At 36.6% G+C, this 72,089-nt stretch overlaps 3 protein-coding genes and 3 pseudogenes across 3 annotated transcripts; 2 read left to right on the top strand and 4 right to left on the bottom strand.

Annotated features, from left to right (window-relative positions):
• Nucleotides 1–2,188: 2,188 nt before the first annotated feature.
• On the bottom strand, nt 2,189–3,126 carry LOC125136538 (olfactory receptor 2B11-like). Its single transcript, XM_047797391.1, is given in 2 exon segments — nt 2,189–2,802; nt 2,805–3,126. Coding segments are annotated over 2 exon segments (936 nt in total).
• Nucleotides 3,127–16,336: 13,210 nt separating this feature from the next.
• LOC125136398 (olfactory receptor 10C1-like) lies at nt 16,337–17,302 on the bottom strand (annotated as a pseudogene).
• Nucleotides 17,303–29,111: 11,809 nt separating this feature from the next.
• On the top strand, nt 29,112–30,043 carry LOC125136291 (olfactory receptor 2J3-like; annotated as a pseudogene).
• A 10,944-nt stretch (nt 30,044–40,987) lies between these two features.
• On the bottom strand, nt 40,988–41,941 carry LOC125136561 (olfactory receptor 2B11-like; annotated as a pseudogene).
• A 9,583-nt stretch (nt 41,942–51,524) lies between these two features.
• LOC125136253 (putative olfactory receptor 2B3) lies at nt 51,525–52,565 on the bottom strand. The gene has a single exon (XM_047796952.1). It carries the CDS (start codon nt 52,553–52,555, stop codon nt 51,587–51,589), a length of 969 nt encoding a protein of 322 aa, XP_047652908.1. The 5' UTR covers nt 52,556–52,565; the 3' UTR covers nt 51,525–51,586.
• Nucleotides 52,566–67,373: 14,808 nt separating this feature from the next.
• On the top strand, nt 67,374–68,318 carry LOC125136562 (olfactory receptor 2H2-like). The gene has a single exon (XM_047797421.1). It carries the CDS (start codon nt 67,374–67,376, stop codon nt 68,316–68,318), a length of 945 nt encoding a protein of 314 aa, XP_047653377.1.
• The last annotated feature ends 3,771 nt before the right edge of the window (nt 68,319–72,089 follow it).

A 72,089-nucleotide genomic window follows, 5' to 3' on the forward strand; every position in this document is an offset into this window, starting at 1 on the left:
TTCCAGGGCCTGGAATCGAACCTGTGCCATAGCAGCAACCCAAGCCGCTGCAGTGATAATGCAGAATCCTTAACCTGCTGTGTCACAAAATAACTAGTGAAGCCTTTTTGACTTCTCCCTTAAAGACAGTCCTAAATACATGTCTACATTTTTAGGATCTTTTAGAACAAAAGTGAAAATATTTTGCTGTCTTCCTTTCATTCTTCAGGAAAGATTTGCTTGGTTGGGAAAAGAAGAAAAGCTTTTGACCAACTTCTTTGAGAAAGCACTCTTGAGATTGCTCATGCTTTGCATCCAGGATAGAGTACACGCTAAACTTCACATGTAATATGTACTTCCTTCAACAGAGCTTCTTAATGGTTCCTGACAGTATTCTTCATGCTGGAATATACTGAACGTACATGCTGTGGAAACGTGAAGTAGTTTAGTAAAAAGGACATGTTTCTGTGACTTTCCCCCTACCACTACACTCAACATTCTTTATGCTTAAATGTTTGTGTGTATTTCCTTTAGGAAGCCCCAATATTTCAGAGTCTGGAAAGCCCAGTTCTGAAATGCGTTGTCTTTACAGACGTAAAAGATAAAGAAGTAATCTGAAGAGCTCTCAACAGTCTCATAGCTAAGCTTTTGACACAAATCTTCCTGGATTTTGCCCTCCAAACTGAAAATTATCACATTCCTCTGTGTTTAAGACTAAGTAAGACAAAGGGTGTCTTTATTATTTCTTTTTGATTAAAGTGCAGTTGATTTACAATGTTGTGCCAATTTCTGCTTATAGCAAAGTGATCAAGGATATCTTTACTCAAAATGATCAGAGACATTATCTAACATCACAGAATTTTTTACTTTCATTGGCCTGTGTGTGTGTGAAATTAAAAAAAAAATTGGGGGGCATTCAAGCCAAAACTCAGGCCAAAATTTTAAATTATTTAAACAGCTAAATTTTAAAGTTATTTAGAATATTTTCCAAATGAGATAAACCAAAGTCTGTTTGTCTCAAGAACTGGATCAAGCCTCCTATGATCTGCTTTTTTTTTAAAATCAAATATTAGATATGATTTCAAATTGTTTCTTGTTCAGGATAACATGCAACTTTTCATCCAGTGGTTTGCTTAGATTTTGATCATACCTGAACCCATGCCAGAGAAGTCTAAATGGTTCTTGTTTTTCTTAGCTGCTAGGTTCTTCGCTACACAACCATTATGTTGATTTCTCATCCTATTAATTTAACAGCAAGTAACCATAAACTCTTTAATTTGCTCTAAAAGTGTAACTAATTTTGTGACAACAGTTTGATAGATATGAACCCTAGAGCTCAGTTCAGTACTTTGAATTTGTCATGATACAGATTGTGAGCATCAAAGAGATACTCAATTGCTTAAAGTAAGCAAGTTGCTTTCCCTTCTAGAAATACAAATTGCTTCTTCTTGTAAAAGATTCTTGAAGGATTTCAAAAGGCATTCCGGGCTATTTCCATTATGCACAAAATGTTTCCAAGTTGTGGTTCATGATTCTCTCAGAAGGTTCATGCTTATGATATTTAAAAGGGATGTTAAGAAACTTAGGCACACATTTTGTCCATTTTAATATTCAACAATAGATCCTTTAGGTAAAAATACAATCCCTGTACACTTGTTAGTTAAACAAGAGTCACAGTGTGCTTCTAAAGAAGCAACTAGGATCTACGTAAGTTGAAATTGGTTGTCTTCTGAGACTCACGGTTGGTCTGAGGTGTAGAGTGCCTCACTCGGAATGCACACTGGCACCGTGCTGCCCACTTGGATGTGACCAGTCTTGCCGAGAGTGATGAAATTGTTCTTAGGTGGCACTGTCATAGGAAATCCATTGGTGAATGGTTACCATGCTGTCTTATGATTATTAACTTTAACTGATTAGTTTGTATTGTAATATATAGTACTTTTTAAATACTGTTTGACATAGTTACTATTTCAATATGTATTAACCAGTGTAGACTATTTGTAGTGTATTTCCACGGATTGCCCTAACTGGTGCATACTAGCCAAGGATCACCCTTGTCTAACACCATTAGAAAGAGCATTAGAAATATGACATATTTTGCAAGAAGAATAACATGATCTGAGGAAAAATGAGATGAGAATGATTTGTCAGAGGAAGTTCTATACACCTACTCACTTGTCAAAGAATGTCATTCGATGTCTGCGAACTATCACTTGGAAGTGAAAACGCTCCTCACCAGGTTGCCCCATGCACCCTTTACATCCTTATTCCTCAGAGTGTAGATGAAAGGGTTGAGTGTAGGAGTCACCACTCCATAGAAGAGAGCCATGAACTTGGGCTGGTCCCTAGAGATGGAGGAGGGGGGCTGAAGGTACATGCTAATGGCTGGACCATAAAAGAAGAAAACTACAATGAGATGGGAGGAACATGTGCCAAAGGCTTTTTTTCTTCCCTCCGAAGATTTAATCTTAAATACAGCATGTCCGATAGAAGCATAGGAAGCGAGAATGAAGCATAGTGGCACAGCTAACATGAAAATGCAAACCACAGAGAGTGTGAGCTCATTAGCGCCCTTCTCACCACAGGCGGCCTTTATCAGAACAGGAATCTCACATATCAAGTGATCCAGTGTGTTGTGACCACACAGTGGTAAGTGTAATGTGACAGTGGCCTCTGAGACAGCGTAGGTCATTCCACCCAGCCACACAGTGGCCACCAGTAGGATACAGGTGCGCCGATTCATGATGAGGGTGTAGTGCAGAGGCTTGCAGATGGCCACGTAGCGATCGAAAGACATAATAGCCAAAAGCAGACATTCTGTGCCCCCATCATGTGGAAGAAATAAAGCTGAATGGCACAGCCCAGATAGCTGATTGTCTTCTCAGATCCTCCCAGGTGAAACAGCATCTGAGGGACAATGCTTGTGGTGTAGCACATGTCCAGAAAGGAGAGGTTGGTGAGGAAGAAATACATGGGGCTGTGCAGACGGGAGTCTAAGATGGACACCAGAATGATGGCTATGTTTCCCACCATGGCCATGGGGTATGTTAGAAGCAGAATAATGAACAGAGGAAGCTCCAGCCAGGGACGATCTGCAAAGCCTAGTAGAATAAACTCTTCTGGATGGCTTTTGTTAATTCGTTCCATTATCTGCAGTTTGCTTCCCCTGTATCGGAGCAGTGGCAGGAAAGGTAGAAAGATTTTGAGAAATGACAAACACAATTGTATATAGTGGGAGTATATGCACACAATTAAGCATCCATTCATAGAAGATTGGGTGCAGTTACTGGTGATGGAGGATAATTAAAAGATGTGACACCAGGGGACTTAATTTCTCCTCATGACCCTACAGCATAAAGACAGCTACCTTAAGCAAGTAACCGAACCTTTCTGAAATGGAATCTACTACTCTGTGTGATAAAGATGACAATGAGCATGTCCTTGAGCTCTGGTAAGGATTGAATGCCAAGCAGAAGTGACTGTGTTTCAGATGCTCCAAAGTAATGCTTTTATACTTTGATTTGCAGAAATATCACCTAAGGAGGCAGTTAAAGTGAAATTTATTGCTTCCTATCTTCAGGTGACCAATAAAGTAGATGTGGCTGGGTCTTAGGAATCAGATAGGTCTTTTTCAGAGTCCCTGCTGCAAGGCCTTACTGAAATGTTAAGAAGAGTAAAAGCATGCAGTTAGCTCTAGCACAAGGAGTTGGTGGAGAAAACCTAGCCCTTAGGCATCATCAAGATAGGCTTGTCCAGATGCAAGTATATTATTATAGTTGAATAATTACATCATCCCATGGGGACTAAGAAGGCTTTTAATATTTAAATCCGTCTTGGTCATTTAGAATTGAGCAAGAAACTTAAACACTTTGATGACAGCTGGCTGAAGTATAAACTGAGAGAATTTAGCTATAAACATGTTTCCCCCAACTCAAACATTTGTTGTTGGATATCCGTTTTCTTGCATAACTACTTCGTTCAAACCACGCAGTTGATTTTTCATGTCAAATTTTATTCTCTATCTTGTAGGAGTTTTTCTTTATCGGGGGACTTATGTTATTTTTATGTAAGACCTTGGTCTTTTATCAATGCTTTACTTAATTGTATGTAGCTACAAATACAACATTTATGTCCAGGGAACTGGTATCAGAGGAAAGTATTTCCGTTGAGGACCAGAGACTTAAAAGTTTAGGGGCAACATGTAGGCTTACAAGGCACAATTTTCACATAGTCTGTTTCTCTAAGTTCTCAAATCCATCGTGTGAGGTGTCACACAAAGCTCCTCAGGGCTAAGATATCACTGTGGCTCTTTTTTTTTTCTTTCTTTTTTTGTCTTTTTGCTATTTCTTGGGCCGTTTCCGCGGCATATGGAGGTTCCCAGGCTAGGGGTGTCATCGGAGCTGTAGCCTCCGGCCTACGCCAGAGCCACAGCAACGCAGGATCCGAGCTGCGTCTGCAACCTACACCACAGCTCACAGCAACGCCGGATCGTTCACCCACTGAGCAAGGGCAGGGACTGAACCCGCAACCTCATGGTTCCTAGTCGGATTCGTTAACCACTGCGCCATGATGGGAACTCCTCACTATGGCTCTTAATTCCAAAATAACCCTAGGTCTGTTGTGTACAATGAGGTAATATAATAATGATTCCAACTAATCCTAAATGGGCCTTTATGCCAAACACTAAAGTAAGCATTTACACCCACAAATCATTTAGTACTTATCCCCAAACCTTATGACAAAGGAAATTTTAGTATCAGTATTTTATGATATTGTTAATCATTCATCGCTATTGTCTGCCAATAACTATGGGAGCTTCTAAAGATCAAAAAGTTATCAATTTCTTAAATGAGTTATTGAGATTGTGAAACTATAAATTCAGATTGCAAGGTTCCATAGATTATATGTAAGCTCTTTAATTCTGTGCTAGATCTCTGATCTTTTCTATGTCATTCTCATGATATTTCATTACTTTTAATTCTTGTATACCATGACTTCTTTATCCAATTTTTAATCTGCTTTTTTTCCAATTTTTGATTTACCAGTGACTTCACATCCTTATTTAACTGCATAGGTATTTGTTTATCTGGAGTTTTTTATTTCTTTTGGCTGTGCCCAAGGTACATGGAAGTTCTCACCCATATATTGACTTAAGCCACAGCAGTGGTGACGCCAGATCCTTAACTGATAGGCCACCAGGGAATTCCTATCTGTGATTTTCTAAAGTTTTGTCTCTCCACTATTGTATCTTTTTATGCATCATTTTCATCACACAGTATTTTATTTATATTTACAGTTATTTTTAATTTATGTTTAGGAAAATGTTATAGAATAAGTGAGATTTTTATCTGACTTTAAAACATCTAGATAAAACATGGACAAATTAATCCACCAAATTTTTATTGCGTATTTAAATAGCTCACATAATTGAATGAAGGCTATACATTTCATTCAGTTATTTAATATCTTTCAGATATAGTGTTTACTAAAATTTACATGCTTTTAAGACAGTTTTAGATGATAGACTGAGAGAATCTGATTACAAAGAAAAAAAATGTAGTTGCTTTCTATGGGTACCAAACTAGTTATTTCCAAAGTTTAGAGGAGGCTTCCAGAAATGAAATGCTCTGATTTCCCTATGTATATTTGATACTATCATATACATACATTTCAACCTTCCCTAAGAATGGGTAGTTTTTAAATCAAATGTCATTTTACTTACCTTATGTTGATAAATATAATTTAAGAAAAGGAATTATGAAGGAACACACTTGAATTTTTCAAACTTTCGGAGAATGACAGAGAACCCTATAGTACACAGATGAATATTTAAGCATGATCTTTGGAAAGAAAAAAGCCCATATTAGGAAGACAATAGTAGATAATATTGAGAGTGCTTTGCAAATGTGCAATTTATTATAATCCTGAGACTCTTGGGCGTTATTTTCAAACAGCCCATTTATGCTTATCCCAGATGAGTTAGCAAAGTTCCTTGGGACTGGGTTCTCCATGGAAATGCTTCTTATGTACAATTACCTAGTGAATATAGGTTGGTAGCAAGTCTCCTCTATTGCTAGGTTTGTTTTAAAATAAACAAGTTGATTTCCCCAAACACTGAAACTTAATTTTATTTTATTATTTTATTCATTTCCCCCACCCTTTTTCTTTTTTGCTTGTAAGGGCCCCACCTGTGGCATATGGAAGTTCCCAGGCTGTATAGCTGCTGGTCTATGCCACAGCCACAGCAATGCCAGATCCTACCTGCATCTGTGACCTATAACGCAACTCATGGTAATGCTGGATCCTTAACCCACTGAGTGAGGCCAGGGATTGAACCCACACCTTCATGGATCCTAGTCGGGTTTGTTAACCGCTGAGCCATGAAGGGAACTCCCTCACTTTTTCCCTTTTAAGTGTTTCATTTATTCTCATGATTTTTTAAATTGAAGCATGATTGACACACAATGATGCATTAATTTCAGGTATATTACATAATGATTTGACATTTGCATACATTGCAAAATGATCACAGTAAATTTAGCTACCATTGGCCACTGTACAAAGTTACAATTTTTTTTTCTTTGTGATGAGGTCTTTAAGATTTATTTTCTTTCTTTTTTTTCATTTATAATGATTTGTATTTTTTCCATTAGGGCTGGTTTACAGTTTCTATCAATTTTCTACTGTACAGCAAGGTGACCCAGTTAAACATACATGTATCCATTCTTTTTTCTCACATTATCATGCTCCATCGTAAGTGCCCAGACATAGTTCCCAGCGCTATACAGCAGGATCCCATTGCTTATCCATTCCAAAGGCAATAGTTTGCATCTATTAACCCCAAATTCCTAATCCATCCCACTCCCTCCCTCCCCTTTCATCTTGGCAACCATAAGTCTGTTCTCCATGTCCATGATTTTCTTTTTGTGGAAAGGTTCATTTGTGCCATATATTAGATTCCAGATATAAATGATATCATATGGTATTTGTCTTTGTCTTTCTGACTGACTTCACTCAGGATGAGACTCTCTAGTTCTATCCATGTTGCTGCAAATGGCATTTTTTTGTTCTTTTTATGGCTGAGTAGTAGTCCATTGTGTATCTATACCACATCTTCCTAATCCATTCATCTGTTGATGGACATTTAGGTTGTTTCCATGTCTTGGCTATTGTGAATAGTGCTCCAATGAACATGAGGGTGCATGTGTCTTTTTTTAAGGAAAGTTTTGTCTGGATATATGCCCAAGAGTGGAATTGCTGGGTCATATGGTAGTTCTATGTATAGTTTTCTAAGGTACTTCCATACTGTTCTCCATAGTGATTCTACCAGCTTACATTCCCACCAATAGTGCAGGAAGGTTCCCTTTTCTCCACACCCTGTCCAGCATTTGGTATTTGTGGACTTATTAATTGACTGTAGGTATCTGGGTTTATTTCTGGCTTCTCTATTTTGTTCCATTGGTCTGTATGTCTGTTGTGGTACCAGTACGACACCATCTTGATGACTGTGGCTTGTAATGTTGCCTGAAGTCTGGGAGAGCGATGCCTACTGCTTGGTTTTCGTTCCTCAGGATTGCTTGGGCAGTTCTGGGTCTTCTGTGGTTCCATATAAATGTTTGGATAGTTTGTTCTAGTTCTGTGGAAATGTCATGGGTAATTTGAAAGGGATTGCATTGAACCTGTAGATTGCTCTGGGTAGTATAGCCATTCTTACAACATTAATTTTTCCAACCCAGGAACATGGACTATCTTTCTATTTCTTTGACTCCTCTTTAATTTCCTTGATTAATGTTTTATAGTCCTCAGCATATAAGTCTTTCACCTCCTAAGATTTACATTTTTAGCAGTTTTAAAATTTGCAATGTAATATTGACACTATCACCATGATGTACATTATACCCTCATGACTTATTTTATATCCGATTATTATACTTTTTGTCCTCTCACCTCTCTTTTCCACCCTTCAACACGCCTCCCCTCTAGCAACAACCAGTCTTTTCTATTCTGTTCTTTGTTGTCTGTTAGTTTTGTTTTGTTTGTTCATTTGCTTTTTTTTAAGATTCCACATATTGGTTTATTTTTGCCTTTGTTATCATTGTCTTTGGAGTCATATCCAAGGAACTGTTGCCAAGAGTGATGTCCAGGAGCTTAATGCCTGTGTTTTCTCCTAGGACTTTTATGCGTTTTGGTCTTACATTGGAATGTTTAATTCATTTTGAATTAATTTGGTGTATGGTATCAGATAGTGGTCCAGTTTCATCCTTATGCATGTAGCTTTCCAATTTTTACCACACCATTTGTTGAAGAGCCTGTCTTTCTCCCATTCGTTTTGTTTTCTTTAACATAAATTAATCAGCCTTATGTGAGCAGGTTTGTTTCTGGGCTGTTTTGTTATATTGATGTATATGTCTGTTTTTATGCCAATACCATACTGTTTTGCTTACTACTGCATTGTAGTACAGTTTGAAATCATATAGCATGATATCTCTGGCTTTGTTCATCTTAAGATTTCTTTGGCTACTCAGGATCTTTTGTAGTTCCATACAAAGATTTAAAATTATTTATTCTAGTTCTGTGGAAAATGTCATTGGAATTTGATAGGGATTTCATTGAATATGTACATTTCTTTGGGTAATATGGACATTTAAATAAATTCTTTCAGTCCATGGGTGTGGTATATTTCCATTTATTTGTTTGAACTTCAGTACTCTATTTTTATTTTTTGTCTTTTTGCCTTTTCTAGGGCTGCTCCTGCAGCAGATGGAGGTTCCCAGCCTAGGGGTCTAACTGTAGCTGTAGCCGCTGGCCTATGCTACAGCCACAGCAATGCCAGATCCAAGCCCATGTCTGCAACCTACACCACAGGTCATGGCAACGCCAGATCCTTAACCCACTGAGCAAGGCAGGGGATCAAACCCACAACCTCATGGTTCCTAGTCAGATTCATTAACCACTGAGCCATGACGGGAACTCTGAACTTCAGTACTTTTTTCAGTGACCTGTGGTTTTCAGTGTATTAGTCTTTCACCTTCTCAGTTAAATTCATTTCTAGGTATTTTATTCTTTTTTTTTTGTCTTTTTTTTGCCATTTCTTGGGCTGCTCCCGCGGCACATGGAGGTTCCTAGGCTAGGGGTCGAATTGGAGCTGTAGCCGCTGGCCTACACCAGAGCCACAGCAATGCCAGATCCAAGCTGTGTCTGCAACCTACACCACAACTCATGGCAATGCCAGATCCTTAACCCACTGAGCAAGGTCAGGGATTGAACCCGCAACCTCATGGTTCCTAGTCGGATTCGTTCTCCACTGAGACACGACGGGAACTCCCGGTATTTTATTCTTTTTAACGCAATTGTATATAGGGTTGATTTTCTTAATTTCTCTTTCTAGTAGTTGTGGGACAAAACTTTTAAATAGGATTCATTTAGACCAAAGCTAATTTGAGTAAATGGTTGTGGAGAATTTCATGTGAGTTTCCTGAATATCTTTTTTTTTTTAGGACTGCACCCACAGCATATGGAAGTTCCCAAGCTAGGGGTCAAATTGGAGCTATTGCTGCTGGCCTACATTGCAGCCACAGCCACAGCAACATGGCATTTGATCTACGTCTGTGACTTACAGCACAGTTCAGAGCAACACCAGACCCCTGACCCGATGAGCGAGGCCAGGGATTGAACCCACAACCTCACGAATATCAGTCAGATTTATTTCTGCTACACTGCAATGGTAAGTCCTTGACATCTTACTTTGTTCATTTGTGGAATATATCAAATTAGATGTAATATTTCTGGTCAAACAGAATAAGTAAATGAACACCAAAATTAGTTGACAGAGAGAAGAAAAACCATAAGTGGTCTTTCTGGTGAGGTGGAATAAAATTAAATTAAAAATCCTTTAAAATATTTAATGATCTTCTAATATAAAGACTAACAGCCTCTCTTGCTCTCTCTCGCCCTCTCTCTTTCTCTCTCTCTCTCAAACACACACGCACACACAACATTCCACATAATAGTAGTCTGATTTGAATACAAACAATAAGATTTAAAATTTACACACACAATCCGTGAGTACATTATTTTGAAAAGCAAGTTCAAATGTACTGAATAACATGTACAAATAGATACATCTCCCTTTAAACAGCCTCTTCCCATGGCCCATAATCTCACTGTCCTTTCTGTAAAGGAAACCACTAGTATCACATGGGTGTGTATTGTTTCACTTTACAAGTGTGACAGGTATATTTCATTCTCTTTCCTCCCTCGCCCAGATCCACTCTTTGTCCCACTATGTATGTTGAACTCTATGCTCTACTCAAGAGTCTGAAGCAAAAGGAGTCCTTGATATATGGCTTCTGTCTGGATTCAGCCAATGGGGGTCACCAGTTGAGGATTAGAGAAAGAGAGAACAGCTAGTTTGGTTTATTTTCCCTTGGCTCCCTCTCAGCTGGGACACATGAGGCGGCCTGTATTGCTCAAGCAAAAGTCATAGCTCTTGGAGATAGCTGTGTATTATGGTTTCTTTTTTTCTGGTTTCCAGTACCACTTCCCCACTTAGTTGCTTCAGGCCTTGGGTGTGTGACAGACGTCCATTGTGGCTAGTTCCAGGGTAGTGCATGTACAGTACACATATAGACGCCCCTTGTTGGGGTTCTAAATCCTTCTCACACCTTTGATCAATATTTCCTTTTTTCAGCTTCCCTCATTTTCCCAGGTGGAGCGTGCCATCTATTTTATGCTGGGATTATAGCTGATATAACTCTCCATTTACAGACGGACCAAGATCGTTCCATGCTTCCGAACGTTCGAATCTCCATTTCTCCCACCTAAAATACTCTTTCCCAGATTTTATCATGGCTAGTTGGTTCCTGTATTTCATTTTTGAGCTTAAAGATCCCTCTAAGAAGGAAAACTCAATATAAATTTACTTCCCAGGCTCTCTATAGCATAATTTTCTAAGTTTCATCAAAAGATTATTTTCTGGGAGTTCTCATCATGGCTCAGTGGTTAATGAACCCGACTAGGATCCACAAGGACATAGATTAGATCTCTGGCCTTGCTCAGTGGGTTAAGGATCTGGCATTGCTCTGGCTATGGTGTAGGCTGGCAGCTACAGCTCCTATTAGGCCCCTAGCCTGTGAACCTCCATATGCCACAAGTGTGGCCCTAAAAAGACAAAAAAACAAAAAACCAAAAAAAAGAAGTGCATTGTCTAATTTCTACATACTTGTATATTTCACAATGTAGTTTTTATTTTATTATTATTATTAAAGTGTAGTTCATTTACAATGTTTTGGCAAGTTCTGTTGTACAGGAAGATGACTTAATCACTCACATTTCCTGTGCTGTTCAGTAGGGTCCCATTTCCCATTCATTCCAAATTAACAGTTTGCATCCAAAAAAGCCCCCAAATGCCCATCCATCCTACTCCCTTCCCTCTCTCCCTTGGGAGCCACAAGTCTGCTCTCCTTGGCCATGATCTGTTTCTGCATTTTTTGTTTGTTTGTTTTTTAGATAGGATCATCTTTTCCATATTTTAGATTCCACAAATAATTTATATCATATGGTATTTGTCTTTTTTTTTTCTGACTTACTTCATTTAGTATGAGAGTCTCTAGTTCCACCCATGTTGCTGCAAATGGCATTAGTAATATTCCATTGTACAGACGCACCACATCTTCTTAATCCATTCTTCTGTTGATGGACATCTAGGTTGCTTCCATGTCTTGACTATTGTGAATAGTGCTGTTATGAACATAGGGGTACATGTATCTTTTTCAATGCAAGTTTTGTCCAGATATATGCCCAGGAGTAAAATTTCTGGATCATGTGGTGGCTCTACATTTAGATTCCTGAGGTACCTCCATACTGCTTTCCATAGTGGTTGTACCAATTTACATTCCCACCAACAGTGGAGGAGGGTACCTTTTTCTCCACGTCCTCTCCAGCATTTGTTATTTGTTGACCTTTTCTTTTTGTCTTTAGTCTTTTTAGGGCCGCACCCATGGCATATGGAGGTTCCCAGGCTAGGGGTCTAATCAGAGCTGTTGCTGCCGGCCTACACCAGAGCCACAGCAATGCCATGTCTGCAACCTACAGCACAGCTCACGATAATGCCAGATCCTTAACCCACTGAGAGAGGTCAGGAATCGAACCTGTAACTTCATGGTTCCTAGTTGGATTTGTTTTTGCTGCTCTACGATGGGAAGTTATTTGTTCACTTCTTAATTATGGCCATTCAGACAGGTGTGAGTTGGTACCTCCTAGTAGTTTTGATTTGCATTTCCCTAATAATTAGTGATATTAACCATTTTTTCCATGTGCCTGTTGGCCATCTGTGTGTCTTTTTTGGAGAAATGTCTATTTAGGTCTTCTGCACATTTTTCAATGGGGTTGCTTTGTTGTTGTTGAGTTGTATGAATTGTTTCTATATTTTGGAGATTAGGCCCTTGTCTGTTGCATTGTTGGCAAAGATTTTCTCCCATTCTGTGGGTTGTCTTTTCATTTTTTTAATGGTTTCCTTTGCTGTGCAAAAGCTTTTGAATTTGTTTAGGTCCCATTGGTTTCTTTGTGTCTTTATTGTCATTATTCCAGGAGTGGATCAAACAAGATAGCTGGATCGTTAACCCACTGAGCAAGGGCAGGAACCGAACCTGCAACCTCATGGTTCCTAGTCGGATTCGTTAACCATTGCGCCACGACAGGAACTCCAAGATATTGTTATTTATGTCAAAGAGCATTCTGCCTATGTTTTCCTCTAGGCGTTTTATAGTATCTGGCCTTATATTTAGGTATTAATTCTTTTTGAATTTATTTTTGTATGTGGTGTTAGATTTCATTCTTTTACATGTGGCTTTCCAGTTTCCCCAGCACCATTTATCGAAGAGACTCTCTTTCTTCCACTATATATTCTGTCCTCCCTGTCATAGATTAGTTGACCATAGGTACTTCGGTTTATATGGGGGCTTTCTGTCCTGTTCCATTGGTCTATAGTTCTGTTTTTGTGTCAGTACCATATTGTTTTGATGACTGTAGCTTTGTGGTATTGTCTTATGTCAGGAAGCTTGATACCTCCATTTTTTTTTTTTTTTCCGATATTGCTTTGGCTATTCAGGGTCTCTTGTGTTTCCATACAAATTTTAAAATATTTTGTTCTAGTTCTGTTAAGAATGTCTTTGGTAATTTGAGAGAGATTGCATTGAATCTGTAGATTGCTGTGGGTGGTATGGCAATATTTTGATAATATTGATTCTTTTAACTCAAGAGCATGGTTTATCTGTCCATCTGTTTGTGTCATCTTTGATTTCTTTCATCAGTGTTTTACAGTTTTCAGAATATAGGTCTTTTGTCTCTTTAGGCAGGTGTATTCCTAGGTATTTTATTGTTTTTGATGTGATTGTAAATGGGATGGCTTCTCTGATTTCTCTTTCTGGCCTTTTATTATTAGTATATAGGAATGTAATCGATTTCTGTGTACAGTATTTTTGTTATCCATTCTGTTTCATTTCATTTTGCTCAGAGGGCATACTTTCAATCATTTTAAATTTATTGTGATTTGTTTCATGGCCTAACAAATGTTTTATTCTATAGAATGTTCTGTATGTGATGAGAAGTATATGTATTCTGCTTTGTTGGGTGAAGTGTTCAGTAGATGTCTGTTAGTTTTATTTTGTTTATGTTGTTCAAGTCTCTCTCTACTTGCTCATATTCTGTTTAATTGTTCTATCCATTATTTTAAGTGGGGCATTGAAGTTCAACTGTTACTGTGGAATTATCTATTTATCCAATCAGTTCTGTTAGTTTTTTCCTTATGTATTTTGGTAATCTGATACTAGATGCATCATATTTGTGATTGCTATAACTTTTTGATGGATAGATTAAATTTATCATCATAAATTTTTTTTGACTATAGTAACAATTCTTGTCTTTGTGTCTATATTCTCTGATATAGGTATAGCTATTAGTGTGCCCTTTCCCCCTATATTTATTATTATTATATTGAAATATTGATGTTTTAGAATATTATAGAAGATTTAAACAGCATAGTGATTCAGTATTTTTACAGATTATGCTATGTTAAAATTTTTATAAGATAATGGCTATAATTTCCTGTTAGACAATAAACCTTGTTTCTTATCTATATTATACATAGTAGTTTATAGCTATTAATTCCATTCCTCTATCTTGCCTTTCCTCTCTTCCCTCTTTCCATTGGAAAACACCAGTTTGTTCTCTATATTTGTGAAACTGTTTCTGTTTTGTTATAAACATTAATTTCTTTTGATTTTTAGATTCCACATGTAAGTGATAACATGAAATATTTATCACACACATACACACACAGTTATAATGTTCACATCTCCTTCATCTCCTTTATCTATTTAAATGCTAATAGATACTAAGCTTGTTCCCATGACTTGCCTTTGTAAATAATGCTGCTATGAACATTTGGGTGCATGTATCTTTTCAAATTAATGTTTTTGCGTTCTTTAGATACAATCCCAGAGATGGAATTGCTGGATCATATGGCAGTTTGCTTTTCAGTTTTTTCAAGAAAACTCTATAATTTTTTCCATAAGGAATCACTGATTTATATTCCCACTAAGAGTATACAAGGGTTTCCTTTTCTCTACATCCTCACCAGTATTCATTATTTGTATTGTTTTGATGATAGCCATTTTGATAGCTATGAGGTGATATCTCATTGTGGTTTTGATTTGCATTTGCCTGATAATTAGTGATGCTGAGCATCTATTCATGTGCCTGTTAGCCATCTATATATATATTCTTTGAAAAAATGTTTATTCAGGTCTTCTTCCCATTTTGGAGGCCATACCTGAAGCATATGGAAGTTCCCAGGCTAGGGATGTAATTGGAGCTGTAGTTGCTGGCCTACGCCACAGCCACAGAAACATGGGATCTGAGCCATGTCTTCAATGTACACCACAGCTGACAGTAGTGCCTGGATCTTTAACCCACTGAGTGAGGCCAGGGAATTGAACCCGCATCCTTGTAGTTACTAGTCAGGTTTGTAACATGTTGATCCACAACGGGAACTCCTTGCCCATTTTTCGATTGAGTTGTTTGTTTTTTGATATTGAGTTGTATGAGCTTTTTAATGTGTTAACCCCTTATCAGAAATATCATTTGCAAATAATTTCTCCTGTTTAGTAGGTTGTCCTTTTGTTTGGTAGGTAATTTTCTTTGCTTTGCAAAAGCTTTTAAGGTTAATTAGGTCTTATTTGTTTGTTTTTGCTTTTATTTCTTTTGCCTTAGCATACAGATCCAAAAAAGTATTGCTATGATTTATGTCATTAGAGGGTTCTGCCTATGTTCTCTTCTAGGAGTTTTATGGTTTAAGGTCTTATATTTAGGTCTTTCATTCATTTTGAGTTTGTTTGTTTTTATATGCGAGGTGGGGAAATGTTTTAATCTTATTATTTTACATGTAACTCTAGTTTTTGACCTTTTCAAACATGGTAAAATGGGCATATATGGTAAAATACACATTTTCAAACATGAAAATGTCAAAAACTTCAAAATTAGTAAACTAAACAAAAGGTCATGTTATACAAATTGTTTTTAACCTACATTAATTTTTAGTAAATCATTCACTTTTTCTAGATTAGTAAACATGTTTACAAATAATCATCTCTAATACCTAGAGATAATTCCTGCCTATTTCTTCTGCATAACTGTTAAGTAATTACTTTTTATGTTCATATTATTTCCATTCTTAATTAACTGCACAGAGATATAAATAAAAACCACAATGTATTAATGTTTTGGTCTTCAAGGAATTAGATAGCTCTTGGTAAAATGGGCATATATGGTAAAATACACATTTTGGTCATTAATGAACATCAGTAGAATTATCACATCCTTTTCTTTTCCAGCTTTATTGAGATAAACACGACAAATAAAATTGTCAAGAGTTAAGACTTAACATGTATAATGTAATGATTCAATATATGTATCCATTGTGAAATGATTACCACAATTAAGTAACACATTCATTGCCTCACATAGTTGTCTTTTGTGTGTGTGTGTGGTAAGAACACTTAAGATCTACGTTGTTAGCAAATTTGAAGTACATAATACAGTATTATTAACTACAGTTACCATGCTGTATGTTAGAATGGCAGAACTTATTCATTCTATACTATGAGTTGTCACAGTAGCAGTCACAGTTCTCCGTCTTTATCATATTACCACTATTATATGAAGAGTTATTAATCCAAAGGAGGTTTTTACAAAAGGTTGGCAAGTATATTTCTTTCTTTCTTTCCCTCTTCTTCTTTTGTTTTCTCTTAGATTGAGTGTGCATCTTTTTCAAAGAGCAATTTGTGTCGTCTTCTTGTATCTACCTATGAATCAATACTTTTTTCTTGCCTAGAGTTCTCCTAAGAGCTGCCTTGACTTCCTTGTTCCGTAAACTGTAGATGATGGGGTTGAGCATGGATGTCACCACGGTATAGAAGAGGGCTAGGAGTTTATCTATTCCTGGTGAATGGCTAGCCTTGGGTCTCAAGTAGGTGACAGATGCCTGAGCCATAGAAGAGTGTTACTACAAGTAAGTGGGAAGAACATGTGGAAAGAGCTTTTTGGCGGCCCTCAGGTGAGGGCATGCTGAGCACGGCAGCTAGAATTCTGCCATAAGAAGCAATGATGAGTAAAAATGGGCTGGAAATGCAAAGGGTGGCCACAGCAAAGACTGCAGCCTCATTATGGGAGGTATCCCCACAGGCAAGTGCCAGGATAGGGGGGAGGTCACAGAAGAAGTGGTCTATTTCACAGGAGCCACAGAAGTCCAGGGAGAAAATATAGTTGGTCTGGCCCAAGGCTACCATGCATCCCACTCCCCAAGAAACCATTGCCAAATGGACACACACTCCACGACTCATTCGTGTCGCATAGTGAAGTGGGGAGCATATGGCCATATAGCGGTCAAAAGCCATGGCCGCCAAAAGACAGCACTCACTGATAGCAAATAATGTGAAAGAAAAACATCTGTGTAGCACACCCCTCCCGAGAGATTCCTCGGGCCTCGCTCACAAGGTTCTGCAGCATCTTGGGTATGACAGAAGCACGTGTAGCCAATCTCCAAGAGAGACAAGTTGGCCAGGAAGAAGTACATGGGGGTGTGGAGGACCGGGTTGGTCCAGATGGCAATGGCTATGAGAGCATTGCCCGTCAGTGATGCTAAGAACATGAGCAGGATGAGGGTAAACAAAAGGAAACACTGTTCAGTGACCTCAGAGAATCTGGCAAAGGCAAAGCGTTTGACAGACATGCTGTTGTCCTGCCACAAGGAACAGTTGAAGGTCATGCCTGAAAAAAAGAAGGCAAGGTCATCATCAAGAGTCTTTCAGATGGAAAGATGAATCTTTCTCTTACTCTTAACAAGCTCTCGTGAGTCAGAGAGATAAATTTCTTTTCTGCAATTCTAAAATTCAAAGTTTGGAAGTTACCCTCATCTTGAAACCAAATCCTATTGTATGTTTATTATCCTGGTTGATTTGTCAGAAATATATCTGGTCAGTAGACATATAATGGAAAAAAATTAAGTAAAATTCTTTCTCATCTCTTTCTTTTATCATTTGCCAAATACTACCAGATAAAGTTCCTCCCATACCTACCTATTTCTTTCCTATTCTTTAGCCACTGACTTGCTTTCTTTACTCATTTATTAAACACTATTTATTGAGCAAAGAGTATTTTCAAAGTATTTTTCAGTTACTATTGTAGGTCCTGGATTTAATATGTAAAAAAAGATGGAAAGAAGTAGACTGATTCAAAATTCATAAATGTGAAGTAGCAACTCTGCACGATTACAGGGACCATCAGTGTATATGACTGTTGAAAAAGTTGCTTGCACATCAAGTATTTTATTATAAAGCAGTTACACTTATGTTAAAGTATTATTAAGCATTTGCCTTGCACTGCGATTGACTTAATTATAAAATTTAATATCTATGTTTCCCACATAGCAACTCAATTCAGTTAAGGCTGTGGCAAAGAAAACAGACAACAGTTTACTTATTTTTTTTAACCCCAAATATTTTCTTAGATATCCTGACTTCTCAATCATAGCCTATGCAGTTGCATAGAAATCTCTGGATGTGAAGAAATTGTCATCCCTTTTGTCAGTTAAAAGCACAAATGTATATCTTACTCATTCTGTCTTTGTGGATCTGGGACAAATTGCAAGTTTCCCCGGTGACTCTGATGGAAGGAACAAGGCGGAAATTCCAACCAGCAAAGGCGAATGCCTGACTCTTTCTTAACTAGGGACATCACAAAATTTCATTTCATAAATATCTCTCGCCATTTAGACTGTAGACAGCAAATGCCTGTGCTGTGGTTGGCATCAGAGGGTGTGGGAATGAGAGAAACCTGCTGGTGGATGGCACACAGTGTGGGCTGTCTGCACAAAGGCTGATGCCTGCTCTTAGTCATATGATATTCTTAGACCCGCAGGGTGAATTAAAAAGACATCCTGTGGTAAGTACTTTTTAAAACCTCACAAACTTCAGAGACAGTTGAAAAACTGAGATATCTGAGATATTGAAGATCTGTGAATGCTTCTAAATATTTAAACAGTCAAAGAAGGATACTCTGTCTAGAAGTAAATATTAAATAATATAGAAGTAAATGTATAGGTCTCATTAGAAGTGAGAAAGCAAGCAAATGTTAAATTCTCTTCTTCCTCGCTCTCACTTAGAATAATCTCACATCAGGTAAAATCAGATTTTTTTCATTACACTTTCTATTGTTTTCTGGATTTGCTCTCTGTTGACCTTTTGTTGGTTGACCTGAGATCCATGTACTAGAGGTCAGCTTTATGTACATACCAAGAATGTTTAATTTTAATCATTGCCTACAGAAAGAGCGTGAGATATTCAAGGCAGGTGTCGGAGGTCTGCAGAAAGGAGCATCCCAGGCAGTACAATTTGGCATGAACATTCTCTGTCTCTCATCTGATAATATTTTCTTGACCTAAAGTTTCTGATTTATCATGTCCACATGAAGGAAGGATGATGAAGCCCTTCCCATCTTTCTTGCTGAGTCATTTTGTGTTAAACGTGCCAACATTGTAGAGGCAATGATGAATTCAAAATAAGAAATTAAAGTGTACTTTATCACCCTCAAAAACCCTTGCCCTTTAGAATTCTCATGTTAACGAACTCATAGGACTCTGCATACGATATTGTCTGCTATTGCCATTATATAAAAATAACCTGTATTAAGAATCAGTCACCACCTGAATATGCACTGTTTTGTTAATCTAAAGATATAGGAGTTTCATGCCCAATGATAAACTGTTTTATAGATTCCTGGTCAGTGTAATGAAAGGTCAAGTGGTCATTGAACATTGACAAGATTCTGCAGGTTTAAATCTTGAGATAGAGTTTTAATGACAGCCGGATATCTGAAAGAAATACATCGAGAAGGAGAAAAGATAAACTTAGTAGCTCATGGCTTTGCTTCATGTGTCACCTTACTCAGCCCAAGATCCAAGACATGCACATTCTATGCAGCTCTGCTTTGGAAATAACCCAGCAGAATTGATTCATTTGGAGTCAGCTCCACATAATTAGGACTGTTCTTTAACTGACTCAGTCCCTTCTTAATCTCTTTTTTCATAATGAAATGTTTATTTCCTATCAGCCAAAGGAAAACATAAGATAATGATTAGCTATTTTACCTGAAACACTTCGTACAGTGCCCAGAATACAATAAAAACTCAATAAATATTAATCTTCATTATGCTGAAATTATCATTTCCAAAATGCTTGAATAGTAGATATAATTTATGTAAATTGGTCATTAAATATTGCATAGATGATATCCCATTGCTTCCCACCATTTCTCCATAGTTATTTCAGCATCACTTAGTATTTTAACGAAGTGATGCCTTAACATAAGCTAGCAGCAAAACTGTTTTATCACTTGATGGGAATAACAGGTACAGGATAATGGAGGCATTTCCATTTACCCAAAGATAAGAGATATATCTATTTCCTGGGAAACAATTAATTTAGAATAACTTACAGCAGTTTTCTGACTGGGTCACTGGTAAACTGAGTAAATTTTTATAGTCTTCAAAGAAGGAGAAAATAACTGATTAAAATAATGTCCAGAACTGAATAATGCTTTGAGTGTTAGCTATTCATTTTTACACTTTAATCCATCTTATACAACCCTCTTAAAAAATCATTTATATCACATACCTTTAATCATAATTTTTGAGGGAAAAAAGTAGACGACATTAGCTTCTGAGTAGCCACTCCCTGATTTTGTCTGCATGCTCTCCTTATAACCTCCCCACATTCAGAGGATGTAAATTTCCCCATCCTCACTTCTAAGACTATGCACTGAGAAGCTTTTGTTGTCATCAGGACCTTGTCTGATTCCAGGAAGATTGTGTCTCCTGAGGGAGCATTATGTCCTTCCTAGCAATGCCCTCAGCTACACACACACACACACACACACACCACACACACTCTCACACACAAGCATGCAGGTCTGTGCTGGTTATATGACATATATTTTAACCTTTCTCATCTGAAAAAAAGGAATATGAATATGTTTTACTTCATTCCTTCCCCCTGTTCTGAATCCTTATCATGCCTTTCTTTCCCAGGAGACATATTTTCTTCTCACTAGAATGTCAGAAAGTAGCTTGATTCTGTCTCTCAGGAATTGCAGTGGACTTGTCTGTCTCTATTTTTTTGTTAATTATGAACATTTAGGAAGCAAAATGAATATATATAAAAGGTAATGTGGTAATGTAAAAACAAAAGTAAAAATAAATATAGAATATAATGAGTAACCTATATCATAGATAACTGCTATCATAGATAACTGCTGTCATAGACTGTGTGCACAATGTGATATTAATTCAAGTGACATGTACTGGTGGAGCCAAATATTTGACACTGCTGGCTATTAATATGAAATGCTCAGATTTAAAATTTTTGTTTGAATTAAAAATTCATCATCAAAAATAAATATGAAAATGACTTAAGGAACTTTCATCTATTATATAGAAGCAGTTAGTATTTATTCTGATTTTTTTCTTACCTTTTTAGGGCTGCACCTATGGTATATGGAGGTTTCCAGGCTAGGGATCTAATTGGAGCTACAGCTGCCGGCCTATGCCACAGCCACAGCAACACGTGATCTAAGCTGTGTCTGTGACCTACACCACAGATCATGGCAACGCCGGATCCTTAACCCACTGAGCAAGGCCAGGGATCGAACCCTCAACCTCATGGTTCCTAGGTGGATTCCTTTCCACTGCACCATGACGGGAACTCCTATTCTGGTTATTTTAAAAGATTCAAATTAACAAATCATAATAATTTTCTAGTTACACGTGAATGTGACAAAGAGCACATTTGTTTCTATTAAAAGTAATAAAGAAACTCTAAGAGTTAAAGATATATGCTAGGATGATGAAAAACTGTAAGGTACTGAATTTTTTTTTTTTTTGTCTTTTTGCCATTTCTTGGGCCGCTCTTGCGGCATATGGAGGTTCCCAGGCTCGGGGTCTAATCGGAGCTGTAGCCACCGGCCTATGCCAGAGCCACAGCAACGCAGGATCCAAGCTGGTCTGCGACCTACACCACAGCTCATGGCAACGCCGGATCGTTAACCCACTGAGCAAGGGCAGGGATCGAACCCGCAACCTCATGGTTCTTAGATGGATTCGTTTCTGCTGTACCACGACGGGAACTCCCTGAATATTTATTTTTTTCAATGAAATAAAAAGTGGGTAAAGTATTGAATACTTATTACTGACATGATATAATGGCAAAGGAGAAAGACCAGGGAAGAGGAAGTTGTCATTCGGATCGAAAATCCTCCTTATTGCAGCCCCATTAAATGAATTATGCACAGGAGGAGAACAACATGGCAGAGTAGGAGGATAGGGGACTCCTTTCCTCAATGAACACATCAAAAATACATCTACGTGTGAAACAATTTTCACTGAAAACTAACTGGAGTCTGGGAGAAAGACTTCTGCACAATGAAGGCTATAAGAAATATCCATATGGAAGAGAACCATCAGGTCAGGACCTGAGCCTCTGGGGAGGGGACTCTGAGGAAAAGAGAGATTTCATGGGCAGAGATCCTCTCCAGGGAGTGAATGGTTCCAGCCATAAATTAGGCACCCCAGCCCTGGGGTCCTACACAGGGAAGACAAGCCCTCCTTGGCTGGTTGGAGGGCCAGTGGGACTACCAGAAGGGCTGTGGGAGGCCCAGGACTTCACTTCTGAGGAACACATGCACACTTACTCGCTCCTGAAGCATGAGGAGAGGAAGGATTGAAAACTGCTTGAGTAACTGGCCAGTTTCACAAGCCTGTCCTCCAAGCTCATGTCCCAGTCGGAGCCTAGGGAATGCTCCAGCCCTGCTTGTTATAAGATGCAGCTCCACATTTACGTTTTCTTTTTTTTTAATAATGATTTTTATTTTTTCCATTATAGCTGGTTTACAGTGTTCTGTCAATTTTCTACTGTACAGCAAAGTGACCAAGTCACACAAATACATATCTATATATATATATACACACACACATTCTTTTTCTCACATTATCCTCCATCATGCTCCATCACAAGTGACTAGATATAGTTCCAGTGCTATACAGCAGGATCTCATTGCTTATCCATCCCAAATATTGCATGTATTAACCCTAGATTCCTAGTCCATCCCACTCCTTCCCCCTCCACCTTGGCAACCACAAGTCTGTTCTCCAAGTCCAGGATATTATTTTCTGTGGAAAGGTCCGTTTGTGCCATATATCAGATTCCAGATATAAGTGATGGCATATGGTATTTGTCTTTTCTCTTTCTGACTTACTTCACTCAGGATGAGAGTCTCTAGTTCCATCCATGTTGCTGCAAATGGCATTATTTCATTCTTTTTATGGCTGAGTAGTATTCCATTGTGTATATATACCACATCTTCCTATTCCAATCATCTGTCAATGGACATTTGGATTGTTTCCATGTCTTGGCTATTGTGAATAGTGCTGCAATGAACATGCGGGTGCATGTGTCTTTTTTAAGGAAAGTTTTGTCCGGATATATGCCCCAGAGTGGGACTGATGGGTCATATAGTAGTTCAGTGTACATTTACATTTTCTATACTCTCTCTCCTCTTTCTGGGACCATTGTAAGATGAATATTGGTACCCTTAATGTTGTCCCAAAGATTCCTTAAATTGTTTTCATTTTTTTAAATTTGTTTTTCTTTTTGCTATTCTCATTTGATGATTTCCATTAATCTATCTTTCACATCACTTATACATTCTTCTGTTGTCACTTAGTCTGCTGTTCATTCCTTGTCATTTTTTTTTTCATTTTAGTTATTCTTCAGTTTTGACTGGTTCTTTTTTTTTTCTTTTTTCTGGCTGACCCGTGGCATGCAGAAGTTCCTGGGCCAGGGATCAAGCCTGAGCCACACCAGGTGTCAACCCCAAATCCTTAACTACTAGGTCACCAGAGAACTCCTGACCGGTACTTTTTAAAAATTTTTAGTTCCTTGTTAAACTTCTCACTGTTTTCATCTATTCTTTTCCTTAATTCAGTTAGCATTCTTAATACTGGTACTTTCAATTCTTTATCTAATAGATTGTTTATTTCAGTCTCATTAGTTGTTTTTTCAGGGGTTTTCTCTTGTTCTTTCTGTTGATACAGGTTTCTCTGTATTCTCGTTTTGCTTACTTCCCTCTGTCTCTATGAAACTAGGTGAACGGTTACCCTCAGCAGTCTTGAACAGGTGCATGTATTTGGGAGCATCCCTATACAGTTTGTGGGTGTCCAGCGGCTTTGATGGAACAGCTGGACTTGATGTGAGCAAAGTCAGATCTTCAGTATGTGCTGGTAACTATCGCCTTGGTAGGAAGTGGGGCTAGAGATGAAGGGACTGGGTCCAGAGTTAGGTGTAAACCAGGACTTACCCTCTGCCCAGTGGCCATCACTACCGTATAGGGGGCCTGGGTGGGACCCAAGTTGCTGCAGCAGAAACCCTGAGGGTTGGGTCAAGCTGGCTCTATTCCCATTTTGTGTGTGCTCTTCTTCCCAGCACTGGCCCCCTCAACCCCAAAGGGGAGCAGTGCTTGAGCCGGAGAGGCTGGTGTATTTATTTGGCAATGGTCTGTGAATTTGTTGTGGTCTTTTAGCCTCCAGAGATCTGTTTCTGATGTGCTGTCTGTGTAAGTGCCAGTAATGGCTGCCCCCTCCCTGCTCAGATGCCACTTAGGTTTTGAGCTGTCATAGCATCTCCTGCTGAGATTTTTCCTTGGCCATGGCAGCGCTTCCTCCAGTGTGGAGCTATGAGTGTTTGTCTAGCTCAGAGTGGGGCATACACCAGGGCAGTCTCATGAAACCAGTCAGGTAGTCACATGGTTTCAGTTGGCCCTTTGCGCACTGCTTTGGGAAGAAGCAAGAAACAGTTCTAACTAGGACAACTCCTTGAAGGGCATTAATTGCTACTTTGGGATTTACTCTCCCAGTGGCCCCAGTCAAGGAAGGCAAATTGCAGTATTCTTTTGATTCCATAAAGGCACCATTTGCTCTAGGAAAAGAGGTTCATCCCTTGACACACGAGATCTTTTTGGTAGACTCACAACTCTCTCTTGTGTAGCAGTGATAATCAGAGTAATTTTCAGCCTCTGCTTTCCTATTCTGATGTATTAAATTAGAACGTATGATGTAGGAAGTCATTTATTTTGGTGATTTGAAAGAGATGAAAACCAGCAATCAGATGGTTCCACACATAAAGAAGCATAGATCAGATGGACAAATAAGGTAATGTGGACAGACACAGGAAGGACAGAAGTGAAGGGAGTTGTTTGAATGTTACTTAAATGCTAGGTAAGAGTATTAAAGGACTAAAGTAGGAAAAAAATAAGCTGACCAGTGATATGGGGATGGGGAAGAGAAACTCATGTCCACCACATGATATTTCTTCCAAGATGTCTTACTTTAAAAAAAGAGAAGAGATATTTCATTCCATAACCTGTGAAAGCAACCATTGATGAGATCTTTATTTCCCACTCCTCTGGTAAGAAGAAATTTAACCATGAAGTTCCTACCCTTTCTCTACTTACATTTGGTAGTTTTATTTTTTTGTCTCATCTCATATCCCTTTCTCACTTCTGTAAGAATGCTGAAGGATGGGTCATGCAACAAGTAAATATATCATATAGCTGCTTCTTTGTTTTAATTACTGTTTCATGCAGCTGTATAAGGAAGAAGAAAATTATATCTGCATTAGAAGAAGCAACACCTGCATTTCTTTTTGTATTTCTCATGATATACTAGCTCCTATTCTAGGGAAATTTTTTAGAATCTTGGAACTTTCCCGTCATCCCTCAAATGTCAGTGACCTTGAATTGAAATAATCTTTGTAATTTACTAACTGACCATTCCTATTTTTGATTCGGCCATAGTGAACTTCTTCATCATCCATCAGGCTCAACCATACCTTCTTTTGGGAGGTCTGAACTTCAACCTTGGGCAGGAAGTGCCTCTTTCCAAGTTTGTCCTTTCTTGGATACTGTCTCTTGGTCCAAGATATCATTTAGAGTTCTAATTACATTTTTATAGTTATTCTCCTTCCATAGCATAATAATTCTATTTTTATGTGATATTTATTTTTCCATTAGAGTTGATTTATAGTTTTTTACATTAATCTTCTGTTTAATTACAAAAAATTCTTATAAGAAATCTACTGTCTGATCATCTTGCATGGTTTCTGAGCTGTAGAAAGTAGTCTAGATTAGTAACAATTAGTTAATGATTAACAGTTTTAAGGCCCAAATCAGTCTTACAGTCTTGTAGTTAAATTGTTCCTAACTTTCCTGTTGAAACTCAACCAATTACCTACTGCTAACAACTTTTTCAAGAGTTGCACTTATAAATGTGAACAACTAAAAGACTCTCAAAAGGTAAGCACAAATGGCTCTGCTATGATTTCTTTCTTTTTTTGGTTATAGCTTGTTAGAAAGTGTGAGGGGAAAAAATTGTCTATGAAAGGAGGGAAGCAGAAGTGATGTGGCAACACTGAATGAGGCAAAGCATTTACAGAGAGAAGGAGGGATATTTATTTATTAAACATTTCTTTTTCTTTCTTTCTTTTTTCTTTTCTTTTCTTTTTTTTTTTTGGTCTTTTTAGGGCTGTACCCACAGCATATGGAAGTTCCTAGGCTAAGAGTCAAATCAGAGCTGCAGCTGCTGGCCTGTGCCACTGCCACAGCAACGCAGGATCCCAGCCACATCTATGGCCTATATCACAGCTCATGGCAACGCTGGATCCTTACCCACTGAATGAGACCAGGGATTGAACCTGCATCTTCATGGATACTACTTGGGTTTGTTACCTGCTAAGCCAAGATGGGAACTCCAAGGAGGTATATTTAAATGGTAGCTGTTATGCCTTGTTACAATAGCTACATAACAAAAGGTAGTGTTAATCCTTCCTAGGGAAGACTGAAAACCCACAAGAGAAAAAAGAATCACTTACGAGTTATAACTATTTATGAAATGCACTTTTTTTTTTTTAACAAAAATGGGTTATGGGATGGAAATCCTGTGAAATTGGATTGATACAATCATTATACAACTACAGATGTGATAAATTCATTTGAGTAATAAAAAAATTAAATTAAAAAATAGATAAGTAAATACCAAAAAAAAGAAATGTAAGATTCTCTATGCAAAACATAGAGTTTGCTCCAATTATAAGCCATAGTAAACTGAGCTGTTTGCATTTTACAGGTTCTGCATTTTTATCAGGAGGCTCACCAACTTTGTGCTTAGCCCTGAGCAGAAGGTCTTGTAAATGAGCCTTCAGAAGAGAGGTGCATGCTCAGATTGTGCACATAGGGCAGCCGCACAACATAGACTTGGTTGTTACTGACTTTCCTTAAAAAAGACAGTTTTTAATAGCTTCCTAGGTATATTATGACTTTCTAAGTGATGGGAAGTGGATGTAATATATTAGGATCCTCAGGATCTTTACCACAATCTGAAGAATTAGGCCCTGAGTCTTCTGTTGGCTGTGGAATTTTTTAAAAAATAAAAATGCAATGAAATAATACCTCACTAATAGAAGGTCTGTTGAATGCCTAAAAAGGCAAAATATATTAGATGATAAAGTCATTTAATGGTTTCCATAAATATTCAGAATTCTGTAAGTTGGAGAATAAAACTATATGTAGACATTAATAGTTATGATTAGAATTTAAATATGGTCTCAGTTATTGTCCTAAATAAAAAGAAATAATGTAGAAACCTTCTTGAGGTCCTGTGTTCCAGTTTCTCAGCCCTGTGATATACGTATATACACTTTCAACTTTAAACACTAGTAGTCAGTTTACTCAATTTCTCATCCTGCCTTGCTTCTTTGCTCTCTCAATGAAGCTATATCTTCTTTTTGCTAAAAATTTCTCTTTTCAAATCAGTTATATTCACATGTCTTTTTAGGCATTTAATCACTATCTCCTTGTCTATTTTCACAGATCTATTCATGTGAATTAAGACCTTCGGCTTTGTTTGTATCATGAATAATAAGTTGATGTGCATGTGTCCCTGTGTCTTTTTTTTTGGTGTCTCTATTTAGTTTTCAGTTTAGAAATAAACTGTGAGTGCAAGTAAACAAATAGGAAGAACAAGTTTTTCTATAAGAAAATTTAATTGAAGCTCAATATTTTTCACCCCATATAAACACCTTGAAATAATAAGTAGACTTGATATTGTTCATTGTAATTTATATATAAGATTATTGGGATTACAGTTATTCTGTTTTCTATAATCACATAAATGGAAATTGTGTAAAAATGATGAAAAGAAAACTAAAGCTATTTGTTAAAAAAAGATTATTTGTTTCGTGGAAATTTTCTTCTTTAGGTCTGCTAGGAAGTTTTTAAGTTACTGTTTACCCAGATGTCACCCTTGGATGAATGAATGAGAAGAACTCAATAGTTAAGAAGTTATTTTTCTTTTTTTCAATTTTTTTATTGCTATTTCCCCAATACAATTTTTTTTCTCTATAGGACAAATATCTGGAGGAAATATAAAAATAAAAAAAATTATATTTACTTTTTGTAACTTTTTAAAAAATTGTTATTTCCCCCAACACACTTTTTTTTCCCCACTGTACAGCATGGGAACTCAGTTACACATATATGGAAAAAAATTTATGTATACTTTTTGCAACTTTTTATTCTGGTTAAATATCACATTTACAGAAAAGTTTTGAAAAAGTGGTACAAAGAACTATTAACCTTTTAATCAGATTAAGCAGTAGTTTATATTACTATATACTATTAACCTTTTAATCAGATTAAGCAATAGTTTATATTCTGCCTGAAAAAGATTTATTCTATTACCCATCCTCTCTCTCATTTCCTTATCTCTCTCTCTCTCTCTATCCATCCATCTATCTATCATCTATGTGTCTATTATCTATCTATCATCTATCTTCATTTTGAATTCTTCATTGACTTTGATGTTTTTGAAGAGTGTAGGCCGACTATTTTATCCACCTCATCTCAGTGTAAGCTTGTCCCATGCTTCTTCATTATTAAAATCAGGCTGTGCATTTTTGGCAGTGATATGACTGAAGTGATTTTATATTGTGTTCAACACACTATATCAATAGTCACATTGATTACTGGGCTGTGGTGATCTCCAGCAGGTTTTCTGTTGTAAAATCTACCACTTTTCATATTGTAATTAACAAATAATTTGGTGGAGGATATTTTAGACAATGTAAATTACTCATCATGTCTTCCTTCACTAGTTTTTAGCATTCATTTGTGTTTTTCTAACTCTTCTCTTACTTCTCTATTTATCATTTAGGATCTTGGTGATAGAAATAGCTTTATCTTCCCTACTATTTATTTAGTCTTTTTAAATTTATTGGTATTAGTTTGTGGATTCTTTTTTTTTTTTTTTCGTTTCATTACCATCACAGTTTCTCTTAGTGGCCAAATTGTCTTAGAATTGAACAGTGGTAGGCCTTTCAAACTGGATTGTTTCTTTTTCATGTTTTCCTGTGGTTTGTAGACTATTTCCTTACTTTTTTGGGTGTATATGTGATTCTCTTCTCAGGTAATAAGAAATGAATGATGATAGAAAAAATCAATGCAACTTTGGAAGGCTACTTTGTTCTACTGGGTTTTTCTAATTGGCCTCATCTGGAAGTAATATTCTTTGTGGTTATCTTGATGTTCTACTTGATGACATTGATAGGCAACCTGTTCATCATCATCTTGTCATACGTAGATGCCCATCTACACACACCCATGTATTTCTTCCTCTCAAACCTCTCTTTTCTGGATCTCTGCTACACCACCAGCTCCATCCCTCAGTTGCTGATCAACCTCTGGGGCCCAGAAAAAAACATTTCCTACAATGGTTGCATGATTCAACTTTATTTTGTCCTTGCACTGGGATCCACAGAATGTGTGCTACTGGTGGTGATGTCCTATGACCGTTATACAGCTGTATGTAGACCCTTGCATTACACTGTCCTCATGCACCCTCGTTTTTGCCATCTGCTTGGCTGTGGCTTCTTGGGTAAGTGGCTTTACCAACTCAGCACTTCATTCCTTCCTTACCTTTTTGGTACCCCTGTGTGGACATCGCCAAGTGGACCATTTTTTCTGTGAAGTTCCAGCACTGCTTAGACTGTCATGCATTGATACTCATGCTAATAAGCTGACCCTCATGATCACAAGCTCCGTTTTTGTTCTCATACCGCTCATCCTTATTCTCAGCTCTTATGGTGCCATTGCCTGGGCTGTGCTGAGGATGCAGTCAACAACTGGACTTCAGAAAGTCCTTGGGACATGTGGAGCCCATCTTCTGGTTGTATCCCTGTTTTTCATTCCAGCCATGTGCATATATCTCCTGCCATCATCCGGAAGTTCTCAAGACCAAGGAAAGTTCATTGCCCTTTTTTATACTGTTGTCACACCTAGCCTCAACCCTTTAATCTACACCTTGAGAAACAAAGATGTAAGAGGGGCAGTAAGAAGATTAATGGGGTGAGGTGAGCCTGTGTATCTGTGACATTAATAGAATAATGGAGCATCTCTTCACCAGTGGTTCATCCATCCATCTATTCATCAACCACTCCCATTTCCTCACTCTCTTAGTACTTATTGAGAATATACTGTCACAGGTCATGGAGTTTGTGGTAGTAGATATGAATTAAATGCAATCTGCCTAAATACTAATCACTCTCTAGTGGAGAAAATAGCCATGTAAAATCAAGATAAAATGTCAATGTTAATTTTTTCAGTGCACAAACCTAATCAAAATATCTTTTTCTTAATTGAAAATGCAACACAAAATTTGTTGTAAAAATTGATAAAATTCAGGTTAATTTCCTATGGAAAGATGATATTCTTAATTTAAAAAACCCTAGAACATGTCTTTTAATTTCTTGCCTTGTAGGCAGAATTTATCATAACATTTGACTTTTGTCTTTGGTTTAACAAAAGACATAGTGAAATACTTTAGATATTTTCTCCAACACTATTATTCTATTTTGAATACTAGTTACTACTGACAGGAAGTTTGGTCTGTATTCTTTTTTTTTTTTAATCTTTTTTAAGGGTCGTACCCATGGCATATGGAGGTTCCCAGGTGAGGGGTTAAATTGGAGCTGCAGTTGCCAGCCTACACCACAGCCACAGCAATGCCAGATCCTTAACCCACTGACCAAGGCCAGGGATCGAACCTACGTCCTCATGGATGCTAGTGACATTTGTTTCCACTGAGCCATGACAGGAACTCCTGGTCTGTGTTCTTTAATATCCCATTATCATAGTAAGAAAATAACGTTTATGAGTTGTAGCAAGAAGGCCTCTGAAATAATGCAGCAGAAGTAAGCATTTCATATTTCTCTTTGTTCCCCAAGGTAGTGAGATGTGTAAAGGAGGTAGAAATAAGCTGTAAAGCTGTAGATGCGTAGCTCGTAAAGTAATGGTCATCATAGGCTAGGTGTTGTTAGATGATTTAAGTGCTTAGAATGACTGCATAGCTTAGGAAGAAATAAGGAATATGTGAGGCAGAATTAGTACTAGGCTCTGAAAAAATGAGTTGATACATCTGTTAGGTACTTGAAAGAATAACTTGAAAATGTATTGGAGGAGTTCCCGTCGTGGTGCAGTGGTTAACGAATGCGACTAGGAACCATGAGGTTGTGGGCCCGATCCCTGCCCTTGCTCAGCGGGTTAAGGACCTGGTGTTGCCATGAGCTGTGTTGTAGGTCGCAGATGCAGCTCGGATCCCGAGTTGCTGTGGCTCTGGCATAGGCTGGTGGCTACAGCTCTGATTAGACCCCTAGCCTGGGAACCTCCATATGCCACGGGAGGGGCTCAAGAAAAGGCAAAAAGACAAAAAAAAAGAAAAAGAAAATGTATTGGAAAAATTTTGTGATAACTATATGAAAATGTTAGTTTTTTATTTTTAATCTTGATCTTATTTGAATATCTGTGCTTAGAAAGTTTGTTATGAAAATCAATTTACATATTTTTTCAAATAAATAAAAAATGTTTTCTTTGAATGTACCCATGGCATTTGGAAGTTCCCTGGCCAGAGACCAAATCCGAGTTGCACCTGCGACCAATGCCACCGCTGCGGTGACCCTGAGTCCTTAACTTACCATGCCACAGCAAGAACTCCATAGATAATTTTTTTAAATTAAAGTAATAGTTTTGTTACCTATATTATTGCCACCATTCCCACTCAAATAAGTGTACTATGAATATAACATTTAAAATGGCACCCATATTGAGCTAAAGCGGAATAAAGCTAAAGGACAATTCAATGTAAAGTATAATATTGGCAACACCTGAATTTTTATGTAACTCAAATGTCAGTTATAGTTTTGGGGGCCTCTAAAGTTTGGATATGATTGATTCAAATCCTATTCCCTAAATTTTCAAAATGCACAACATATTCCCAAACTTCCCCTCAATTTTTTTGTGTGGTTTGCAATTACATTGATTCCGATATATTTGTCTTCTTTGTTGTCTGTGATTCTTTATCTCCAACTAGGTATAAAAAATAATATGGTATATATTAATTTGTCCTTAACCTACTGTTCAAAAAATGAAGAACCAATAAGCATGAATAAAAAAGAACTTTTAATAAATAATGGGGTCATGTAGAATAGATCATCATGGAGCAAAAAACTTTTAGAAACTTAAAAAACATAACTTAGTTCTTTGAACCATTTTATACTTACCGAAATCTTATTGGTTGGGACACCTCTTGTGATACTATCTAACAAAAAAACTTTGAAATTTTCCATCTATTTTCTTCCCCTTCTGCTTGCAAAACATATAAATATATTTTTCTATGTGTAGACTATTTTTCTTGGAATGCATAATTTTAGCATATATGAGTCTTAATCCTAGCCATATTATTATATATTCTGTTTAATTTATAATTTAAAATAAAGATGTTTCAAAAATTCCCCTAAAGATGAACAAGATGATATTGTTTTTTATTGTTTATATTTTCAAACTATTTATATGAACCTTTTGCAATTTTATCACAGGCATGGTATAGGTATGTTTTTTCTCACTTTGTAAATAAGAAAACTGAAGGGAAGAAGATGTATGACTTACCTAAGCTTAAATAACTTGTATATAACAAATCAAGTAATGAGAGTAGATTTGCCTGAAGTTCCCCCCCCCCTTTTTTTTTTTTTTTTGGTCTTTTTTAGGGCTGACTCATGGCATATGCAAGTTCCCAGACTAGGGATTGAATCAGAGCTGCAGCAACATGGGATCTGAGCTGTGTCTGCGACCTACATCACAGCTCACAGCAACGACTGATCCCTGACCCACTGAGTGAGGCCAGGGACCAAACCCCCATCCTCATGGACACTAGTTGGATTTGTTTCTCCTGTGCCACAACAGGAACTCCCTGAGTTCCTTTCTTATGGCCAACGCACAGAAGGTAAACTAGAAGGTCTGAGACCCTACCATTGCCAACCCTAAACTTAAAGCCAATATTAGGTAAATTGACAATCACACGGCACACATTAATTTGGGTCACAGACAATTTTACTGAAGAGCTAACAATGAATTCAGCCTTTTCTCAGCTAAGAATGGAGGCTAAATGCACTGAAGGACCACCTACTTTTTTTATACCAGTAAATTTCTGCTCCCTATCTGGACAGTGTCTCCCAATCTCTGTCCACTTCATCTCGTACCTATTCCTGTGCAGCACATTCCCTAAACACATGCTCATTTGTATCTTCTGAGTCTGTCTCAGCAGTGCAAAATGATTGGCACAAATATGTCATTGGATAATCACAGAAACTAGCTCTGGCTTCCAGCCCAGATACACTCATCCTCTGCTTTTTTATTGGCCTCAGTGTCACATATTGTATCTCTTTTTACAAATGTGAAGCTGAAAGGCCACTGGTTATCATATGCTATGACAACAGCAAGTGGTATCAAGCATAATAAATTTTCAAGTACAAATTTGCCATGTTCTATTTATAATTCAGTACCAATAAAACTTAAAGATAGTATAGATTTGCTATAGATTTTCATCAGATTTCACAATGTTAGTATTTTACGAGTGCTTTGATATTCTGTCTATAATAATGTAATATTAATGTGCATTTCAATATTTTTCTGAAATATTACAGAGTATAATGCAGCCTAGTCCTAAGTGTTCCTGAGAGTATTTTCTAAATTAAAGATCACATCCAGGATTTCAAATTGAATTTAAGTGTTATATTTCTTGTCCTTTAATCTGGAACCATTTTTCAGTTTTTCTTTGCCTTTAATGAGCTTAGTATTTTTGAAGAGTACAGGTCATTTGCATCATACAATACTGTTCAATTTAGATTTGACTAGTGTTTATGCAGAATGAGAATATTCATTTTTGACAGTAATACCACACAGCAGTGATATTGTATCTGCTTGAGTGCATCTCTTTTTTTTTTTTTTTGGCTTTTTAGGGCAGCACTTGCAGCATATGGAGGTTCCCAGGCTAGGGGTCAAATCCGAGCTGCAGCTGCTGGCCTACTCCAGAGCCACAGCAACGTGAGATCCAAGCTGTGTCTGTAATCTATACCACAGCTCACAGCAAGGCCAGATCCTTAATCCTCTGAGTGAGGCCAGGGATTGAACCCACGTCCTCATGGATACTAGTTGGGTTCGTTATCCACTGAGCCACGATGGGAACTCCTCGAATGCATCTTGTTAAAAAAAACCTGACGTTTATTTTTCTATTATTGGTGATATGAATTTTGAACACTTGGATAACATGGTGTGGTCCAGGATTCTCAACTACAAGTTACTATGTTTCATTTGGTATTCATGAGAACCTTGTGGAGAGACTGATGAAATTAGGTAAATTCTGTTTTCCTTTATTTATTTGATATTGAGTTTTACTTATTGATATTTTAATTTTTTCCTTAAGTTTTGTTGAGATATTGATGTACAACATACGTAAGTTCAAGGTGTACAATGTGGTGATTTATACATGTATATACTTCACATGTTTACCACAACCATGGTCATTAACCCATCTATTCCCTTACTTATTACACATTTTTTTTTGTAGTAAGAGCATTTAAGATCTATTCTCCTATCAACTTTCAAGTATATAATACAGTATTGTTAATTATGTCACCAGGCGTAAATTAGATACCCCAAATTTATTCATTTTATTTTATTATTATTGTTTTTAATTGAAGTATAGTTGATTTACAATGTTATGCACATTTCTGCTGTATAGCAAAGTGACCCAGTCATACATATACGTATGTGTGTGTGTATATATATACATAAACATTCATTTTTTAATATTATTTTCCATTATGGTCTATCTCAGGAGATTGGATAAACTATGTAGTACAACCTTATTGTCTATACATTCTAATTGTAATAGTTTGCGTCTACTAACCCCAAACTCCCAGTCCATCCCACGCTCTCCCTTCTCTCCCTTGGCAACCGCAAGAGTGTTCTCTCCATGTCTGTGAGTCTGTTTCTGTTTTGTAGTTAGGTTCATTTGTGTCCTATTTTAGGTTCTATATGTCAGTGATATCATCTGGTGTTTGTCGTTCTTGTTCTGACTTACTTCACTTAGTATGATGTTCTCTAGTTACATCCATGTGGCTGTGAGTGGCATTATTTTGTTCTTTTTTATGGCTGAGTAGATTTTCATTATATATAGGTACCATATCATCCATTCATCTGTTGATGGACATTTAGGTGTTTTCCATGTCTTGGTATTATGAATAGTGCTGCAATGAACATGGGGGTAGATGCATCTTTTTGAATTATAGTTATGTATGCATATAAGCCCAGTAGTGGAATTTCTGGATCATATGGTAGTTCTAGATTTAATTTTCCAAGAAACCCTACATACTGTTTTCCATAGTGTTGTACCAAGTTACATTCCCCCTAACAGTGTAGAGAGGTTCCCCTTTCTCCATACCCTCTCCAGCATTTGTTATTTGTAGACATATTAATGATGGCCATTCTGACCAGTGTGAGGTAGTACCTCATTATAGTTTTTGATTTTGCATTTTGCTAATATTAGTGATGTTGAGCATCTTCTTTATGTACCTACTGGCCATCCATATATCTTCTTGGAGAAATATCTATTTAGGTCTTCTGCACTTTTTTTTTCTTTTTAAAATTTTATTGAAGTATAGTTGAATTACAATGTTGTGATAATTCCCACTGTACAACAAAGTGATTCAGTTATACAATATACACACATTCATTCTTTTTCAGTTCTTTTCCCATAAAGATCATCACAGAATATTGGGGTGAGTTTCCCTCTGCTATGCAGGGGTCCCTGTTGGCCAATCATTGCATATATCCCAGTGTGCATATGCCAATCCCAAATCCCCAGTCCATCCCTCCCCTACATGTTCCTTTGGTACTATAAGTTTGTTTTCAAGTCTGTGAGTAGTTTCTGCAGTATCTTTTTTTTTTTTTAAAGATTCCACTTATAAGTGATATCATATGATGTTTTGTTTTTCACTGTCTAACTTCACTTAGTATGATAATCTCTAGGGTCATCCATGTTGCTGTAACAGCATTATTTCATTCTTTTTCATGCTGAATAACATTACACTTGTATATGCATATACTATATCTTCTTTATAGACCAGATATACTTGGGTCCTTGTTTTTGTATCCATTTAGCCAGGCTACATCTTTTGGTTAGAGCATTTATTCATTTACAGTTAAGGTATAATTGACATCTGTGTTTCTTTTTGCTATTTTGTTAATTAATTTTGGATTTGTTTTTGTTGGTTTTTTCTCTTCCCTTCTTTTATTCTCTATCTTATGGTTTGATGACTGTCTTTAGTGTTGTGTTTTAGTTGTTTTTTATTTTGTTTTTGTCTTTTTTAGGGCTGTAACACGGCATATGGAGGTTTCTCAGGCTACTGGGTCAAATTGGAGCTGCAGGCTGCTGGCCTACACCACAGTCACAGCAACACCAGATCCAAGCTGCATCTTCTACCTACACCACAGCTCATGGCAACACTGGATCCATGACCCCTGAGCAAGGCCAGAGATAAAAGCTGTGCTCATGGATAGTTAGATTCATTTCTGCTGAGCCACGACGGGAACTCCCTAATTGATTTTTCTTATTGTGTGTGTGTGTGTGTGTGTGTGTGTGTTTGTGTGTGTATTGTAGATTTTTGGTTTGTGGTTACCACAATGTTTTGATATAGGAGTCTTGTAGTATATAGTGTGTGTGTGTGTGTGTGTGTGTGTATGATCTTTATGATTTCCTTCCTTCTGCTGACTTTAGGTTTTGTTTGTTCTTCCTGACTCCTTTTTTTCTCTTCTCTTCTCTTCCTCTTCCCCTTCTCTTCCTCCCTCTCCCCTATCCTCCCATCTGCCTCCCATTCCCCTCCCCCTCCCTCCTCTTCTTCCTTCTTCTTCTTCTCCTTCTCCTCCTCCTCCTTCTCTCTCTCTTTTCCCTTTTGTTCTACTTAGTTATGTGGAGTTGCCCTTTTTGGAAGTCTGAAGTCTTTCGGCCAGTGTTCAGTAGATGTTCTGTGCTAATCAATTGTGCATGTATTGTTTTTTAATGTCGTTTGTGGGAGAAAGTGTGCTCCATGTCCTACTCCTCTGTCATCTTTGATAGCAGATACTAATTTATAATTTTAAAGCTGATAGTTATACTCTTTGACTGACATTTTCTGTTTCTCCCAACCCCAGTCCCTAGCAGCTACCATTTTACTTATTATTTCTCTGAGGTTTTTTTGATTTCACATCAAAGTGAGAACATGTAATACTTGTCTTTCTCTTTCTGCTTTATGTCACCTAGCATAATACTCTCAAGGTCTCTCCATGTTTTTGCAAAAGGCAAGATTTCCTTCTTTTTCAAGGCTGAATTATATTTCATTATATATATATAATGTTATATAACAATAAATTATATATAACTATGTATAATTGCATATTATGTAAGTAATGTTCTTTATACATTCATCTTTTGATGGATGCTTAGTTTGTTTCCATGTCTTAACTATTGTGAATAATTCTGCACTCTCTCTTTTTCCAGGTACTCTTGCTAAAGCTTGTCAGTTTTGTTTTTCTTTTCAAAAAACCAACTCTTTGTCTTGTTGGTCTTTTTTTTTTTTGCTTTTATGGTATCCCTATTGTTTATTTCTACTCTGATCATTATGATTTTCTTCTTCTAAATTTGCACTTAGTTTGTTTCTCTTTTCCTAGTTATTTGGTAAAGGTATGTTGGTTGTTTGTGATCTTTCTCTTTCATTTTATCCTTATAAACTTACCTATTAGAACTGCTTTTGCTGGAGATTGGGACAAGATGGCAGAGTAGAAAGACTTAAGCTCACCTCCTCTCATGAAAATACGAAAATTACAACTAAACGTTGAATAACTATCAATAAAATAGACTGGAAATTAGAACTGCTTTTGCTGCATCCTGTAAGTTTTGGTATTTTGTATTTCTTTTTCTTTTTGCTTTTTAGGGCCGAGCCTATAGCATATGGAGGTTCCCAGGTCAGGGGTCGAATCGGAGCTGTAGCCACAGCAATACTACATACAGCCACAGCAATGCAGGATGCCGGCTGTGTCTTTCACCTACACCACAGCTCACAGCAACACTGGATCCTTAACCCACTGAGCGAGATCAGTGGGATTGAACCCATAAGCTCATGGTTACTAGTAGGATTTGTTTCCTCTGTGCCACAATGGGAACTCTGGTATTTTGTATTTCTGTTTTCATTTGTATTAAAATATTTTTTTGATTTTCCATTTGATTTTTTTGACCTGTGGATGTTCGGGTGTGTGTTGTTTAGTTTCCACATGCTTGTAAAATTTCCAGTTGTCATGCTGTCATTGATATCTAGTTTCATATACCATTGTGGTCAGAAAAGATGCTTGCTATGAATCCAATCCTCTTACATTTGCTAAGTCTTCTTTTGTAACTTAACATATGACCAATCTATCTTGGAAAATGTTCTTTGTACACGTGATAAGAATGTTTGTGCTACTGTTGTTGGGTGGAATGTTCTATATATGTTTGTTAGGTCCATTTGGATTAAAGTATAGTTCCAATCCTGTGTCCTCATTGATTTGTTTTGATGATAGTTCCATTCTTGATCTAAGTGAGGTATTAAAGTCCCCTACTCTTGTTACATTGTTGTCTATTTTACTCTTTTGTTCTGTTTGTGTTTGCTTAATATATTTAAGTGCTCTGATGTTGACTGAGTATATCTTTACAATTGTTGAATAAACTTTATGCTACTTTCTCCCTCCTACTCCTTCTGGGACTCCAGTAATTCATAGATAGTATCTTTTAATGGTATTCCGTAATTCACATAGATTTTCTCTTTCTTTTTAATTTTTTTCTTTTTGCTCTCCTGACAGTATGATTTTAAATAAGTCTTATAATTCACTGATTCTCTCATTTATTTGGTTGAGTCTGTTTTTGAAGTTGTTTACTGAATTCTTCAGAGCTGTCATTGTTCTCATAAATTAGGGTTTTAAAAAATAGTTTTGATTTCTTTGTTGAACTTTAATTTGTTCACATTTGTCTGTTTCACTCACTTTTTTTTTCAGATTTTTTTCTTGTTCTTTGGAACACATTCCTTTATCTTCTAATTTTGTTTAACTTTCTCTGTCTTTATGAAAATTAGGTGAAACAGCTTCCTATCCCAGTCTTGAGGCATCCCTATGAGTTCTGCATGTGCCCAGTGGCTTTGGTGGGAGAGCTGGATCTGAGGTGAACATGGGCTGCATCTTCTCCTGGTGTGTGCTGGCAGCTGCCACCTTGGTGTGAGTTGGAAGGGCTAGAGTGAGAGCTAAGTGGGAATCAGCATTTCTCCTATTCTCACTGGCTGTTACCATCCTACTGTGGGTAGGTTTGGGGCCCAGGCAGCTGGAAGAGGAGCCCCAACTGAGCTGGGTTTCTCCTGGGTGTGATGGTTATCTCCACCTTGGATACCTTGGATTGTTGCGATGGGTCCTTGCCAGGGCCTGAGGGCTTGGGGCTGCTCTTCTGTGCTGGTTTCACTCTTTTTCCAGTATCCGTGGAGGCTGGATTGGAGCTGGAGTGGTTGTGCCATGCCACTGAGCTGCTTTCCACTCCCATCCTGAAAGTGGTTTCCCTCCTCCTGGAGCTAGTTTTGCTCCTCCCAAGGTGTTTGTAGACAAAAACACCCAGGCAGTTTTCTGTCTGCAGCCCTCTGCATTTTGACAGGAAGACTGTGCTCTCTCTTTAAGAGTGAAGTCTTGTTTCCTTATACAGCCCTCCTGTAAGCCCCACTGTTTTCCAAACCAGCTAAGGGGTTTATCTTCCCATTGTCAGATTTCAGGATTGGGTGCCTAATGTATGGCTGAACATCTCACTCCCAAGCATTTTTCCTAATATTTACTTAATTATTTCTCCTCCATCTACTGCTTTAATCCAACTACCAGTCCTATTGTTTGTATTTAGTTTTTGTGTTTTTTTCTCTAAATCGTATATTTTCTTACATTTTTTTTGCAGTTTTCTTCTTTTTGCTTTTGGTTCACTTTAAGGTATTCTAAGATATTTGCTTACTCAGACTGATAATTCAGTTATCAATAGTAACAATTCAATTATCAATTTCTTTGTTGTATAATTTAGTTTTAGGAAACCAATTTTGAAAATTTTATTGCACATAAATGATACTACTGATCAAAGTACTTAGCTGAATTTAATAGAACATTTAATTATTAGGAAGCGAATCTTCTAGATATTCAGCTTGGTCTTTTTGCATTTGCCTTAGCATTTGCTAGGAGTCGTGATTTTAAATTCTCTGCCTGTGGGTTTACAATTTTTCCTAAAAGCTTGGAGCATCTGAGATTCTTCACATATTCAACAAACTATCTTCTATTTTTGGGGGGGCAGGGGGTGAGTGGGTAAATGGGCTATACCTTTTCCCATATGTCAGATCCTGTCTGACTTCTGTCTCTAAAGAATATCTCAAAAATATTTTCCTGTGATGGTCCTCACAAATTCTACGTTTCAATTGATGTTAACCGAGGAAGTTTTTAAAAATAGTTTTCTGGACATGATTTCTCAAAATTATGATACAAGATATCTGCAGTGGAGTCATGTTTGTGATTTTTAAAGTATAAGTATTCTGATGTGTACCAAAGCTGAAAAACAGTCTTTCTAGCAAATAGGACCAGGTGCATCAAATGTGCCTATACTTGGGAAAACTTGTAATATAGAGATATTTTTTTAAACATCTATTTAAGAAAAATTTCAATATGTTTGTTAAGACACAATTTATACAGATATGAATTTTTAATATTTTTATAAATTTAATTTAAACTTAGTACCATATATATTTTTTTATTTCTTATGATAGCTACATAGTAAAAGTTACGTCTTTGGGGATAATTTTGAGACGAGGCAAAACCAAGAGGTAATTTAGAACAGAGGCTCTTCTAAGTCCTATATGGAAAGTATGAAGTACAAAAATAGCTATGTTTATCCTCTTCTTTGATGGTACAATGAGACAAGAAGCCTCCTCATTGCCCCTTTCATGTCTTTGTTCCTCAAAGTATAAATAAAAGGATTAAGCATAGGAGTCACCAAGCTGTAGAATAGGGACATGAGTTTGTTCTTATCCTGGGAGTTAGCAGCAGAAGGTTGCACATACATGCTAATTACTGGCCCATAGAAGAGAGATACAACAATAATATGAGAACTACATGTGTTAAAGGAGGCCTTCTTCTTTCCCTCTGAGGACTGAATTCTGAGCACTGTAGCTACGATGAACCCATAGGAGACAAGAATAAGTGACAAGGGAACGAGGGAATAGAATGTTCCCACAATGGAGAGCATAGCTACATTGAATTGTGGTAGCAGTACATGACATCTTGATCATCACTGGGACCTCACCAGGAAATCATCTACCTTGTTGTTGCACACAAATGTGGCAGCTGGATGGTGAGGGATGACTGAAGCAAGGAGTTGACCAAACCACTTAGCCATGCCATGACCACTAGGAAGATACAGAGTTTGCTGATGCATGATGACTGGGTAACCTCAAAGGCTTGCAGATGGCCATGGAACGATCCAAGGACATCACAGCTAAGAGGATGCAATTCGGTGGCCCCCAAAAAAGTGAAACATATAAAACTGAGTCACACAGCCTCCGTAGCTGATAGACTTATCTGGGGCCCCAGAGGTTTAGCAGCAGTTGAGGGATGGTGGTTGTGGTAAAACAAAGGTCCAGGAATGAGAGGTTGGAAAGGAAGAAGTACATAGGGCTGTCAAGATTTGGATCTACTCTGGATACCACTATAATTGAGATGTTTCCTACTAGTGTGCAGATGTAAGCAGCAAGGACTATTATTAAGAGTGGCATTCCAACCAGGGATGGTCAGAGAAGCCCAAGAGAATGAAAACTTTTGGAGTACTTACATTTCTTGCATTCATGACTGGCGTTGCTCTTGTTCATGGACTTAAGTCAAAATGAAGATGTATATTTCAGTATTAAATATTCTTGATGGTCAACTATTCAGTTAAAGTGAGTTATGAAGGGATTTTCCTCTGTGATGTAACTCCAGTGATGTGAATTGATACTTGCAAGATAAAACTTATGAATCAAAATGCCCCAAATTATTATTTGTAGTACAATCTAAAAGAAGATTAACAAATCTCTATATCTTACCTAGAGAAATGTAATATAGAAAATTTTTATAGAATAATGATTAAGTAAAGGGAATCCACAGTTTTTCTTATATTTGAGAAAATAATGAATGGAAGAATGTTTCCCCAAACCCACCCGTGCTGACTTACCACATGTGTTCATTTCTCTTTCAATCCTTAGTCTGGCTAAACCTTATTATTCTCTGGTTGAATTTCTGAGTTTATTTAGGTAAGTTCAGAACTCTAGCTGGATTGGTCTGCTTTCATATAGTAAACAGCAAGAGAGAGGCGCTTTTCCTTAGTCCTGTATCTCAAATCATAAAATGACTTTTGCAAGATAAACTTGTCATAGAAGAAAACCAACGGGTTAAAATGATTCCCAGTCAATGAAGTAACCTGCGGGTATAGCACAGGGAAGCCTACCCAATATTCTGTGATAAGCTTTATGAGAAAAAGAATCTGAAAGGGAATGGATGTGTGTAGGTGTATAACCGAGTCACTTTGTTGTACAGCAGAAATGAATCACAACAATCTTTCTGGTGCCATGAGGATTAATTAGTCCAATTGTTGTGGCGACCCTTTTGCAAGTGTAATACTTTAGGTTGGGTTAGTTTATTTCATTGAGTACAGTGTCCAGGTTGATTTATGAATCTGTATCTTCTAATTAATTTTTTCTTTAGGTTGTATCCAAATATAACATTGTACTTATCTCTGCCAAAAAGAAGTCTTGTAAGATTGCGGTTTCTTCCCTTTCATTTCCCCAAATTATTCTATCACTCTTACACAAGTGCATGAGGTTGTGCAAAATGGTAAAAGTCATTAACTGAACAGATCGCTCCCACTCACATACAATACCTTCTTTAAATCAGTGTTGATATTCCATGGTAGTATTTTTCCCTTTCTTGCAAAAATTGACACTGGATCTTTTTTTTTCCATCAGAATGAAATGTTAGTTGGGAGGTAAAATATTGAATATTCTCTCTGGTCTTCAGTGTCTTCTTATCATAAGTCGTTAATATTATTCATTTGATTTAAGGATCCTAAATATGCTCAGATGTGGAAACCGATTTTATTCTAAAATAATTGTTAAGGAAGGTTCTTACTCTTTATAGAGCTGTGGACACTTTTTCCATTGAGATAATAAACCTCAGTGGAAAATTCTTGTCAAGAAACACTAGAATTCCCTAGAGGGGATAATACTGCTAAGTGTCCTTCTTGCCCAGTACAATGAAATGATAAATTCTGGCATTTTTCCTGTTGTGGGAAAATTACTCAGGACTAAAAGAATCCCAGAAAAGCCAACCTACTTCAATAATTTCATAGAATATTTACTTGGATTTCAGGGAAAATTTGAGACAAATTATTTTTGGTGTCAAGATACAATTTTCTTTTATTTATACTTTTTCTTGGGATATTATTTCCTGATATAATACATGTTAAGTATTTTAAATTTTACATAGAGAAAGAAGGAGCAGTCCCCTTCCAATATGACTTTTAAGGAACTAAAATTTTCTTGTTTTCAAATATTTTTCCTCCAATAGCCTAGCATAGTATCGATTGACCTAACACTGACTATGTTAAAGTTCCACAAACGATTTTTTTTTTTGTCTTTTGTTGCCATTATAGTTTGGGCCGCTCCCAAGGCATATGGGGAGGTTCCCAGGCTAGGGGTCTAATTGGGAGCTGTAGCCACTGGCCTATGCCAGAGCCACAGCAACACGGGATTCGATTCGCGTCTGCGACCTACAGCACAGCTCACAGCAACGCTGGATCCTTAACCACTGAGCAAGGGCAGGAATCAAACCCGCAACCTCATGGTTCCTAGTCTGATTCGTTAATCACTGCGCCATGACGGGAACTCCCCACAAATGATTTAAATAATAAAAAATTGTACCAAGAAGAAATTAGTTTACAGAGTTTCATTAATTTATTCAATCAATAAATATTTCAAAATGCCCACTACACGTAACTTTCTCCATTGCTTCAAATATTAACGTTGAAAAATTACAAAAATTTGCTGTAATGACATTATTTGTAATAGAGAAATAAGAGATTGGTGCTTATTCTCAGTGTCTCAGTAAACTTGGCTACAGAATGATTGAAATGTTAGTGAGATAATGCCCAATGGGCCATATGATATGTGGCAAAAACAGATTTTCATTTATTATTTTAAAAAATTACGTAACTTTCAGGTGTACAACATTGTAATTCATCATCTGTATACACTAGCAAGTGATCAACCATCACAAGTCTAGTTGCCATCACGACCCCTTTAGGCTGCGTCACCCATGCCCCCAAACCCTTCCCTCTGGTAAGCCCTAATCTGTGAGTGTATTTTGTTTTTGTTGTTTGTTTGTTTGTTTTTAGATTCCCCTATGAGTGATATCTTACAGTATTTGGGAAACCCCTGTGCTTCCAGTACCTGAATATCTGTTTCTTTCTTCAGGTTCAGGGAGGTTTCAAGCCCTCATTTCATCAAATACATTGGACACCTTTCTCTATCTCTTCTTTTCTGGGAATTCCTGTATCGCGAATGGTAGTGTGCTTGACATTGTCCCAGAATTCTCTTAAACTATTCTATTTAAAACAACAACAAAAAAAAATGTTTTTGATGTCTGATTGGCTGATTTCTAATTATTCCCATTTTTGATTGCTTATATATTCTTCTGTATCATTTAATCTGTTGTTAATTCCCCCTAGTGAACTGAATTCTTCATTTCAGTTACTGTATTCTTCCGCTCGGACTATTTCTTTATTATATTTTCTAGTTCTTGGGTGAAAGTCTGTGTTCTTATATTGCACCCCCTACCTAGCTTAGTTAACATTTTTATTAGCTATTGCCTTGAACTTTTTATCTGGTAATTATTACCCCTGTTTCACTGGAGTTTTTCAGGGGATTGTTTCTCATTCTTTCATTCATTTAAAACATATTCTTCTGCCTTCTCATTTTGTTTAACTCTCTCTGTCTCTATGAAATTATGTGAAACTGTTCCCTATCCTAGTCTTGAAGGCGGTGACTTTAACTCACACTTATTAACAAAGCTGGTCACAGACCGTGACTTAGTTCAGACAGGAGGGAAAATTTAATCCTACCCCCTATTCCTAGAAGGTATGAAGAAACCAAATATCTGTGGGTCAGCCCTCAAGATTACCACTGTCTGCCTTTTAGAGTCACAAAATATTTCATTTATTCTTCCTCCACAGAAAGACATCTGTCTCCTTCTGAAAAGAGACATATACACATTTTTCATCCATTAATAAGATGCAGTTCGAAGTTCAGGGGCTCTGCTTGGCTAATAAACCTGTGAATTAAATAGACAAGTTATCTGTCCTCTCACATGCCCCAAAATTTAATCAGTAGAACTGGAAGAAGATGGCCAATGAAGAACCCCCCATGGGAAAGAGAAAATTTAGAGATACATAGAAGACAAAGTTATCCAGAAATTCCGAAAACCATGAGCAGTTGTGAAGAGTTCCAACTCTGAGCTGTGAAATATTCCCATGGTCTACTCATTGAAGTAGGTCCCCAGCTACTTTGTGCCAGTTATTCCTCATACTATTGGTTTTTATTTTTTTGTAGGTCCGTTAACCTCAATGTCTATATCTGAAAAGAGCAATAATGAATATGTTTGCTTTTTCAACTTCCTACTTAACGAAGATTGGTGTCCAAGGGTTATTTTAAATCTCAAGGCTTAAGAGTCATCTTTATTTGGTAGTATAACTTTCTCTAAAATTTAGCATCTAATCTATTTGATCTAAGTCTGCTTTGTGTTCCAATGGCCACATCCACAGTATTTGTAAAGACACGACTCTCTTTATGTTTCTATATGTAGATTTCTTGGACCTATAATCCTTTGGTGAAATAGGCTTATTCTCTTTTCACTTTTCCCTTATTCTTTTTTCCTTTAACTATTTATCCAAGTAAAAGCATATATTAGGAGGTATTTTAATCCACTCAAAGTTCAATAGCAGGTACATTTTTAATGTTCTTGAATAAAAATTCTAATCACTAGATATTACATTTTAATTCACCTCTCTTTCTCAAACAATGCCTTCAATTTTATATATTACTATCTGGAACTAAGAATTTTTTTCTTCTTTTCTGATCCATCAAGTGCATGAATTTTTAGCATCTCACTATTTTGTTTCCACTTGAAGACAGCTATTTAATCTGTGTTTTAAAGAATTCAGGTATAAAATGTTGGCAAGAATGTGGAGAAAAGGGAACCCTTATTTACTATTGGTGGGAATATGAATTGCTGCAGCCACTGTGAAAAATAATATGGAGATTTCTCAAAAAAACTAAAAATAAAACTATCATATGACCTAGCAATTCCACTCTTGGGTATGTATCTGGAAAAAAAAAATCAAAAAACCAAAACTACTAATTTGAAAAGATATATGCACACAATATTCATAGCAGCATTATTTATAATTGCCAAGGTATTTAAGCAACCTAAGTGTCCATCAGTAGATGGGTGGATAAAGAAGATGTGATATATATGTGCAATAGAATGCTATTCAAAAAAGAATGAAATTTTGCCATTTTCATCAACATGGATGGACTTGGAGGGCATTATGCTAAAGGAAGTAAGTCATAGAGAAAAAGACAAACACTGTATGATATCACTTACATGTGGAACCTAAAAAATACAACAAATTGTGACTATAACAAAAAAGAAGCAGACTCACAGATGTAGAGAACAAATGAGTAGTTCCCAGTGAGAAGAGCAAAGGAGGAGAGAGCAATATATGGGTAGGGGAAAAATGGGTTATTATGGGATTTTATGAAATCATGTGTGTGAAACTTTTGAAAATTGTAAAGCACTATAGAATTTAAAGAACCTTAAATAAAAAAGAATCTAGGTACGTTATCAAGATATAATGCACATAAAAAAGAAATTATAACCCTCCATTGACAGAAAAGATGAATAAACTAATATGCCAACAGTGGTAAACTTTAAATATAGTAAATTTAAGGATGAACTCTTTTCCATAAAACTGTTTGCTTTTTCTAAAATATGTCTCATATTATTATCTTACATAAATATGTCTCATATTATCTTTACAATTACATAAATAATGTATTTATGTAACTTTTAAAAGAGAAAGGATTATTAATAACTATATGTGACAATCACTAGATTTTCATTTTTACAGGGAAATACAATTTCCTTAGCTTTTGAGAATTTAAGTATATATCCCACCATGGAATTTCATATGACCACCATTCCTAGCCCTAGAGAGTTTCACATCTCTGAAAATTCTTTTAACAGAATAAATGAAAATTTGCATATTAGCTAAAATTATCCATAGTTTTGACAATTGATGTTTTAATTTTCTGCCTCCAAAACTAAGTGCTGTGAATGTTTTGGTGAGAAAAACCAAACTTTGTTCCATGTTCTTTTTTTTTTTTTACTTTTTTTAATTACTCAAATGAACTTATCACATCTGTAGTTGTATAATGATCATAACAATCCAATTTCACAGGATTTCCACCCCGCAACCCAAGCACATCCCCCCATCCCTCAAACTGTCTCCTCCGGAGACCATAAGTTTTTCAATGTCTGTGAGTCAGCATCTGTTCTGCAAAGAAGTTCAGTCTGTCCTTTTTTCAGATTCCACATGTCAGTGAAAGCATTTGATGTTGGTGTCTCATTGTATGGCTGACTTCACTTAGCATGATAATTTCTAGGTCCATCCATGTTGCTACAAATGCCGGTATTTCGTTCCTTTGAATGGCTGAGTAATATTCCATTGTGTATATGTACCACATCTTCTGGGTCCACTCCTCTGTCGATGGACATTTAGGTTGTTTCCATGTCTTGGCTATTGAAAATAGTGCTTCAGTGAACATCGGAGTACATGTGTCTTTGCGAATTGTGGTTTTCTCTGGATAGATGGCCAGGAGTGGGATTGCTGGATCAAATGGTAGTTCTAGTTTTAGTTTTCTGAGGACTCTCCATACCGTTTTCCACAGTGGTGGCACCAATTTACAATCCCACCAACAGTGTACTAGGGTTCCTTTTTCTCCATACCCTCTCCAGCACTTATTGTTTGTAGACTTTTTGATGAATTTACAGTCTAGTAGGAGGTAAAGGCACTTATCAAATGATCACTTAAAAGTAAAAGTGCCATAAATGAGAGGTACATAATGAACAAGTAAATTTGTGGGTTTTTCACTGAATCAGAGAGAGACCACAAAAATTTTTTCTAATGAGGCCTGAGCCATTAGTAATTAGGTAAATATGGATGGGAAGGGTATTCCAGGTAGAAGGATCAGTATGTGCAAAGGTTCTATGCTTTAAGGAAATATGGTAAGTGCAAAAGACAGAGAGAGTGACGAGCAAGCTGTATGGGAGTTCCTTTGTGGCACAGCAGGTTTAGGATCCAGTGTTTTCAGTGCAGCAGCTTGGGTTGCTGCTGTGGGATAGGTTTCATCCCTGGCCCCAGAACTTCCACATGCCATGGATGTGGCCAGAAAAAAAGAAGAGAGCTGTATTGCTAGTAAGTGAGTATTTGTTTTTAACTAGTGAACAATAGAATGCCACTGATAATCTCAGTACAGGTGAAGAGAATGGGATGATTGTATCTGCAGTGAAATGATCACTGGCTATATTTTTAAAAGGTGTATTTCAAAGAGTTGGCAGGAGTGCATACTGATAGGTAGGTTAATAATTTGGTAAACTTATGGGTAAAACGTGATGGTACCAGAAATGTGAAGATAGAAAGGAATGGAGAGATGGGAGGCACAAAAGAGGAATGATTGATGTTTTGGAAACGGTTTTGATTTAAAAAACTAAGGAGTGAGTGGCATAAGATATGGTTCAGGGTTTCTGATTTGCAAATGTAAACAGAAGGTGAATCCATTTGTTAAAATAGTGAAAAGAGCTTTGTGGTGAAGGGTGAGCAGGTGTTTAGCTTTTGATGGTGTTGAGTTTGAAATGTCTATCATATTCAAAAAGAGATGGCAATGGTAGAAACAGGTTTGGAAATTTAAAAAGGCACTTACACGAGATATAATTGATATTCATTTGTTTTTTGTGTCTTGAATCTCTTACTGCTTATTACATGTCTCATTTAGTAAACACATGATTATTATATAAGAGCTGTATTCTGCACTTAGGTTTTTAGTTACTTTATACTGGTGCTGGTACTTTCTGTACTCTAACATTTCTGCTGTCATTACTGGATAAAGTCTAGACTTTTCAGTTATCATCTCCAGGCTCTTTTTATATGTGTCTTGTACTCTCTTTCTTAACCATTTTAAATTACTTGTAATTTATAAAATGCTTTGTAACCCTTTCTCTGTTGCCTAAAATGTTGTCCCATCTATGTCCTTATATTACTAACTGCAACTAATCATTTAAATGTCTGAATTTAAGGGTCATTTCCTCCGGGAATTAGAATATTTTTTTCAGGAGTTCTTGTCATGGCTCAGTGGTTAACAAACCTGACTAATATCCATGAGGACTTGGGTTCAATCCTTAGCCTTGCTCGGTGGGTTAAGGATCGAGTGTTGAGTGAGCTGTGGTGTAGGTCGCAGAAGTGGCTCAGAGCTGGTATTGCTGGAGCTCTGATATAGGCCGATATGACCCCAAACCTGGGAACCTCCATATGCATATGGGAATGGCCCTAAAAAGACAAAAAAAATTTTTTTTCAGTATAATAACTGCGATTATTTTCCCTCTGGTCTAGTACTATCTAGTGTTAAAAATATCAATAAATATTTATTTAGAGGTTACCCCAAAGAAGAATGAATTCATTCAGTTAAATATTAGAAAAAAGTATTCCATTTCTATAAAAAACATCATCATTTATGGGCTATCACGTGTGTTTGGTTGGTGCAGAACTTGGAACAAATAAGGATTTGGGACAAATAAATATTGGAAAATGAAAGAAAAGGGGAAAATGCTATCCATGGAGAATTGAAAACAGAGTTGGAAATAAAACTCAATTGATATTTTAAATTTCTAGTATGAGATACACACACTTAGCTAGTTTAAAGCCAGCTAGATTTGACATAAACTGCATACTTGAAACTGTTCTGGAAGGTGTATATGGTGGAATTATAAAGGGATGGGAGGATGTAAAGTGATTGAGGACTGGGGTGATTATGGGAAAACTTTTGGCTTGGGATCGCTGGTCATTTAATCATAAAGATGGGGAAATTCCTAACTAAGGTGGTAGACAAAATGGTTCTCCAACAAATAGTACATAAGTGGGAAGGTAAACCATCTAAGTGTCTTGGACAGTCTGACATTGATAGGAAGAAATTTTACCAAGGAACAAATGAACAAAGTACATGGAGGAAACTTCTGGAAAGCAAAGGAGCTTTTAACTTAGAAAAGATATCTTTCCATACAAATTTTAGAATGTTTTGTTCTAAAGAATGTCATTGGTAATATGATAGGGATTGCCTTGAATCTGTAGATTGCCTCAGACAGTATTGTCACTTGGACTACATTGATTCTTCCAATCTAAGAGCCTGGTATATTTTTCCATCAATTTGTGTCTTCTTTGATTTCTTTCATCAGTGTCTTATAGTTTTCAGAGTAAGGGTCTTTTGTCTCTTTAGGAAGGTTTATTTCTAGGTATTTTATTCTTTTTGGTGCAATGGTAAATGGGATTGTTCCCCTAATTTCTCTTTCTGATCTTTCATTGTTAGTATATAGAAATGCGATCTATTTCTGTGTATTGGGCATGTATCCAGACAAAAATTTCATTGAAAAACATACATGCACCCATATATTCATCACAGCACTATTCACAATAGTCAAGACATGGAAACAACCTAAATGGATGAATGGATTAGGAAGATGTGGTACATATAAACAATGGAATATTACTCAACCATAAAAGGACCACATAATGCCATCTACAGCAACATGGATGGAACTAGACACTCTCATACTAAGTGAAGTAAGTCAGAAAGAGAAAGACAGACACCATATCACGTATATGTGGAGTCTAAAATATGGCACAAGTGATCCATCTACAAAACAGAAAAGATCATGGGCATGTAGGGCAGACTCGTGTTTGCTGGGGGGGCGAGGGAGGGAGTGGGATGGACCTAGAATGTGGGGTTAGTAGATGAAAATTCTTGCATTTGGAGTGGACAGGCAATGAGATCCTGCTGTATAGCACAGGGAACTATATATCTAGTCACCTGTAAAGGAATATGGTGGAGGATAATGTGAGAAAAAGAGTGTATACATATGTATTACTGGGTCACTTTGGTGTACAACAGAAATTAACAGGACATTGTAAAGAAATCATAATAAATTTTTTTAACAAAAGAAAAGATGTCTTCAGCATTGCTTCCTGAAGCAAGTTTTATAAGTTTTGGCTGAATTCAATAAAATCATAAGAGCCTGAAAAAATGAAAAATCAATTAAAACACTATTATCATTTTCAAGGATAAGGACAGACTCAGAAGATTGTTGTCACAATGGAACACTTATTTCTTATAGAAAATGTTAATAATTGCAGCCTCTTGAAGGCCTCTTTCATATCTTTATTTCTAAGGCTATAGATGAGAGGGTTCAACATGGGTGTGAATATCCCATAGAAAAGGGAAACCATCTTTCCCCAGTCCTTAGAAGTGGAAGAAGGTGGTTGTAGATACATGTAAATGCCTGTTCCAAAAAAGAGAGAGACCACAACCATGTGAGACCCACACGTTCCGAAAGCTTTTCGCCGTCCTTCGGCTGACCTGATTCTCAATACTGCTTGAGCTATGAAGCCATAGGAGATGAGGATCAATGTCACTGGAATTAGCAGAATTAACACACTGAAGAAAAAGAGCTCGGAGACAATAGGCTTTGTGTCAGCACATGACAGCTTGAGAAGGGCAGGAACCTCACAGAAAAAGTGGTCCACTTCCTGATGACCACAGCGAGGCATGTTAAGGGTCAAGGAGGACTGCAACACTGAGTTGCTGAAGCCAGTGAGCCAGGAGAAGGCTATCATCTTGAAGCAGAACCAGGGGTTCATGATGACTACGTAGCGGAGGGGTCTGCAAATGGCCACATATCTGTCAAAGGACATAACAGCCAGGAGGAGACACTCCGTAGCACCCAGAGCCAGGAAGATGATGAGCTGGGCCACACAGCCACCATAACTGATGGTCTTTTTGTTCTGACAAATGTTTTTCAACATATGAGGGACGGTGCTCGTGGTGTAACAGAGATCTAATATGGAGAGGTTTGTGAGAAAGAAATACATGGGAGTGTGAAGCTTGGGATCCAGAATGCACACCATCATGATGGACACATTGCCAAAGATGGTGGTTGTGTATGATGTTAATAGGAGCACCAAAAGGGGCGTTTGTAGCCAGGGCTTGTCTGAGAAGCCAAGTAGTATGAACTCTTTTGAGGAGCTCTCATTTGCCCGATTCATGATGACTCACTAACTTTTCATTTCTGAAAGCATAAAACGGGAAAATTGTCAGTCGGAAATTATCGAATACTCTTATTGTAACTGGACTGAATTTAGAACAATTATAATGAATGATGCAATGCAAATATAATTTATAGTCAGTAAATAGATCTTGTGAAATACAGTGTAATTATCCCATCGTTAGAAAGTAGGTCTTCTGTTTTCAGTAGTTAGGTTTGACTTTATGAAGTAAATCATTACATTTAAATGCCAAAAATATAAACTTACATGCATAAAAATGGACATTTATAAGTTCTCAATACATTTCAATTCCTCTTTCTCCCTTTTCTTACCTTTTAACTTACCTTAATAATCATTTGATAATAAATACTGCTTTTAACCCAGTAAACTTTAATTCAAGCTAGAAATGTTGAGTAATATCGATTTTATAAGGATATCATCTAAATCTGAAGTTGATCTAAGGAAATTCTGCTTGTTTTAGTAGTATGTTCTTAAGATATTTTGAGTTGTCTCTTCCTCTTGTGTCGGGAATTCCCATTGTGTCTCAGTAGGTTACGAACCTGACTGGGGCCCATGAGGATGTGCGTTCTATCCCTGACCTTGCTCAATGGGTTAAGGATCTGTTGTTGCTGTGAGCTGTGATGTAGGTTGCAGACACAGCTCACATCCCACGTTGCTGTGGCTGTGGTTTTGGCTGGCAGCTACAGCTCCGATTCAACCCCTAGCCTGGAAAGTTCTGTATACTGCAGGTGTGGCTCTGAAAAGAAAAAAAGAAATAACATGTGTGAACATCCATTCCCAAAAAGAGCTATCATGAGTACTATATGCTTTATTATTCATGGTAGTAAATACCATGTGGTTTTATTTGTGGTTTATAGTGATGATCACAGGTGGACATTTCTCTGCATCTCCAAAGACCTTGTTGAAAATTGTAAAACTACTAATCTAATTGTTGCTTGCTAACATGTGACAGACACTGCTCAGTGTCTGAAATAATTCTAATTCTCACCAAAACCCTGATAAATAGATATTATCTACATTTTATGGCTACTGTGACTCAATGAGAATAATCTGCATATTCAGTAATCTTGAGGCCAAGACTCAAAGCCAGGATTTAAAGGCTATTCCTTTGTAATATAAATCCTCAATTCCACCTAAATCTCCAGACAGAGCAAGAAGAGGGCACAACAGTGGTTATCAGGGAAAACAAGAACCAAAAATCAAATAAAATTGATTTTCTTCAGTCCGTGGAAGTTATCAGTTATTTAGGTATATGGCCCAAGGGCACCTAAATTTCTTCAGTGTACTTTGAAGAAAAGTACTTTGTACTTTTCAGTGTGCTTTGCATGTTTAAATGCAAGGTCATTGATTAGACTTACCCCATTTGAATTTATAAGCATAAAAATAGAGTGTTGCTAGATTGATTTAAGAAAGAAGATGAAATAAGAAGGATTGACATATAACAAAGTGGAGTAACATTGGTATTTGAACAATAATTTTACCATGGGGTGTCTACATGAGAATGAATAGAGATGGTTCTAAGATTTGTAGCTCTTTCTATTATATGTAGCTTCATTTTTGGCTTTTTAGCTACAGATATACATTATTACTTGGTTATTACCAAAAATACACTTTCAATTGAAAAATGGAAAAGGACATAAGCTTTGACTTATCTATGTGTTAATATAGATTTAAAATTTTGGGAGTTCCCGCCATGACTTAGTGGAAATGAATCAGACTAGTATCCATGAGGATGCAGGTTCGATCCCTGGCCTTGCTCAGAGGGTTAAGGCTCTGGTGTTGCCATGAGCTGTGGATTGCAGATGTGGCTTGGATTCTGCATTGCCATGGCTGTGGTGTAGGGCTGCAGCTGCAGCTCTGATTCAACCCCTACCCTGGGAACTTCCATACACCATTGGTGCAGCCCTGAGAAAAAAAAAAAGACAAAAAAATTAAAAATTTTTACATGAATAAAGTTTATGTACATTTATAAAGGACACTTGTAAGATGAAAAATGCAGTGTTTATGGCAAAAGTATTTAACATATTAAAATATAAATAATTACTATTTTATAATTATGAGAAAATACCAAAAATCCAATAAAAAGAGAGCGATGGATGTAAATAAGCAGATTGAGGAATGAAAAAAATATGAAGCAAAGGTGAAAATAGAAAAAACATGAAACTTTCTCATCATTAAAGAAACACAAGCGTTTGGAGAGAATAAGCAATGAAATCCTGCTGTATAGCACAGGGAACTATAGTCAATCACTTGTGATGGAACATAATGGAGGATAATGTGAGAAAAAGAGTGTATATACATGTATAACTGGGTCATTTTGCTGTACAGCAGAAATTGACAGAACAATTTAAATAAACTATAATAAAAAATTTTAAAAATTTGTTCCAATAATAGGAAAGCTGTAAAATCTAAATTAACATGTGCTTTGAATAAACCTATCTACAAAATAGAAACAGACTCACAGACATAGAGAACAGACTTGTGGTTGCCAAGAGACATGAACGGGGAAGGGAGTGGAATAGCCTGGGAGTTTGGAATTAGTAGATGCAAACTATTACATTTAGAGGGGATAAGCAGTGAGGTCCTACTATACAGCAGAGGAAACTATATCCCATCTCTGAGGATAGACCATGATGGAAGATAATATAAGAAAGGGAATGTGTATATATATATACAGGGTCATGTTGCTGTGCAGAAGAAATTGGCACAACATTGTAAATCAACTACACTTTAATTAAAATGTAATAAAATAAATTAAAAAACAAAACAAAGGAAATGCTACATTGTCTATTCATTAGGTAATGTTAAAAAAAATCATCTTTATAAGTTAGCACTTCAAAATCCTGCCTCTGTAGCTAGAATATCCCAGCATTTTATATCTGAGCTGTGTGATCCTGGGCAAGTTGGTAAACATCTTTATGTTCAAAATTCAAAAATTCCATATTATTAATGAGTGTGTTTTTTTATTTTATTATAATTGATTTACAATGTTCTGTAAATTTTTGTATAGTTCTAATGTATACCCATTCAAACTTAGGACAGTGCTAGAAACATAGTAAGAATTTAATGAATGTGAGCTATTTATCACTAATAGCATCTATAATATTAATCATTAGCAGTAATTATTAATAGTAATAATGTATCATTATCTCTGCTTACCATGTATATGACAAAAACAGACTACCAAGTTCCTATTGGTGGTACCAAAGCTTATTATTGTACTTTTATATCACTATAGTATGAAATGATTAAATATCATGTCATTTTTTCTTTGTTTCTAGCATAATACTGAGAACATAGCTTTACAGTAAACAGTGGTCAAGTCAATGGTTAATACTACATATTGAGTTGCTTCAAGGGCATGAGAGATAAGAACACTCTGCTAAGCAGCTCTTCTTTTCCTACTATTCTTTTCACATCTTCTACTCTTTTCTACATTTTGTATGGCACTGGCATCAGCTCATCCACCAATTCCTCTTTTACATTATCAGAAACGTGAACTTACTCTTTGAAAAAGACATTTCATTTCACTGTCATCATAACTCTTTTCCTACTTATATACCCTCTATTAATTAAAAGAATCTCTAAATACCCCTAATTATATTTTTGCTCACAAAATTCCACAGATTCTTTTAATGTAATGAGCAAATGTTCATCCAAAAGAGTGAAATGGGAACAAGAATTTTTGGAATCACTGAAAACATTTGGCATTTATTTCAAGATTCCCAGGAAATAAATCGAACTCTTGGTTATTTAATGTTGTACAACCCAGAGGAAGGGATGTCTGTGAAATGATCTTGAGAGACTCTCCCACTCATGGTAATAACATAATTCTCTGAATAGACATCACTCACTTTTTTTCCTAGTGTCAAAGAGATGTCTGTACCATTCTCTGTGCCTTGTTTTGAAGAAAGTTTGGTCCAAAGACAGGAGGAAAAATGCAATGACTTTTTGAGCTTTCAACCCTTGTGAAATTCTTATTCAGCTACATTTTGCCAACAGATTGAAAATGAAATTAGCATATAACCCGGACTCAATTAAAATACGAGAAAAAATCCATATGGAGAGGTAAAATTGTATTATAGAGATTATCTTTGGTTGCCCAGGTATTTTTGATTGACACTGGCTCTTCTCACCAGGTCTAATACAATGAGAAGCTGATTTTATAGATATCAGCAACACTGAGTCATGGAGAGAGGGTTGTACCTTTAAATAAAGGGCTTACTCTTCATACAATTCTGTGTGCTCTTCTAGCCCTAGGGATGTGAGAGTCCCTCAAGTTTAATTGGTCATTGTGTCCAGAGAGGAAATATGTGAACTCTATTCCCAACTCTACTGGTAGCATAATTCTGGCACACAGACGGTTCACAAATTTTTAAAACTAGATTGAAAATATTAGTAATAAACATAAACCATAAAAAATAAGTTTAGAATTGTTTAAAGGAGAGTAAAGGTTTAAATGAACTTATAGACCTCATTCTTTGAAATGGCCTCAGGGTCAAATACAGAGTCCACAGACATAGTATATGGAAAGTAGCATTTATGTTGTTCATTGATTTTTGTGATGAATGTCTTTAAATCTGCTAGAGATCTGCAGGTTAAAAACAGATCATACAATGGACTTCCTGTGTGGCTCACAACAAAATATATCATACAAAATCACAGCATATAAATTAGCATATTGAGTTTTAAGATTAGCATGAATTCACTGGGACAGAACTACAGTTGACTCTTGAACAAAATGGGTTTGAACTGGGAGGCCCACTAGTATGCAGATTTTTAAAAATAAAGACACAAAATATGTATGTAGAGCATCACATGCTAGACTTGTGTTGAAGAAGATACCCTATCCTCATGTAGGCATAAGACGAGTGACATTTATATAAAATTAATAATATATTCATTTTCTTACTATTTATAACTTTGCTTTCAAAGAATTAAATTACCTTTAAAGTATGTCTCTTTCTCTTTCACAAGTGTGTTTTAGCCTATCATTACAAGAAAGTGTTTTTTTAAAATGTAACGGCATTCCTAATACTGTGTTATGAATATGACTGTAATACTTTATAAACATTTTATGGTGATTCACTTTTCAGTTTATAGGCTAGGCTACTGTGAAGCAATTGTATCGTTTACACTAGACTAACATAAATCAGTCATCCAGCTCCTTTTTTGTTAAAAATGCACGAGTCATTATACCTTTAAATAAATACAAATTTCTTTTTCACATTGTCTTTTTAATTTTTGATTTCTGGTAATACATATAGCGTCTACAGTATTTTTTTTATCCTATAAGACAATATTAATGTAGATACTGACAGACAGGTTTCATCTTGTAAACAGAGGATGTAAACTTATGGTATCCATAAATATAGTATAGTACAATAAATGTAAATGTATTTTCTCTTCCTTATGATTTTCTTAATAACATTTTCTTTTCACTATCTTCCTTTATTATAAGAACACATTATATAATACATATAACATTTGTTAATAAACTGTTTATATTATTAATAAGGCTTTCAGTCAAAGGTAGTTGTAGCAAAGTTTGGGAGGAGTCAAAAGTCATGAATTTCTGACTGAATCAAAAAAAAAGGATCATCACTCCTAATGCTTGTGTTGTTCAAGGGTCAACTGTAGTAGAAATGATATGGAATTGGAACAAGAATGTTTTTTAAAATAAGTTGCTTTGTGGAATTTATAACATAAATATATGTGCTCACCTAAGATTTGGTAAAATAAAGAAAATTGAAGTTGAATTGAGCATCAGCATAGGTATAATCTCTAAGAAAATCTTTTGCTAGTATTTTAATGGATTTATTTTTTCTTGCTTTTCTTTTGTATAATGCATTTTTATAAGTTGTAAAATCATCTATGTAGAATCTAATCATTTTCTAAATCATTACATTTTCTTAACACATGCCCTTTGTGTTGTATAAATTAATAATTTATATATATTTATGTACTTTACCAATCATTTTCCTATTAAATATTTGTATTTTTATTGGACTATGGTTGATTTATAATATTATATTAGTTTTGGTATACATCATAGTGATTCATTATTATTACAGATTATACTCCATTAAAAATTACTTTAAGGTAATGACTATAATTCCCTATGCTATATAATATATCCTTGTTGCTTCTTTATTTTATACATATTAGTTTGTGGCTTTTAAAATCACACCCCTAAATTGCTCCTCCCCTCCCCCTTTTAGTATCCACTAGTTTTATCTGTGGGTCTATTTCTGCTTTGTATACACACACACACACACACACACACACACACACACACAGGAATACTACTGAGACATAAAAAAAAGAATGAAGTCTTTCTATTTGTGACAACATGGATGGACATTGAGGGTATTATGCTAAGAGTAATAAGCTGAACAGAGAAAGACAAATTAATATGATTTCACTTATATGTGAAATCCAAAAAACAAAACTAACAAAATGAAACAAAACTAGACTCATAGATACAGAAAAGAGGTTGTGGTTGCAGGGGGAAGGAGGATCAGGGAATAGGTGAAACAGGTGAAGGGGAAGAAGAGGTACAGACTTCCGGTTTTTAAATAAATAAATCATGAAGATGTAATGTATAGCATGGGAACTGCAGTTAATACTATTGTATATTGTATCACCTTTTTGTGGTGACAGAGGGTAACCAGAATTATTGTGCTAGTCATTGCACAATGTATACAGATAATGAATCTTGATGTTGTGTACCTAAAACAGATATAATATTGTAGGTCAATTATACTTCAACATAAAAACTAAACTAAAATAAAATAATGTTCAGTGAATGCCTCTTCCGTGGTGATGCTCTCTGGTGGGCATTGATATGCAACAAAAAAGTCCTCACGCTTTGTTTCCACTCCTGTAGACCATTCACATGCATTTCCACCTGATCTTCTTGTCTTAAATTTCTAATCTTGCCTTTTTCTAGGCCTCTGATGAATATACAAGCCCTTTACCCCTGTCCAAAAGCCTGTGTATGTCCATTTCTTCTTCTGTACAGAGTTGAAAACCAAGTGTACATAGATCTGTCCCCTGAGAGAATTTCCTCTCACTATTGCCCTTTGGGGTGACTCCTAAATTAGGCTCTGTTTTAGAATCTGTTCACTTACAGCTCACAACAACATATAAAGCTGACTATATGTTAGAATCCTGAAGTTTTTCTTCCCCCAGCATCTGGTCATTTGAAAACCTTCATGAAGACATAAGTGTTATTTGAGAATGCTGCACTGATGTAACAGCGGTAGGTGATAATTGAGACACTGGTCCACATAGTTTGGTCCTCAGGACATGCTATGATCAGATTCCAAATGTTTAGTTTCCAATTATATGGTGGATTTTTACTGCATGAATCTGACCTTATGAGCTGGTGAATCTGGCAATATCCAGCTCATGATAAGTCCCAGTTGCATAATCACTTAATATCTCTATTGCATCAGAATAGCTGCCTTTTGAGTACACATAATTTTCTCTTTCACAAGGCATATCCCTGATGCAGAACTCTGAAAGTCATCATGTCACTCTTCTTTTGGATGTCAGAGACACTATATAAAGCTGATAGCCTTCTTAGTCATCTAACAAATAATTCATAGCAGAATACCCGAGTGTGGCATATATTTTCTCCAAACTCATTGGGTTCCATCAAATGTTGTGCCTCTTTTTTTTTTCTAAGTGGCAAAAGTGCAATTCACTTTCTTAATATTACAGAGAGTGTCCTAGCACCCTTAAGATTATTTGGCTTATAAAACTTAATGCGGAGGGCCCTAAATCTTTGTAAGGTTTATATCCCACACTCTGACATGCACGTGAGAAATATTCAGACTTGCAGCTTCTTGCTCTTTAGATTTAATTAGGATGCTGTCATCAATATAAGAGAATAATTATGATCTTTTAAATATCAGGAGAGTCAAGATTCTTGCAGACTCTGGGAAAAAAGAGAGTTAACATAGCTCCAAGAAGAGACAGTGAATATGTCCTGTTGTCCTTCTTTCATAAATGTAAATGGCTTTTGATTCTCTCTAGTGATGGGGATTGAAATGATGCATTTAATAGGTCAACCCACATGCCAGGGCCTGTATTACTCTTTTATGGTTAAGATTCTACAACTGATACATCACTGAAAAATGGGGCAGTTATTTGTTAGGTTTAAGGTAATGCATTTTAATCTACTTTAGTACCTCTGGTTTTAATGGATGAAAGCCATTAACTCTTTATTCTTCATCCTTTATGTTTCAAAGTCTGAACAAATCTATGTACTTTCGCCAGGATGCAGTGTTGTTTCTAATCTTGTCTGATGAAGGGCAGTTTTATGGAATTTCCCTTGGCTTTTTCTCCAACAGGGCATCCATGAAGAAGTTCTTCCAGCTGCTTAGGTGTATCTATCCCATTATGTATCTAGGGACCTGAGAAATATCATAGGTTACATTCACGAATCCACCAGACTAACTGTAAATTGGACATATCCTTTCTAAGCCCCCACTCTAACTGGGGTCATGGTAACATCTTGTGTGCCCTCCCTGGTATATGTCAACTAAGACTCCATATTGAATGGCCCTCACAATTTTGGTCTTAATGTTTGTATTTCCCCTTTGTACAATTAATAAGGTCAATGGTCACAGATCCCTTTGGGGAAATACTAAGCAGAATATTTATTGTATATTCTTGGAGTGGCATTCCAAAGTTATTTCTTCAGGGATTTACCCTTCTCTTTAATTGATAGGAAATAGATCTGAGAACAGCCTTAGATATGGGAACTGAGCAAAGAATCATTGTTTTTAGTTGCAGCTTCCATTTCCATTTCTCCAACTTGTAATTTTTTTCTGACCAATCTACTCCACCAACTTTGTGATTGTCTCTACATATGTCTCACCTCTAGGAAAATTAAAATTTATTAGCCATTACCATAGGTATTTGTGGATTAAGGTGCTCATGCTGCTGACCCAGCCCTGCTGTCCATTATGTTAATTATATTTACATGGGTCTGGTAAAGAGCTGCCATTTGGCCTCTGCTCATCTGGAATTTTATCATTCATATTCAGTGTGGGGATCTCACTTCCCTGAAAGCATCTTATATTGTTAACCCTGGTCTGTAGAGGACATTAAGCTTCTCAAAGATGGTTTGCCCTTTATTAGTATAGTCCCTACTCCCTTAATAGAGTGTGTCCTCTGGAACATCACCGGAAGTGTGGTTAGTTGATGGATTCTCTGTTGGTACATTATAAACCTATTCTCACATCTCTAACTCTGATCCTCATTGCACTTTAATATTCTCCTAAGGCAACTGCATCAAATCCATCACATTCACCCTGCATATAAAGCTGTCTTGTAAAGCTATTTTCTTTTAGTTTCTATTGGTTAGATTTATTTGTTTTATTTATAAAGATTTTTATTCTGAATCCAGCATCCATTTGAAAAGTTGAATTCCTAAGTATCGGGAAATTTTCCGGTGTCTATAAACGTTTCCATATCCAGCTTTATATTCTGTTTCTCCCCAAGAGAGGTTACTTATAGTATATGTTAGCCAGGTCCTACATGTTTTAGAATAACCTATTTTCTCTTATATCAGGTTCTCACTTCTTGCTCTGGAGCTGTTGAGTAATGACAGTGAGAGAGTGTAAGAAGGTCTGTATCATCTTGCAAGGAACATGTTTCTAATATCTCTGGCAAGTAGAGATTTCTCTCCCCTAGCAAGACAGAGGAGATTGCTTATGTCAATTTTAGAGGTTCAGAGAAATTTGAAAGTTCATGTTTGAAGTGTAGCTATACAAATTCCACCATCCCAGGTTTCAATGTCTGACTCCTTCCCTATCAGGGTCTTGGCTTTAGTATAAAAGGTTTGTTGAGGCTTTGTATTTTTGTCTCTTTGTAGTGCTGTGACCCTTATAATTAAGACTTAGGTCTGTCTGATTTTCAACACTCTTCCCTATGCAAGATATGAGAATCTCTTTATATGTTCTATGGGAGTTATCTTGCTGTTATAGCATTCAGTAGTTATTGGTTCTCAAAATATGTTCCCTGGACCTGCATCGCCGTCATCATCATCATAATCATCATCATTATCTAGGACCTTATTTATTAGAAATTCCAATTTGGATCCTTACCCCAGACCTAGGAAATCATAAACTCCATGTATGGGGTCCAGAAATCTTATGTTTTAATGAGCAGTTTGAGACTATGGATATAAGTTGAAAATTGACTGACTGATTGGAGTATACTATTCTTTTTCTTCTTGGCTTCCAAGACAGTCAATAAAGTCAGCAAAGTTGACAATAATCTGAGTATCATTACCCTTATAATTTTCAAGGGCTGGATGTACCATATACCCCAGTGCTTCTCCTTTTACCTGTACCGTATCCAAAGCCACAACAGGTGAGGCTTAGTAACAAGCGATGTCAAAGCATGTTGAGTTACCACTATTCTGTTTACCCCTTTCAACAGAGGGCTTATTGCCATCTGACTGGTGACATTCATTTCATGAGTACTTTTTAAAGAGCGCATCCAAATGCTGCTTCCAGATCACTTCTATTCAGGTCCTCTAGAAGACAGAGCTTGAGAATAGAAATTAGGTTCCAACAACTATCGGGAAGTGATTTCAGGAATAATGTGTGAGGGACAGGAAAGTGAGATGGTTAAGATAAAGACAATGTAAGGGTGTATTATTCAGGTTGTGTGTAGTGGAAGCTCAGTTCTCCTGGGACCTGCTGGAAAGCATATGATTTTTTCACATGAAGGAAGGGTTGCTGGAATACTTACCCACTTGCTACTATTCTCCCTTGTTTGAATATTTCCCCTAGGGTCATTAAACGTCTTGCATTTGGGGGCGGCACTTGTCTTTGGGCCAAGTGGGCTCCCACAGTGTCAGACAGGGCCTTGGGCAAACAATGAAAACAAATACAGCATGCTTGAACTAGGTCACTGTCAGAGTGTGTGCTATGAATCCGAATTCACACAGAACTATCCATTGAAGCTCTGCTGAAGTCAGAGGTGGCACCAGAGGCATTTACTTTAGGAGGTGAGATGTAAATACTGTATTCCACATTTTCAACTACAAGAATTGGGCTGCACTGACATTCCACAAAAACTCCTCTAGATACTATTCTGAGAAGTGAGGAGGTGAGCTAAAAGGAAAGCACAAAGAAAATTGATGTTTGTGAGAAAATCTCAATAGAAGTAGAGGTGGAGAGAATTCTTGCAGTATTTTGCATTGTGAATATCAGCTAAACTAAGACTCTCTCCTCCTATCCAAGGATCTTTTGAGAATATTTGATCCAAGACAAGGCAAGGGATTTATGTCTTCCACTGATTTGTAATTACAAGGGAGCTTAGAGAGACACGATGGAGGCATTGAGATACAAGTATATGGATACAAATACAGGAAGATATGTACATACAAGCCATATTAAAAACAAAAGAAAAACCAAGAAATGTGCAACAATCTAGCTTTATGCAAAGAATATAAACCAGAAGTTACTGTAACTGGATGAAAGTCACAGGATGGACTAGGAGGCAACCTGATTTTGGAGATGGGAAAATCTACAAGACTCAGACATTTTTTTAAAACATCCACTTGTTTCTTTTACTGTATATCGAACTTCAGATTCATAATCAGAGTGCTATATTTTTACTCTAATTTGCCAAAGTTTACAGAAAATAAAGTCACAATGGCACAAAAAAGAGAATAGAGACTCAGAGTATATATGGATTTTCTAAAATACATATTGTAAAGAAAAATACATATAGTAAAGTACATATTGTAAGTAAAATAAAAATATGAGGCATGAGAGACCTTGTGCATCTTGATTCCCTTCAAAATATTTGTGCTTGCAAGTTCTTGCAGATTAATATCATGTAAGCATGAGAACTACTGATTGAGAGAACTTCAAATAAATCTACTTATTGTGTGTGATAAAGTTAAATGTGATTCATGACAGGTAGGTAAGAGTAGGGTAGGGGGATAGAAAACTGTAGAACCAGAATATTCAGGAAATATCTACCAGCAAGCTGCATAAAAGCAAAAAAATAGACTGTTGCAACACCTTAGGTAAATAACTGTGCGATATCATTATGTTATTGAAACTGCATTAGACTGAGATTAGGAATCCACCTCTATCACTATATAATAGATTGTAAATACCAGGTCATGTTAATGTTTTTCTTAGAATCTTGGTTTGAGTGGTCCATTTGACACAATATATCATTTTTATATGATTTAAAATGTTTTCAACACTATTTCCAAGCGTTTGATTTTCTCTAGTTCACTTTATCATTCTGAGATTATTTAAAGTGGTGAAAAATATATAGCATAACTTCTGTTAAATATATGAAAATGACTCAGGCATATTTTACCACCTGATAAAATTTTTGGGGTGAGGATTAAATAAACTAATCCACTTAGAAAATTGTGAGTTAAGGAGTTCCCGTCGTGGCGCAGTGGTTAACGAATCCGACTAGGAACCATGAGGTTGCGGGTTCGGTCCCTGCCCTTGCTCAGTGGGTTAACGATCCGGCGTTGCTGTGAGCTGTGGTGTAGGTTGCAGACACGGCTCGGATCCCGCGTTGCTGTGGCTCTGGCGTAGGCCGGTGGCTACAGCTCCGATTCAACCCCTAGCCTGGGAACCTCCATATGCCGTGGGAGCGGCCCAAGAAATAGCAACAACAACAACAACAAAAGACAAAAGACAAAAAAAAAAAGAAAGAAAATTGTGAGTTAAGTGATAAGAACTCAGTCCAGCATAACTATGCTCCTACTGCTGATTATCAATATCAGTTTAATTTATGGACCTGTAATTAAAATTTTTATCTATTGATTATATGTACATTTTCTTAAATTTAATTTATGTTTGTGGAATGATTAGGTAAACAATAGATTATAAGTGAAGTGATGGAAATGGTATCTGGAATTCACCATCAGAATTTTGATAATTTAATTTCCTAATATTTGGAAAAGGAATATTTTTATTTAAATATTGGCATAAATAATGCTTTATTAAACATGAGAGAAGGGAGCCTGAGAGTTTACATTTCTTGGAAGAATATGGATTTCCAGGGGTCACTGAAGGGCATAGATTTGTAAAATCTTTTTCAAATCATTAGCATTGATTATTTTTCTCCAGTGAGTCTTATTGGGAGACTCCCTTGGCAAAGCTTATTGTGAATGAAAATGATTGGAAATTTAAAAAGTGGTATATAAAATTTGAGGAGCTGACAATTTTTGTTATGCTACATGAATAGGAAAAATGGAAGGGAACAGAGAAGCAGGAAAGTAAAGGGAAAGAGTACAGAATACAAAAAATTTCAACAATGGAAAAATGGATAAAGAAGAAAGAAAAGGAAATATGGTGTTGCTTCTCTTTACTATGTTAAAAATATGCCAGTGATTGAGTAAAAATAATATTTTCTCAAATCTTTTTTAATTTGCTGGCGAGATGAATAATAGATAGTACATATTCCAAATTTGTTTTGTAATCTCAGTTTTTATGAGAAGAAAAGCACCTTGAATACAGATGTGGCTGCTTTGCATTGTAAAGATGGATAATTTAATATGGTAGGAAGTGAATGCAATTACTTTTCAATTCTTTGCAAAGAAAAAAATGTAGAGACATAACATTTCATTTTTCTTTCTTTTTGTGTGTGTTTTTAGGGCTGCACCTGCAGCACATGGAAATTCCAAGGCTAGAGGTCAAATCAGAGCTACAGCTCCCAGCCTATGCTACAGCCACAGCAATGCAGGATCTGAGCCAAGTCTGTGACCTACACCACAGCTCACAGCAATGCCAGATCCTTAACCCACTGACTGAGGCCAGGGATCAAAAGCGCATCCTCACGGATACTAGTTGGTTTTGTTACCACTGAGAAATGATGCAAGGCCAACATTTCTTTTTTCTAAATAACACTGACATGTTTTGTAAAACTTTGCTTATATATTTTGATGTTTGTCACCTAGAACAATCAGTTGAATAGGATCATGATCAGGATCATGAATCACAGCTAACAAACATTGAATAGTTACTGTGGGCCAGGAATTCTCTTCACATTTAATTTCTTCAACAAGCATAGGTAGGTTCTATGATTCCTCTTCTCCATTTTTCAAACAGATAGTCTGAGAAAGAACTAAGGTAAGAACAGTGAGTTTAAATAACTTTCTTAGATCACATACCATAAAGTGGCTGAGGAAGAATTAAAGCTCAGAAATCAAGAGAAGTAGTGGAAAGGAGGAATAAAGAAGAGGAAAGGAGGAGGAATAGAAGAGGAATGAAGATTGAGGGATAGAATAAATAAAAAGGAGAGGGAGAAACATGGGAGAAAGATATTCAGACAAATTGAAACAGTGAGATAATATAACAAAAAGAATAAAGAGGTAGGAAGAGAATTTGAACAGTAATTTATATAAAAATCTATAAAAAACTGTAGTAAATGTACAATTTTAGAGCAAAGATAGAATGATCTCACAATACTTAGCAAAGACATTTTGACTAGTAGTTGTTTGATATGTATTTAAGTACTATTTATAATGCAGAGCTCTAGTGACATACAAAATATGAAGAGGAGGAAAGAGGAAGAGAAAAATAGATAAAATGGATGATGGATTTGAAAGATTGAAACAGGTTACTAAATCTTATATATTTTTCAAAATATAGAAGGAAAAAGTCTCACCCTTGAGTAAAAGGAATCAGATAATTCATATTGTCCCTCTTCCTGTCTCTGTACTAGAACCATCACAGGCATTTGAGCAACTAGTTTTGAACCATTCTCTGAAGAGGCTGTTGCTCCAGAAGCTATGTTCACAATTTGCAATGACAGCCACAGTGATTTCATCCTCCTGGGCTTCTCTGACAAGCCATATTTGGAGAAGATTCTCTTTTGGGTAGTTCTGATCTTTTATTGCTTGACTATTATAGGAAATTTGGTCATAATTCTTGTCTCCTTGAAGGATCCAAAACTCCACATCCCAATGTATTACTTTCTTTCCAACCTTTCCCTACTAGATCTCTGTTTTACCAGCAGCTGTGTTCCACAGATGTTGGTTAATTTTGGGGGTCCAGAGAAGACCATCAGTTACATTGGCTGTGCTATTCAACTCTATGTCTTCTTGTGGCTTGGGGCCACTGAATGTGTGCTTCTTATGGTCATGGCTGTGGACCGCTATGTGGCAGTGTGTCATCCACTGCAATATACCACTATCATGCACCCCAAACTTTGTCTGGAGTTGGCCATCCTTGCATGGGGGACTGGCCTGATTCAGTCTCTGACCCAGTCTCCTGCTACCCTCCAGTTACCCTTCTGCTCCAACCGGAGGTTGTATGACATTGTGTGTGAAGTTCCAGCCCTCATTCAAGTCTCCAGTGCAGACACCATCTATAATGAAATCCAGATGTCCATAGCCAGTATTATTCTCCTGGTGGTGCCCTTGGTCATTATCCTTTCCTCTTACGGTGCTATTACTAAGGCTGTGCTGAGAGTAAAGTCAACTGAAGGACAGAAGAAAGCATTTGGCACCTGCACTTCTCATCTTCTTGTGGTCTCTCTCTTCTATGGCACTGTCACAGCTGTCTATCTTCAACCCAAGAGTCACTATGCTCATGAACAAGGCAAGTTTCTCACCCTTTTCTACACTGTCATAACCCCAACTCTTAATCCACTCATCTACACTCTAAGGAACAAGGAAGTAAAGGGGGCACTAATAAGACTTGGGAAGAAGACCTGGGATAATTTAAGAGATTGACTTATGTTGGACTATTGCTTAATATGAGAAGAGAGAATAACCTCATCATAAAAAGCTGAAGATGTTATCTCCCAACCCTAAAATAGTAAAGAGCTGCATTTTATTCACGTTGAGATTTCAATTCCATTCATCAGTCATTGATCAAGCCTTATTTGCCTCATGGTGCTGGTTTAGGCACAATACCGTATAGAAATGAATATATTTGATAGTTATTTTTTTAAAGAGTACATAATACTGCTGAATTTGGACAACAAAAGAAATAGAAACTTGCAAAATAAAAGACAAATATATGTTTCATCCTTTCCATTTATTTCTTTTTCTTTTGTTCTACTTTCCTCCAAGCCTATCCACTACTTTCATCCAAACATCTGGAACAATAAGGCTCTTAACATTCTCAGAGACTTTTTAAGAGACACTTAGTTAATGGTGGTTTTTGGTTCTGAGTTACTTCTGCCTCCTTGCCTCAGTATGTCCTTTGTTGATGTGTAATGTCCCTAAAAATCCCCAGCGCAACAGTGTTTGCCAAGCAGAAGTCCACACTGCTTCCTGGTACTGCTGCTCTATGAGAATCTTGTGCCCAAGATTCTTATTTTGAGCCGCAATATTCTAGGTCTCCAGTTATAGGACTAGACTTATATCTTTTCTTCATTCTGTGTCTCTGTAATAATGAAGTGACTCTATTTTTATCAGATCAAATTCTTATTCATTCATCTTAGAGATATTTATTGATTTTTATTAAGTTTCTATTATGTGCTAGATCCTGGGTATAAAATGGTAAATAATACACAAAAAAATCATCAAGATCATGGAACTTATTGTCAATGGTGCACAAAGATATAAACCAAAATATTTAAAATTTATCATTTTAATGGAGAGAGATTTGTTCTTCAGCTCCTGCCTAGGGCTTATGACCATGCCACATGCCTTTGACTTTTGAATAGTATCTGCTAAAGATTTATTTATTGATGCTTTTTAATTACTGCTTATAAGTGTCCACTACTCTAGTTTGTTTCACTGAAATCATGGATATAAATTGTTGACTCTCCTGTGTGATTGCTAATCCACTGTGCCTCCCATCTGTTAATGCCTATTTCATGTATCAATGGAATTAGTATGAAGTCCTATTCCATCCCATTTTTCTATGCTGATGAACTGTACCACTTTCTGATTTGGAGATTTCATATCAAACATTTTTAAATTTGAATTCTTATTTGCAAACTTAAAAAATGATTACGTCACTCAAACCAGCACCAATGTTCAGAAATAATAACAGCACAATTACTATGAGAATGTAACATAATTTCTCACTGTCAATAAGAGAACAATGGTTATATAATCATTTTGTTATCCTTTCATTCAATTTAAGGAATAAAGGGAGTAATTGAGAAGAAATCTAAAAGGACAGAGTTTATTTTATGACATCTGACTTTAAGATTGTAGAACTGGAGCAGGTCTAGGGGATGACTAGTTTCATGGTATGGACGTAGTAACAAGTACCTGATGTTGAGAAGTAACTACTTTAGAGAGGGAAACAAGGATGCTGGTGTACTCGAAACTTCATCTTACTCTTGATATAGCCTGTAATAATACCAGGGCCTTTAGTATAGAAAACTGCACCTGATGCCAAAATGTAAATGCATGGTAGGGAGAGAGGTTATGATACCATTAAATGACAGTAGCAAGAATGAAGAAACACAGTTTCTCAAATTTTATTTTTTTATTTTTTAGTTTATTTTTTTATCTTTTTGCCTTTTCTAGGGCCGCTTCCCGCGGCATATGCATGTTCCCAGGCTAGGGGTCTAATCGGAGCTGTAGGTACCAGCCTACGCCAGAGCCACAGCAACACAGGATCCGAGCAGTGTGTGTGATCTACACCACAGCTTATGGCAACGCCAGATCCTTAACCCACTGAGCAAGGGCAGGGATCGAACCTGCAACCTCGTGGTTCCTAGTCGGATTTGTTGACCACTGCGCCACAATGGGAACTCCCAGTTCCTCAAATTTTAGAATTCAGAAGATTCACATGGTGTACTTGTTAAAAATTAAAGTACTTGTGCTTAGTACTCAGAATTTCTGATTTAAAATATCTGATTGTGCCCTGGGATGGGCATTTTAAAAAGCACTGTAGGTGATTCTGAGGCAAGATATCTAGGACCACACTTTGGGAAATTGCAGTCTAGATAATTGCTTGGCCAAATGACATGGGTGACGAATTCATTTACAAAGTGGAAGTGAAGGGAAGAATGATCTTGAAGTGGAATAAAGCCAATAGCTCAAATCCCACATTCTGAAGTATTAAGGATGGGATTATTTTCTCACAGGGGAGTTGTGGTTGAAACAGTGTTTTCAGGAGAGAGTATCAATTCAGTTAATGCTAGGAGGTATAGAGTATATTAAGTAAATCATTTGAGGATATAGGTGAATTATTAATTTTTGAACAAACCCAGTGCTACATTAGAAGGTTTTGTGAAGGATAAGGGCAAGAGTGTGGGGAAGGAAGGGACTCCACTATGGGAATAACAGCATGGAAAAATAAAGGTGACTAAGATACATTTACATTTTGGGAGATGACTAACAGTGTGGACTTAGCTATGTACTTATTTATTGACATAATCTTTTTTTACCTTAACCACAAATTCCTAAAAATTTTTATTGATGTATAGTTGAAGTACAATGTTGTGTTAATTTCTGATGTACAACAAAGTGTCTCAGTTATGCATATATATGTATATATGTGTGTGTTCTTTTTCATATTCTCTTCATTATGATTTATCACAAGGTATTGAATATATTTCCCTTGCTATACAGTAGGACCTTTTGTCTATCCAGCCTATATATAATAATTTGCCTTTGCTAATCCCAAACTCCCAACCCTCCCCTTGGTCCACCTTCTCCCCCAGGGCAACCACAAGTCTGTTCTCTATATCTGTGGTCTATTTTTGTATTTGTTTCATATTTTAGATTCCACATATAAGTGATATCACATGGTATTTGTCTTTCTCTTTCTGAACTTATTCTACTTAGTATCCTCTCGGTCCTTCCATGTTGCTGCAAAAGGCATTATTTCATTCTTTTTTATGGCTGGGTAGTATTGCAGTATGTATATGTACTGCATCTTCTAATCCATTCATCTATTGATGGACATTTAGGTTATTTCCATGTCTTGGCTATTGTGAATAGTGTGCTGCAATCAACATAGGAGTACCTGTTTCTTTCTGAATTATAGTTTTGTCTGGATATATGCCAAAGAGTAGGATTTTTGGATCATTTGGAAATTCTATTTTTAGTGTTTTGAGAAGCATCCATACTGTTTTCCATAGTGACTACAACTCCCCCACCAACAGTGTAAGAAGGTTTGCTTTTCACCACACACTCTCCAGCATTTGTTATTTGTAGACTTCTTTTTGGTCAGTGTTGTCTCCAGAGCTCGCCTAAGAGTCTTGGAGGTGCAAGAAGGGGCATGTGAAACCTTGTGGTGGTGGTTGCAAGAGCAACTATTCACATAGGGAATGTCTTTTTTTCATTTAATTTTTACTTTATATTGGAGTATAGTTGATTTACAATGATGTATTAGTTTCAGGTGTACAGCACAGTGATTCAGTTTTACATGGACATATATCCATTCTTTTTCCGAGTCTTTCCCCATATAGGTTATTATAGAATATTGAGTAGAGGACCCTATGATATATATTAGGTCCTTTTTGATTATCTGTCTTATATACAGAAGGGTGTATATGTTAATCCCAAATTTCTAATTTATCCCTTCCCTCC

This window comes from Phacochoerus africanus, chromosome 9, assembly GCF_016906955.1.
Source record: "Phacochoerus africanus isolate WHEZ1 chromosome 9, ROS_Pafr_v1, whole genome shotgun sequence".
Classification (NCBI taxonomy): domain Eukaryota; kingdom Metazoa; phylum Chordata; class Mammalia; order Artiodactyla; family Suidae; genus Phacochoerus; species Phacochoerus africanus.

Coding starts and splice junctions, on each gene's coding strand:
- LOC125136562 (XM_047797421.1), top strand. CDS start 67,374: ATGTTCACAATTTGCAATGACAGCCACAGTGATTTCATCCTCCTGGGC.
- LOC125136253 (XM_047796952.1), bottom strand. CDS start 52,555: ATGAATCGGGCAAATGAGAGCTCCTCAAAAGAGTTCATACTACTTGGC.